The sequence below is a fragment of the Elgaria multicarinata genome, chromosome 4 (assembly GCF_023053635.1).
Source record: "Elgaria multicarinata webbii isolate HBS135686 ecotype San Diego chromosome 4, rElgMul1.1.pri, whole genome shotgun sequence".
Lineage (NCBI taxonomy): Eukaryota > Metazoa > Chordata > Lepidosauria > Squamata > Anguidae > Elgaria > Elgaria multicarinata.
The window spans coordinates 127,998,030-128,057,913 of NC_086174.1; the positions used below are offsets into that span (position 1 = coordinate 127,998,030).

Here is a 59,884-nt window from a genome sequence, read left to right on the forward strand (position 1 = left end):
CTCAGTGCAAGGATCTTTCTCTGACAGATGGACATCTAGCCTCTCTTTAAATACCTTCAGTGAAGAACGCACCACCTCCAGAGATAGTTTCTTTCATTGTCCAACAGCACTTACCATTATGAAGTTTCTCCAAACGTTTAGCCAGAACCTGCTTCCTTACAATTTCCCATTATTAGCTCTAGTCCTGCCCTCTAGAGCAACTGGAAATGGGTGTACTCCACTTTCTACATGGCAGCCTGTCAGGTGTTTAAATTCTGCCAGTTGAAAAACCACAGCCACGACAAAGCACGCCCCCCACTCAGTTCATCCTTAGCAGCAGAATTTGAGTGAAATGGTTACGACTGAAGTCATGAATTCCTAATCCCACATCTCAGTGACACAGCAGACATACTATTCAAGAAGTTGACAGCCACTGAAAAAAGTTGAACCTAGTGCCCCACTTTTCAGAAATAGTTTGAAAATTGTAAGTTTTAAAGCCCCTTTTTCTAGCAGCTCTGCTACATGCTTCAGACATGGACTGAAAAGCACTGAAATCTCAAAAAAATTATGTACAGAGAAGGGCGGAGGTAATTTCAAAAAAGGTAGAACAGGACTCCAACTCCTAGCATCCCCCATGTTGGGGAAGGCTGCTATAGACAATGATTGGTGGCTATGCAAAGACCTTTAATTCCAGGAAGTCCCAGGGGGAGAGAAGAAGCCACTTTCTTTTTCAAAGGAAAGGAACAGCCTTAAAGTTAATTGGTTTTTACTTCCTTAAAATGGCCGCTAATTATTTTTTTAACTGAAACCATACATGTTAGGGGGATCATGTGTTTCATATGGGTCTTCTTTTGTAGTGAAATCAAAATACATTTTTTCTTATAGTAGTTTGGAATAATTCCCTTTCTGGAAAGGACCTCATATGATTTCCCTTAACTTTTCCACAATAGTTGTTTATGTAGCGCACATTTACTCGCTTACCACAGAAAATGATGGAAGGTGTGGCCATTTTGACATTTAAACAGATGTCCCTTTCTTCTGTGGGAGCAATACCTGTATTTCTGTAACACTAAGTACTACATGAGGGGTAAGAAACCTCTTTGAACTGTGGTCACATCAAGCAACTTGAAAACCTGTCTTGGGAACACAACGGACAAATAACCTGCCCAAAAGACTCTGTAAGACAGAAGTGGGGGTTGAGCCCCAACACAGTCAATGATTCTCTTGAATCTACAGTTTTCAACGCCAAGAGAAACATGACAAGAAAGGTGTCCGGGAGCAAATTAGTGCCTGTGGGCACCATGTCGCTGACCCCTGTACTACACTTTATCGACATCTATTATTATTATTATTATTATTTATTTATATAGCACCATCGATGTACATGGTGCTGTACAGATAACACAGTAAATAGCAAGACCCTGCCGCATAGGCTTACAATCTAATAAAGTTGTAGTAAACAATAAGGAGGGAAAGAGAATGCAAACAGGCGCAGGGAAGTGTAAACAGGCACCGGGAAGGGTGAAGCTAACAGTATAGAGTCAGAACAAACTCAAAGTTTAAAAGCTATAGGGAAAAGAAAAGTTTTTAGCTGTGTTTTAAAAGCTGTGATTGAGTTGGTAGTTCTCAGGTGTTCTGGAAGAGCATTCCAGGCATGAGGGGCAGCAGAGGAAAATGGGCGAAGCCGAGCAAGGGAAGTAGAGACCCTTGGGCAGGCAAGAAGCATGGCATCAGAGGAGCGAAGAGCACGAGCGGGGCAATAGTGTGAGATGAGAGAGGAGAGATAGGCAGGAGCTAGACCGTGAAAAGCTTTGAAGGTCAACAGGAGAAGTTTATATTGGATTCTGGAATGAATTGGGAGCCAATGAAGAGATTTCAGAAGCGGAGTGACATGGTCAGAGCGGCGGGCCAGGAAGATGATCTTAGCGGCAGAGTGGTGGACAGAGACCAGCGGACTGATGTGAGATGAGGGGAGGCCAGAGAGGAGGAGGTTGCAGTAGTCCAACCGAGAGATAACCAGTGCGTGAACGAGAGTCTTGGCAGAAGAGACAGACAAAAATGGTCGAATCCTGGCAATATTATACAGGAAGAAACGACAAGATTTAGCTACTGCCTCGATATGAGGAATAAAGGAGAGCGAGGAATCAAATATAAAGCCAAGGCTACGAGTTTCCTTGACCGGAGTAAGCGTGACATCGTTGACAGTAAGAGAGAATGAGAGATGAGGAGAAGGTTTAGGAGGAAAAACAAGCAGTTCAGTTTTTGCCATATTGATCTACTGGTAAGAGACAAGGATTACATTACCAAAGAGACACAATCAGCAGAGACTTACACTGTCCCATCTATAAAGGAAGTGGGTTTAACTCTACAATCGCCTATTCCCAAACTCAGGTAGCCAATCACAGAAATGTTTACTCACCCTTAGCTAGTTAAAGATTATGCTGGAAAAGTCACATTAAAGATATGGCTAATGCTTGGATAAGGGAATATAAGACTTGTCTAAGTGTCTAATATCTGTTAATCATGGAAATAAAGTGGAGCAGTTACATTAGGTGAAATGTCACGAAATCAGAGCCAGCATTAGCATAATGCTGAAAACTATTAGTACTGACTCACTTGTTTAGATCTTTATATAGTAATAATGTCACACACAAATACATTTTATTTATTTATTTATTAAATTTATATACCTCCCCATAGCTGAAGCTCTCTGGGCAGTTTACATCACTTACATTTGTTTGTTCATATCCTTCCAGGTTTAAGGATACAAACAAACTTATTAACTGTAGTGGAAGATGAGAGTTTGAATTAATAGGATCACTTAGATGTCAGTTCTGGCTCTACGTGATATTCTTCAGGCAAGTGTTTGTTGGCAATACTCAAATCATTTGGTTCCCTAACGCTACATGCCCATGACTATATTGCAGGACAAAACTGTTTTAATAGTTTTATTTTGGGATGTGGCAGATCAAAGTGTTCCAGTACTTGATAACTGGTGTCTTTTGAAACAGTGCATCATTGTAAAAACTTAATTTAAAAAGCTAGCATCCATTTCTCGTAGCAAGGTTCGATTATAACGTACACAAGGTTACACAATAACCAGCCACCTCTCCTTTAGAAACATAAATATCTCTGGTTCAAACATGAGATTTTCCATGGGTATTTTTCCACAACACAATTATGCTATGGACAGTTCTGCTCTGTCAAACAGGACTTGAAGAGCTCTTGACCTGTGTCCATGATTTATACAAAGGAGAGTACATCTCAAAGTCCCCCAAGTAAAAAATTGTTCAATCAATGGTAGGGTCGTCCTCTTCCCCTTTTACTTCTGAGATGGCCAGCGGAACGCCTGAGTTTTTTCCTCTCTTGATGATGCTGTTTTTCTGCTTCCTGCTGTTTTTTCTGTTGCTGTGACTGTAAAAATAGAAGAAAATGAGAAATCTAAATCAATCTAAACATCTAAACCAATGCTTATATAAGCAGAGGATAACACGAAATATTACTTTATTATACCCAAATTAAAACAAAAAGAAAGAAGCAATCTACTAAGCAGATGCAAATCAGCACATAATAGGGTTTTCCCCTAAAATCTGGAGCACCTAATGTAAGAGTTGTCTTCAGCATATAAATATGCTGGTAATTGTGCTTCTGTCCAAAACGCTATTTCTAGAATATAAAAGTAAGCCTGCAACCCTATATCTGCTTAACTGAAATAAGCCCCACGGCACACAATGGGGCCTACTTGAGCAGACATGTATAGGACTTAGGGATGGGAGAACAAGCAATATTCAAGCTTGCGAAGATCTACTCGCTGCTCGTCTCTCCTCAATTTGTGCTCATGTGTTTGTGCTCTTTTTGCCCAAGCAGGAAAATCACACAAAACAAACATGTATCGAATGCAAAAGATGCGCAAACTATTCTAACATTTGCACAAATTCCCAAAGTTGCGCAATTTTTCCACCTGGACTGAAGCAGGGGAGATGTATGATGTGCGCACTTTAAGAAAGCTGCGCATTTTTTAAGTACACATTTTGCAACTCTGAAGGCAGATTTAGGAATCTGCAAACATTTTAGGAGAAAATGCATTCCTTTTCAGGATCACAAACAGGATGTTTTCGAGAGATTCGCGAACTGAACTGAAATTCTCATATATTGCAAATAGGATTGCGCTATAAGGCACACACTGTTTAAATATTTCTCCACATTTCCACTCCCTCCCGATTTCCTTCTCATAGCCAGGGTGCAGTTGTCAACAGTAGTCCAGAGAAAGGACTTGGAGAGGTTCCCTTTCATCTCAACCAGACAATGTAAACATTAAGGATACTTATATCTGATTGTGTGCCTTACTGATATCACTAGTACTCTAGTGAGAATACATTTCATCACTTTCGTTGCACATTATCTTGGCAATTGATGATAGGATAAGGGTACATGCCCACGTGGATACACCAAATATTGTAAGTTTTTGTGGATTGTAAATAATATTATTCTTCCTCCTCAACTGTTTCTGACTCTAAAACAGCCCCAAATGCAAGGGCACACACTGTAAAATTCAGCCCAGCAAAAACCATAACAAAGCAGCAAGGTGGATGCTTTTGAAGTACAAGATGGGAGAAGGAATCTTATTCATGGGGTGTGTATGGGTGTCTTTGTGTGGAATATGTATTGTATGAATATATTAAATCAACTTAGTTTTTCAGTTATAAAGGAAGATGGCTCTTCTCTCCCCAACACCCACAACTACGTTTATTTACAATGAAAATCCTAAAGGATCTTGCAATCCTAATTCATGTTATGCAAAAAAAAAGCTAGCCACCAAAATCCTTCATACGATGTAGCTAGAGCATTAGTTCATTACTATAATACATTATTTTGTCAAAGGTAAAATGTTGTATTGGGTCTAGAATTCAGCTTCTGGGGAATATTAAACCTTTTATTTATTTATTTGAAATGGCAACTGTTTGGGGTGTGAAGTTGGGCTGTAAAGATTTTGTTAAATCCATTCCATCTGTATTTCACAGATTGTCAGGTGTCTTTCATCATCTGCTCATTGGTGGAATCAACTTTTTTTTTTTTTACCAGAATTTCATTCTACTTGTGCTAATTTGCATTAACACATTGGTGCAAGTAAACATTAATGCTAATGTTTATTTGCGCTAATGTGATTTACTACAAACCCTCCCCAAAGTGAAAAACTGGTCCGCACATCCACAGAATCTACATGAGCCGGAAAAACCAATACGCTGCAGAATCCACAGGTCAGGTTTATAGAAATCTGAACTCATTTGAAATTCTTGTGGATTTCTCCCATTAGTGTGAAGTCATGCCTGAAAGGTAGACTATGGTTTGAAGTATAAGGACTGTGAGTTGAGTTCACTTGAAAAAAGTCCGCCATCTCTTCCTTTCTCCTGTAGCCCTCTGTGTGATGCCCAAAAGCGACTCCTTGTGGGTTGGGGGCATGCCAGAGCAATGTTTGATGCAGCCTGGGGTAGGGGGCTGCAGGAAGGGGGGAGAACTGGCAGAAACAAGAGATGCCCCCTCCCCAACCTCTCTATGCAGAACAGCCTTGCTGGATCTAAGGTAATATGCAGTGTAAACACCCCACCCACCCCAAGATAGATGGCTGAATAGCATTCCTAGCTATCTAGACAGAGATTCAGCACCTGGCATACCTTGTTGCCCCTTCCTCATGGTTCAAAGCAGACAAATAGATTACGTAAAACAATATGCAAATTGTGAAATTTGCCCAACACATAGAAACAATCAAATGTAGTATGCTGGAGGGCTGGGGTGGGGGGAGGAATAGGCCACCAGGAGGCTCATTTAATCCATGTTAATGCTATAATATTAACTTATCTAAGGTTTAAACGTACCTTTTTCAATTTAAAGCTAACTTGTTTACTTCCTACAGTGGTATCATTTACACTGAGTGCACCAACTCTCTCTTCAAGCTGCAAGCGATCTCCAAGTGTTTTCCTGCAGATGTCAGGAGAAGGAAAAATCAGCTTCTTATAGTTTGCTGGTCAGCATTTCATCGGCACACACACGAAACCCCCAATAAACCACTTGTGAGTGAGCAAAGACAAGCCAATCTACTGATCTGACAAATACAATTATTAGAAACCTTTAATGAAAGTTTCAATTTAAATGTTATTACACTGATGCACACCAATAGAAGTTCTCTCTCTCTCTCTCTCTCTCTCTCTCTCTCACACACACACACACACACACACACACACACACCACTTAGGCTCAAGATCTATTTCCACAGAATGCATGTAAAAAAAAAATCCCACACACTTAAAAGAAAAAAAGGCTTGTATTTCTAATCTCTTATGAGTAGGTAACACAACCCCCTGCATTGAGCAGGGGGTTGGACTCGATGGCCTTGTAGGCCCCTTCCAACTCTGCTATTCTATGATTCTATGAAAATGGGTATCTTTTACTAAAGTAACTTTCCTATGGACAAAATGGAAAACAAATTTTTGGTGAGAAAAAACCAAAAACAGTAAAGTGAATCAGCTTCAAGCCTAGCTTATACCTCAATATTTGCAACAATTCTAATATTTACAACTTAGAAAGAGGATGTCTTGTCACCAAGCAGCTTTTACATCAATGTCTTAACAGAGAATCTCATATACAAACTATATGAGTAAAGAAGCCTGAATTCAGTGTGCAATCCTGCATTTCCAAATCCAGGACATTGAGTATTTCTTCCTGGACACATTATCTTTTAGGACAAGGAGCTAAGATTTGAATGAGTAAATTTCTATCGATGGATAAATGGCTGCTCCTTAAGTCAGGGGTAGGCCACTTTCTTGGGTCGTGGGCTCATTTGGCAATTTGACAAACTCTCCTGGGCACTCTCACCAAATAGCTCTCATGGGAGGCATGACAAAAGACAAGTAACCTGCCCCAAAGATTGAGTACAAGGCAAACGTAAGCCCCAACACATCAAACAACTCCTTCGAATCCACAAACAGACACCTATTTCACAGCAGTCCCAGCTTCTGACAAGAAAATGCATTAATAATAATAAAAAAAGTGGGATATGGTAATGGTACCTTGGTGGACACCAAGAATGGTGCCTCAGGGCACCATGTTGCCTACCCCTGACTGAAGGTTATTTTTACCTATTTGGGGGGGGGGGGACACGTTACCAGACATGCATAATTGCTAATATAATAGAAACTTTAGCAATCTCTTCCTCTTCACACCTCCGCTAACAAAGCTTTATGAGAGGCATTAGGATGGGTTGGGGGGGGGGGGGGAACTGCACAAAACTACCAAACAATCAGTGATAAGGAGAAAGGGCGTGTGGCCTTCTGGGGAACCCTGGAGAGCCAGACTGGGATTCCAGGAAAGCCAGAGTTGGCCCACGGGCCTGAGGTTCTGCACCATACAATTCCTTCAATCGCAGCCATCACCTCTGTGCGAGTTAAGCATGTGGGATGAGCGAAAACACTCCCCCCTTCCCCCTCACCACGTCTGGCTGTAAAAACAAACTGCTTCCAGAAGAAATCAATGGAAACAACCAACACATCAATCACGCTTGTGGGGTGGGGGGAGGGGAGGAATTAACTACAAGCCTAGCGAATGAAATAAGAGGTGTTAGTCTTACTTCATTAACTTTTGCCTTTTGGCGGTGTCCTTGAAGCTTCTAAATTCTTCCCCGGCTTTAATCTCAAAAAACTTCGGTTCCAGGACTGTTTGCTGATCCTCCTTGAACCTTTCCTGCCGTTTTACTTTTTCCTCTTGGCGAAGAAGTCTGCGCTGTTTCCTGACCTCTTCAACCCAGCCTTTTTCATCATCTGAAGTCTCAGAACTTTCAGCATCACTTGGTTTTCCTTCTGGTTCTTCCTCCTCTTCCTGTAGGCAAAAATAGTTAACCTTTTTTAAAACAACAACAACAACACCAAAAACCCACACACCTCTTAATGTGCCTCAGAAGAACCATTTACCCAATTAGGAGTACGTGACAATCGACAGATGCACTATTTTGGAGAGGGCTATGATTTTAACAGACGTTCAACCTGGGATGGAGGAGTGGGGAAGGATACACGGGCACAGAATATATTTCCAAAAATATCATCATCATCATCGCTACTACATCTACAGTTCTAAATGGGGTAAATTAAAACAAAACTCTCATAAAGGCAAGAAACAAAATCTATTCAGTCAGTTAGATTTAACCTTTATGCAGTAGATAAGGAGGGTAAAAACAACCCCAAATAACATAGAAACAAAACCCCCTTGTGTCAATTGTCACTGCATTCCCAACACCCTTGACTTAGTTTGGCCTTATTCAAATACCTTGCACTACTGAAGCACTTTAAACACTGCCACAGTGTGAACACTTAAGATGACACTTACACTGATCTGCTTGTCTGCTCATAAGAAGCTGCCTTGTACCAGGTCAGATGACCGGCCCGTTGAGCCCTGCACTGTTGAACTCTGACTGGCAGCAGCTCTTTGCAGGCCTTCAGTGGGTGTCTTCCCCAGCCCTGTTACCTGCTAGTGATGCTTGGGAATAAGCTTATGCAAAGAAAGCTGATCTTTTTACTACTAGGCTGTGGACACGCTTTGAAAGGCGTCACATCGTTCTTGTGGCTTTTTCTCCCTACACACTATCCTGGCCATTCTTCTTGAATTTAGAAGTCATGGAATTGAGGGTCCACCTGTCCATCCCAATACCAATTCTAAAGCCCAGGCCACCACAGCCAATTACACATCTTTTCCTTTCTTTTTTCTTCAAGAGTGCACATCTATGATTTTTCAGATTTTCAATATGGCGACAAGGGGACCATAAATGGTGTAACTACCTGAAGTGTTCATTATTACAAAGTACTTCAGTCATCAAATTTAGCTTGATAGCAAGCTAAATGTAGCTCTTTTAGCACTATTGAGCTGCTGACTTTTGGTGGTAAACTGGCAATTTTTTAAAAAATTACACCCCCACCCCCCGCAACTCTCTCTGTGGCACGTGAGAGGGTTGTATTCGGGGGACAAAAATGCCCCTCAGACTTCCCACAGGTGTCCATACTGGCTTATGGGAGGCACACAGAGACTCTACTTCCCCAATGCATAGTTGTGTGCGTAAGTACAGGCAAGAGGTCTGTGTGTGTGTAGAATGAGGAAACGGGGGCTCTACTATGTCTACTGAATCCTCGGCCCATGATGCAAGTGGATCATCATCATGTTCTTGTAAAGAGGTATTAGAGAATAAAAGACAATCTCACAAATTTACCTCTCCCAGTGTTTCTTGAAGCTCTAACATCTTTAATTTCTTCTTTCTTTTCTCACTTATCTTAGAGACGAGTGGATTAAGCAGCCTGAACTCTTCACTCTTCTCATCCACCTGGAAATCTGGGTTCTCAAACATGACTTTGAAGCGATCATCGCTAAGAATGCTCGGCATTTTCTGGGGGGTGGGGGGAGAAACACAGAAACCAAGTTGAAAGCAGGATGCAAAGTTTAAAACATTTTAAATAAACGTGTCTCCAGAGATTTTGTGAAGAAAGAGGGCATTTCATGAAATAAAGAAATTTTCTTCACCAAAACATCATCTGTTCTTCATGTATTTAGTATGTTTCATAAACATCAAATATTTGTCTTATTCAGAGATAAATGTTCAAATGTAAATGCCCACAGGGAGAGCTTGCACATTGTGCTAAGCCATTGTTTTGTGTGACCAGAACGAGCTGCAGTGACACTCAGGCCTGCCATCCCCCCTCTTCCTTCAGCATTGTGGAAGAGTTCGGAAGCTTATCCATCCATTTTAGATCAATCGCAGCTGGCCGTTGGCTTGTTTCAACCCAGCAAACTGCAATTAATCCTAAACCATAGTTTGAAACAAGCCAATTTCAAACCATCAGTTATGAAACTGGCTTATGACAAACCATAGTTAATTTTAAAACCACAATTTAGGCTTGGGCACAATGTTAAATTGGGATTAATGGAAAACAGAAGCAAATATTGAATATTCTTGCAGCTGTACTGGAAGAGAGGGCCTGATGCTTGCTGTAGCTTGTTCTCATCATAATGAACTATGGCTTATGGTTTAGTGTGACACCAGAACACAACCGTAAACTATTGTACCAGAGCAGAAGAAGGTCAGTGTTACTTGCAGATTATATATAGCATACAGTTCAAGGCAAACTGCACACACACACCCGCCTGCCCTGAAATAATAGTGGATGGACACAAATTGAGACCCAGTATGACTCACCAACAGCATTAACCTAAATACTTTTCAGCTACCAGAGAGCCAAACTCTGGGAAGGGCTGGAAATATTCTGGCTGTCTAATTTGGAGCTTGTGACTAGGAATGTGAAATCTTTTTTTCCCCAGACTTGTCTACGATTTGACTATTATTAAAATGGAATGGCAACTTGACACATGGTATGGAAAATAGATCTAGCCCACTGTAACTATTCACCTTGCTTTATCTGATAATTTTTTAAATTCAAAACAGGTAACACAAAACATGAACATGCAGTAATACTGCAAAACGAAGTATGGTTACACAGCAGTACAAACTAACTCTACCAACTGAACATGATCCAGAGGGGAACCACAGGTATTAGAGTGCTTTCCCTAACAGCAAGAACTTCCCAGCACCAACCCAGCAGTAAAATGTAGTGCTGCTTTTTAAATTGCTGAGCCATTTGGCAAGAGACTACCTCCAATGCATCAATGATGTTTTAAAATGTTAATCAACGCCTCTCACGCTCTTGAGCAATAAGCAGCTTTTCAAAAGCAGTCTGCAGGTTTCCAGTGGGAGCAGAAGCAGCCAATGCTTTAGATCCATTTCAAAATAAAACAGCGTGCAGTATCCAACACTGCTGCTGAGCTCCTGCTGTTTCTGTTGAGCCGGTGAGACCCACCGTTAGTGCAACAGGAAGATAATGCTTCCTGAAGCAACCATGGAAATGCTTCTTTCTGAGATAGGACAGAGTTCCCTTCTGCAAGCTCCGCCGACCTGCCCACCTCCAGAAACAAGAGTTTCCACTTGATTCTGTTTGCTTCAGGATCCGCTAGCTTCCCGTTGTGCTACTGGTGGATCCCAGGCAGCGTTGGATACTGTCCAAACTGTTAAAATGTGTAGCTGGAAAATGACTAGCTTTGTAGGGTTCACAGACTTAGTTCTGGCAGCCTTTACAGGCCTTTTCTACACCTCCCGGCCTTCTGGGAGGGAGCGGGGAGGATCTCAGGATTTCCTGGTTCCGAGATCCTCCCCCTGGATCCACACACCCGCACCACATACAGGGATGGTGTGGGTGCCATTTTGGGGGGAGGGGAGCACTGGGTCGGTCAGGCAAAAGCAAAGCAAAAAAAAATGTGAGTAGTTTTTTTAAAACAACAACAACACCCGAAACCGCCCCCAAACCCCCTCCCTGCCATCCCAGGGGTGGTGAAATTGCTGTGCGGGCACAGAGCAGCTCCATGCCCATTTCTCGCGAGTAAGCATGGCACAAGGTGGGATGGGCTCCCACGCCTCCCGCGGTCTCAGGACAGTCCCGAGGCTGCAGGAAGAATGGTTTTCCCCAGGGTTTCTTTATCCCTGGGAAAACCCGTCCCTGTCCCTCCCCCTTCCTGAACCTGGGAGCCACTGTGCATCATATGGATGCATAGCAACTTGGCTGTGACCAGCCCGGACTATAGGGCTGGTGTAGGCACAGCCATAGATTCCTTTGAGATGTGATTAAAGTCACTTTTCTGTAGCGGCCCTATCCTTGTGGAATTCCATCCCTAGGGATGTTAGGTACACCCCCAACACTACTGACGTCGAAGGTATATGTGCTCTGTATTGGTTTAGCCGCTGCTGTTTTAAGGTCAGTAATGTTGTATTTTAATATTGTGGTTTTACTGATAGCATGATTCTAATATAAGTTGCCCTGGGAGGGTTTGCCCTGAAAGGCAGCGTACAAATATTGGAAATAAACAAACAAACTGGGGGTAAATGCCCACTTGGTGCCTGGTAATGCGCACATGTGAACCATTATACAGACATTGCTAGAAAGTTTGGAGCGGTGTGTATTAGTCACAGCCACCATTAAATTAAGCCGGGCTAGCATGGGAACTTTGGAAGGGTGTGGGCAAATCAGGCTCAGCTCACTTACAAACTGCAACATTACAAACGGCAACAAACGAGGCAGCTTCACCTTTATAAAGTAAGTTACAAGTTTAATTAAGATTAGGATACTTTTAATGAGCTGTGGAGTAAACGTTCACTTTTTAGCAGTGAGAAGAATGCCATTAGACTGCTGCCGCTGGAAAAGTACTAACACCTGGGAATCGATCTGGTTCAACAACTTGTTTGTACAGCTGCCCAGAAAGGAAAATTCTTTTGAGCAGTAATGGTAGGTCTAAAAATATGCAGAAAAAATAACGAACAAGAATATTACCAACGCCAGCTGCTTTATGGCCCATGAGGGAAACAGTCAGAAGTTGCTGCCATAATGTCATTTACAGTAAAACTGAGATAAATTTAAGGTCAAGTTCAAAATGCATCATCCCCTGCATATTGCAGTTAAATTGTCCAAACTTTTAGTAGAAGTCACATCTGACAGTTTGAGTCAGTCCTGATCACTATTAATTCTAACGTAACTTCTCTATAGAAGTATGCTGCCCTGAGATCTTAATGATATAGGGCGGGATACAAATGTTTTAAATAAATAAATAAAGTGGGATGTGCTCTCGCTCGCTCTGTCTCTTGTTCCTTTCCCCAACTACACAAAATCAAGTGATCCTTCAACACATTTAGAAACACACAAAGGCTGTGATCAGAAATATAGTACACACACAGGCTTACATGAAGTATTATATGAAAACAGTGCTATCCAAGTGCTAATGGATTTTTAAAAAGGTAAACAGAAGTCAGGTGAGCAAATGAATCTCCTTTATACCAGGTCAAACTATTTGCCTATCTGTCACAGTATTGTCTACACTGGCTGGCTCTGCAAGGCCTGGGGCGGGTGGCTTTTCTAGCCTTGCTGGCAGAGGTCCTGCAACTGGAGATGACAGAGGTTGAACTGGAGACCTTCTGTAAGGCACGTGCTCTGCACACACACATCCCGAAACACACTCATCCTCAAAACTCCAGCATGGATTCACTGTGAGGATCTAATACCTGATGCCACTCCCAGTTTTAGTACTGTACAAAATTAATAGCAGAAACAGGGAAAAACGTCCTACCTTTTGTTTCTTTTTCCTTGCATTTAGTGGTTCTTCTTCTCCTTCTTCAATCAACTTCAGTGCAAGCTCTTTATTAACCTTGGGAAGTTTCTAGTGAATGAAAAGAAGCATGGACCTCTTTTATCTTGTATTTTCTGCATAGAACCTTGCATGCTCAAGCACATCTTCTAATGAAGCGGACAGGACATAGTGCAAACCGTGGGTTGATCCAAGATCTGCCTTCCATAGATGGAAGGGCTACACTCATAGAAGTGCCTCAACCCGATTTTCAGGGACCCCCCTCTTGTACCACAGCTCAATCCATTCAGCAAGGGCTCCCCACCTTCTGTGTAGCCTTTTCAGGGGACTGGAGGAGCTTACGGTGGAAAGATGGGGCAGGGGAATTTGTTTCTCCCAGCCTAGTTCTGGATCCAACCCAACAACTGTGCTGACACATATTTTTTAAAAACCTTTCAGCTAGTTAAAATCCAGATTTCCCAGATGCCTTTCCTGCATTGCCCTGATATCTTAAGAAGCCCCAAGCCAAAGGGGAAGAAAAAACCCACAGCAAGGTTGTCGTGTTTCTCAGGAAACTTCTGCTTTCAATGGGAGACAAATGACGAGGCCTGCTAAGTAATCCATAAAGTTTTTATTAAGCAATAAACATCTCTTCCCATCTGAAGAGAGTCTAATCTCTCGGAAACTTCCCCCTAGGCAAAACTATGCAAGGCAATTGTCCTATCAAGGGAGAACAGAAAGCCTTTTCCCAAAGCCCGTTACTTCAGAGAGGCTGGTTCGGAGGTAGTTTCTGGTGCAATGCAAGCTGGGCCGGCTTTCTCACACCTTCCTTTTGCTCTGTGTGTTTTAGCCTGCGGTGCACCCTAGCATCAGCCAGCCTGTCGGGGTGCTCTTCTCTGGAAGAAAGATCACTTCCCACTGAGTGTGTAGGATTTGTCCTTGAGGAGATAAGCTCTGGAGAGGGTTCACTCCCACCTGGTGAAGAGCCTGTGAGAGCTTTCTCCCCCACTGGTACAGGCTGGTCTGTGTCTGGCGCTGACTCCTCTACGTCAAAGTCTGATTCTGATTGATTACCTAAAACATCTTCTCCTAAAGCAGGGGGAGCAGGGCTAGACATGACAAAAGTTTTCTGTGGAAAGGAGCTGCAGCTTGGGTTCTTCTCACGTGGCTTAGATCTTGTCATGCTATGCTAGTAGCCTGGGAAAGGGACTGCATAGCAGTGGTACCCACACTGCCAGCAAAACATGAGGTCTAAGCTTCAGGGTGGTCACATTGCATAGGAGAATGTTTCAAGTCCTTATTAAGGTGTTTTTCTTAACTGCTTTGTAACCTAGTTACATATGCTCCGCCTACATGAGATAAAGTAAGATTCAGGCTGCTGACTGTGGCTGCGTTCAGACAACACGACAGTCAATGGTGGGGTAATAATCAACTCAACAGTTGTTTATCTAGTGGCTACTCCCCAGACAACATCATAATAATCAATCGTGGTGTGGATTAGGATCCACACTAAGTGGACTGTTAGTCCACACTAAGTTGACTTACTCACCGCCCCGCTCTCTCTCCCCCCCTCAGTCCTCCCGCTAGTATCCCATCACCCATTGCTTCTGAAAATGTATCCTGCCAGTTGGACTAGAGTGGCAACCACTGCTTTGACTGTTCTTCCTTTGCAACTCTGCAGCTGATGAAATAACCAACAGTGCCCTCCACGCAACATGATAACCAATGGTGGTTCATACAGCCAACTCTGCACAGCGTTGGTTATTTGCATTGGTTATTTCGAACAAATAACCAACCGTTGGTTAAAAAATTCCTTCCATGCAACGCGATAACCCATGGTGGGTTAAATAACCAACCGTTGATTATTTAAACCAACATGGGTTATCGTGTTGTCTGAACCCAATTTGTATGTCCTAATCACAAAGCCTTACAGCTTCAAAGCACACAATTGAACAGCTTTGGTAGAGTAAGTTCTAGCAGGTTTTTTTTTAATGAATCTGTCATGACCTAATGGAGCCTTCATGGACACTTTCCTGAAAAGCTTAACCTTTACCTTTAGTTGCACTCTTTGTGCACGTGTTTCTTCTATCTTCTGCCTAATTTTCTCTCTTCGGTATTCCTCATAGGCAAAAGGATTCACCATCATTTTAACCTGTAAATACAAAACATATGCAATCAATAAGGAAGAACTCACAAGTTACCATACATCTCACCAATCCCATTTACCCCACTTTACCTTGTGATACAGTCGTATGTCCATGAAAAAGCCATGCATATATGCTCGTAGAAGTCGTGATCCAATAAGATGAGCAATCCCTGGTGAGGGGAAGAAGAGAAACACACACAGGCCAGCATATTAATAAAACTGGACATAGTTTCATAAAGTACAGGAAATAAATGTAAGGCTTCTTCGGAGAAGACAATTTTTCTACACTGATATGCATGCGTATGTGGAGGGAGGACTGGTATACTTTGTACATACTCTATCATGTGCAAATGTTGTGCAAGTGTCTATTTTGCATGCTTTACACATGTTCAGAAACTGGTGTGCAGGACAGACACTTTGTAATTTATTTACACTTTATGGCATGTACAGCACACCCATTTCCCCTCTGCTCAGGCTGGGAAAGTCTCCTACAGCCAGCCTAGGCCCCTCCGCACTGAGCACTTTTCCAACAGGAGTGTAGAGAAAATACATAAACTTGTTACATGTCCCTGTGTGTGAACAATTAACAAGGGTCACATAAAATTCCTTGTTAGCTTAACACAGCTTTGTAAACAGAAGAAAGATATGAGGAATCCTGTGTGCTTTGCCCCCACTCCACTGTCCTGTCCAGGAAGTGGGCAAAGGCAGAAAGTTCTCCATAGGCCTACTGCTGCCAGCCTCCCTCTTTCAGTGGGAGGCAGCTGTGTAAACGGCTCGCCTGTTATTATGCCTAAAAGGAGGGAAGCAAGGAGAGGTTCCTCTACAGCAGATAAGGAAGTGAGGAACAGCTGGAGGGAAGCAAAGGAGGAAGGTAAGGCCTGTCTCCTTCTCAGTGGGGGCAAAAGGAAAAGCCAAGCCATGAGATGAGGCCTCCTCACCAGTGTAGCCTGCAACTTTCTGCTGTACAAGTTAACGGAGCTAATTCCCTATTACAGCGGAAAGTAAGCCAGAGAGTTTGGGGACAAAACCCTGTCCAAACCTAGAATTACAATTGCCCCCACCATCACTGCTTTTAGAAAGGTGTGAAGAGGCATCTTTTAAATTTAGCCTTTTAAGACATGTAATGTTCACGTTTTTTGTTTACTGGTTTAACGTTCTTGCTTTATCGTGTTAAGGTTTTGTTTTTTTGAAATGGTTAAACACCACTTTGATGGCTTTTTAGTAGATAAGGCGGAGTGTAAAGGTCAATAATAAAAAATAGACAAAAATGGTGTCTTGTGTGCGCGTGTACGCGTCTACCCGGGCATTGGGGGGAGGTTAAAAGCTCTGCCGGGGGACATCACTTCGGTGGGGACAGCAAAGCCACCATTGCCTACCAGCTGTGCAGTCTGCTCTTAGTTGACAGAGCCCACAAGAGAGGATATGGCATCAGTGGAGGCTGTGAATCAGCTCTGGGTTTCAGTCAGAACCAAGCAGAAGTATGAAGGAGCTATCCAAAGTGCTGAACCCAAGCCCCCAAATAGGTCCGGTACCATGGATAGCTCCTTTCGAATTCTCACAGAAGCTCAAAGCAGATTCACAGCCTCACTGACATTGGAACCACCAGCCTCCACTGGGTGGGATGATACATCTTTTTTTTAAAAAAAAAATATTTATTGAATTTTCATATAAACTATAAAATACATAACTTACAAATTATATAACTAACACTAAGTGATCACGCAATCATATCCAACAAATAATACTCACAAGTGTACACCCCGCCCCACAGGGACCAACTAAACTGCCTAATTATACATCCTTCCAGAATTGTAGTGACTCTTTTGAAGGTGTACATCCTTCTCTCTTCGATAAAACAAAATTGACATCTTTAAATGAAATGCACACACAGTAATGCTGCGCTCTTCCAGTGGATCTTTCAATACAGAGGGGCTTTCTTCATAGGTCCCTGCCCCCCTCATATCAGTATATAATGAATGATATGAGGAATAAAATGAATGGGACTGTCTGAAGAAATAACTTCCCAGCCACAGAAAAATAGTCAGGCGATGCTGTATCACTATAAACTTGGGTTTTGAATCTAGGATCTATTCTGGGTCCCATTACAGACTTCCTGTCAAGACGGAAGGAAATGGTTTACGCCTCAGTTGCCCATCTATGAGGTAAGTAAGAATGCTATTCTATCTTCAGAACAGTATCATGACATTTTTTTTCACTTTTGTGAAGTATGGGTAAGATTTAAAATCCAAGAAACAAACGGACTATGAAGAACTAGATTTCTCACAAGTATGAAACTGCTTCAGTTCGGTATGCCAAAGCATGATACCTTCACATGCTTATCTGGTCTCCTTTTGCCACATTATACTAGTATGTATTTATGGTCTTTCTGAGTATTCACCCGTAAGGCAGTGGAGTTTTTATATTCCCAAATTGCTGACAGAGGACAAAGGCTCATATTGCCAAAGAAACAAGCAACTCTGACACTAAGCATGGGCCTCTCCCTTCAGCAGATAGAACAGCTCCTGCAAAAATGCCAAAGGAAATCTCTAACTATGTACATTGATAAAGATTCTTTGAATTGTAGCCATTAAGTGGGGTGAACCAACGTATATAAAACTTCCTTGAAAATGGATCAAGACAGGAAGGTGAGGTTCCTTATAATGACTGGAAAAATGGCAATGTCAGAACTGGAAGTTTATACAATGACCTGGTTCACACAACACAGCAAACCACAGTGGGGCATCCCTCTTGTTTGCTTCAGGGTGGCACGCAGTTTCCTCAGCATGGTTTGTTAACCATGCACAAGCCACTCTGAGAACTCATGGCATGTTGTTGGCTTGTTCTCAGGGTGTCAGGATGTGCGAATCCAGCAGCGTAGCTTGTCAGTAGCTTCTTGGCATTCTTGGTGCTTCAGAAGTACACAGATGTGTTCGCAATTTTTAAATTATTTCCCCCCATCTTTTGAAAGTGCGTGGATTTGCCTGTCACTATGTGCAGCCTGCAGTAGTACATTCACCTTGTCAATTTTCTTGGAAATTACCAATGCCACTTCTGCGTTTCTCTTGACAACATTCTTTCTTTATTTGTACATATTTAACGCTATTATTATTACTATTATTTTACCTTTGGGGAGATTTGTGCATGGTTAGAGGGGGGTTGTTGTTTTGCTTTCAGGGAAATCTATGCAAATTTACAGCAACTAATTTACTTCAGCAAATTTGTACAAACCTCCCCAGAGGTGCCAAAAGTAATTTTAAATATGCGCAAATCTTCCCAAAGGTGAAAATAAAATAGTGGAGTAGGCTGCTGAGGCTATGCTGGGAGCAAGTGCAAAGGCTAAGGGGGGAACAAGCCATGGCAAGCCACAGAGAGCCTGATTGTCTTTGGGGAGTAATGTGGGTTACCGAGTGAACAACCTACCCACCATGGCTTATTTGCAGGGTGGCTTATCGTGAACCAGCTGAATGAGTTGGGACAGACTTTGAGCAACTACATTGCATTGCTCCTTTGTAAAGTGCACCGAAGCAGTAAATAAACAAAGTGAATCGCTGAGAAAGGAACCAAAGGAAATAAATAAATAAATCTCTTACATTAGTCAAAGTAATCACAATTTACCTAAGTTTTCAAGGTCTTTTCTTGTTACGAACTTATAGTCATCATACACAGTTGTCTCTGGGTTCTCCTCCAGCTCTTCCGTCAAATTATCAAGAAATGAGCACCATTTTGGAGCAGGGCCTAAAACCTGTCAATGTATTAAAGTTAGACATAACAGATCACTATTTCTGTGAAAGTCCAGCAGCTGTTGTCATAGTAACTTATTATTACTTTGATCAGAACATTTCACTTGTAACTTGGCAGACCAAAAGAGAGCTAGATGATTAAGCCAAATGTCTGCCTGGTACAAGTCCTGTTAAGATGGAGCGTGTAAGTTTGAACAGTACAGATATAGTACAGATAAACTGCTAAATGAGTATTATTTGGGGAACTGCAACTTAAATGCAAATAATATGGGTAGGTATTCAGTTACAACAAAGGCCTGGTTCACATGTAATGACAGCCTAGAGAAATGTTAAAACTATAAAGAAATGATATCTTGAGTCTGTAATGACCCAAATGTTATAAATATGAGGATTCACTTATAAGGATTCACCTCATGCATTTTTTTTTTGTTCCTCTCAATATTTTTCTGAAAGTACGAATAAACAAATAAAATACTAAGCAGCGTATGCCTCCTCAACTGCTATATCAACATACTGTGGTGTTAAATGTACATTTTCACTATGCTGGGGTTAGAATCGATCCTCAATGCCTTGGAAATGCAATGTTTTATTTTGACCCATTCACTTTAATTGGGATGTGCCCTTGTATCAGGGGTAGGGAACCTCAGCCCTGCAGGCCAAATCTGGTCCTTCTGCGATTCCCCAGGTGGCTTTGCCCCCTGCTTCTAACTGCCCACTGGTCGGTAGTTTCCTGGCTTTTACCCATCCGCATCACCTCATTCTAAAACTCCGAAATGCCTCACCCAAGGCTTAGTTACTGGTAGTAAGAGCTTTAAACTAAAATACTGGCATTTTGGGCCCCACCCTCTGAAAAGCTATCAGAAGCCTCATTCCAGTGTGCCCCACCCACACTGGAATGAGGCCTCTGACAGCTTTCCCAAAACTGAATTTGTCCCTCAGGTTGGAAAAGATTCCCCATCCCTGCCTTCTATAGCATGACATACCATCAAATTAAAACATGCAAATACTGGGAAGGGGGCAGAGTGGAACACCAGGATCAACCTTTTTATTACACAAGAATTCATGGGAATATGAAATGGCACATGCTAAGTGGAAAATGTTTTATAGATTTATACCTCCCTTTGGGTGCCAGTTATGACCCCAGATATGACGTTACGGATGGACCTCAAAATGCAGGTTTCCATTTCCTGCAAAGTTTAGACCTGCTAAGCTCTTTTCCACTGATGTTATCGATCTCTCTCCCACTATCATGAGCACCGTCACACCCAATGAGCCTAGATTAATTGAATAATTGTACTGTAGATGGTGAATCAAGGTGAACATCAAAAGCCCTCTCCTGGGGGGGGGGGTAGGAAACAGGAAATAATGGCAAGTATTCCAACCCAAAGCACCTACAAAATGGAACTTTAGATGGCCTGCTTCCTTTTTGATTATAGCAGTGATTATAATTTTGATGGAAACAAACAAGAAATTTCAAAAGACAGTGGCTGCTATCCAAATACTTATGTTGATTGATTAAAAGAGAGAGAGAGGGAGAGGGAGAGGGAGAGAGAGAGAAATGTATTTGAGCTATGCTGTATATATATGCTCTTAATATAATGACTAAGACTATGGCAACCTTCTTCATTGTTTGAAGAAGCCCTTCATGTCATATCTAAAATATCCTAGGGAAAGAACAACATTTGTAAAATCAACAAAATGCAGGTAAGGACAGTGTCAGGTGAGCATAACCCTCCGCTAGGCCATGCTATCCATTTCAATATGGGGTTGGGGGGATGGAAGCATCCCCCCAACCCCATATCCAAATGGATAGAGAGGGGGGGACGCTTGCCTGACACTGTCCTTGACAACATCAGGCGAGCGTCTCCTTCTGCCATGCCATCCATTTGTGGATATCGGCATGGCGCGGTCACCCTGCCGATACCAAAAGCCAGAAATGGATCTCTCCTGCAGCGGGGACACGACGTGCACATGGCACCCTACCCAGGGATGGGACATGCATGTCCCAGAGAACATGGGAGCACCACAATCATCCCATGTGGCACTGGTTCCCATAAGAATCTCCCTTCGTGCCGGGTCACCCCACCATCGGAACAGGAGGAGAGCGTGTTGCCAGGTACTGACAGGGGGGGTACGACTCAGAACAAAGGGGGATTCTCATTGCAACCAGTGCCGCTATTTAGTGGGGAAGACAGGTTGGGCAATAGTTAACCCTGTGCTAATAGTCAACTCCACAGATGACTATTTAGGAGGGTACCCAAGAACACGTGATAATAGTCATCCGTGGAGTTGACTATTAGCACAGGGTTGACTATTGTGTCGTCTGAACGCGCCCCCAATCTCTTTACTTCCTATTCCCAAGCTGCCGTGCCATACAACTGAGAGAAAAGGAAGACCGCGAGAATTTTATTGAAACTCAATGCTTCCCCCAAATCAGTGCGATTGGAGCCCCTTGTAAAACATGCCTTAGGATTAGAAGGTGGATCTGTCAGTCACTCAACTGCACTCCCTCCCCCATCAATATTTTAAAGAAATAAAATTTTAAAATGCTATTTACGTAATACATAAAGTCTTCGCATCTCCCGCATCTCTGAAACATGAGTCAGTGACAACGTTTTGTCTGGCTTCACCTTTGTTTCTAGTACAGAGGGATGCCCTCTTCACCTCAAGAAGCACATGAACCAAAGCGGTGGCCCAATTCTGCTTGGGCTTCGTGTGACTCCAATGCACATCCCTAGTGGATACGGGATGTTAACATGCACATCATACACAAAAAGCAGGTAGGTTTGCCCAATGGCCTTTAAAATCCTAGCATAGACCTGTGCAATGTCTGACACACGAAATCAGCAATGCCTACCAGCCACTCATCACAACGTGCCACGTGGTGGACAACCCTGGTCTCTGCTGTACTGGTTAGCCAGCACAACCAGGAGGTTTGTCAAGCCAGTCCGCGGTACATGGCTGGGTTAATAATAAGGTACTCTAACATGCTTCATACAACTACAGCCCAGCTTGCATTGGGCTGCAAGTCCGCTAGGCAGTAAAGAAGGATTCCTATCTGGCTCTTTCCTACTCAGTGCCCTTGCTACTCAAGAACCTTATGAACCCTTCTTCCCCCAGAACCACATAGAAGGAAGGCTAAAGGTGGCTTTACATTCCTAACCACTCAAATGAGCTGTCCTTTAGAGCAGAGTGGGCAACCTGTGGCCCTCCAGAGACGGTTTGGCCTACAATTCCCATCAGCCCCAGCCAGCATATCAAATGGTATAAAGCAAAACATCTTGAGGGCCACAAGTTGCCCACCCCTGCTTTAGAGACAGCCTCTTAAGTGGGCTTTTGTTTTTTTCTGCAATTCATAGTAAAACGGGAAAAATACACTTACTTGTGTACTGCTCAAAGCACCTGCTAAAACCGCCTAAGGGTAGCCATTCTGCATTCTTTAGTTGCTGTGCGAGGTGTTCGTAAAATGAAACACCGGAGATTTCTCCGGTCCCTTTCCCACAAGAGTGGAAGAGCCCTTTCTTAATTTCTTAATTATTATTTTCTTCATCAATTAGGAAACCCTCTGACTGCAGCTCAATTTAGAGTTATCCTTCAAACGTCTGCATCTCAGAGGATGAGAAGCACTCAGATGCAGATGATCTGTTTTCGCTGGTTCTCCAGAACAGTATGTTCTGTCCTCAACGTAGATTGGACAGTTAGTATTAGCTTTGTCAACAAGAGAGCTCAGCTTTAGCTTTTCAACAGCGATTCTTAGGATGCACAGCCTACTTTTCTCTTCTAACTATAGTCCACAGAGGTGCGTTGAATTTACAAAGCAAGACTGCAGTTTCAGAATCGTTAAAAATAAGGTGCAAGAGCAGGCAAGTCCATCAGCACTACAGAAAACTCCCACCATGGATAAATACATATTAGGGATGTGCTCCGCTCCGATTAGAAGCGGAGAATCAGAAGCGAATTGGCCTGCTCCGCCTTGCCCAGAGGCGGAGTAGAAGCGGACCGGGGACCCATAGAAGCACGGCGAAGAGAAGCGCCCAAACGCAGAGCGCTTCTCTTTTCGCGGACCGATCCGATCGCCATTTCGAAAAATTTCGCCCATAGGTTTGCATTGCGGAAAAGAATAGGGGATAACGGTGTTGTTTTTTAAGCTATCTTTCTGAAACTTCTTGTGCTTAGAGAGTCGTGGCTGGGGGTCATTTTGAGCCTACTCTCAGCTCTCTGCGTGGTGCGGTTCGCTTGCTAGAATTTTTGGAAAAATCGGGTAAAACAGCGGGAAAATGTACCTTTTTTGAAGGGCTGAGGGGCAGAGTCAACTCCCGGTCATGATCACATGATCCCAAAGTTGGAGGAGGGGATAGGCAAAACAGGTAACTTGGGATTCTGGGAACTTCTCTTTCTTAGTCTGAACGGACTTTTCCCAGTGTTTTTTAAAACAGCAGCCCCACCAAATGCACAAACACAACCTGTGAAATCATATACTAAGCCAATAATAAGAGATAGAAAAAACACAGCACTGCTACCCACCCTAACTTTGGGGAACAACTGAATAGATGTGGTGCAAGGGGATGAGCTCCCCTAGGGCATGGACGTGCCCTGTGCACTCTCCTGTCCTTGGAGGGCCATCAGAGCCCTCCAAAGGTAAATCAGAGAATGCCTATCATGAGTTGAAGTGATCGTTTGCTTCTTAAAGACTTGTACCTAGACAGGACCAGTCAAATTGGCAGATGATTCCCCCTCCTCTTGGGCACGTCCACTCCCCTCTTACTGGTAAAAGACAGATATAGCCTTTTAAAAAAAATTCTTCTTGTTGTTTATTCAGCAACACTGCTGCTTTTAATTCCACCCCTCCTTTGTTTATTTATTTATTAATTTATTTATTCCATTTTATATGCATTACTGGCTTTGAAACTATCCTTGGCTCACTTCCTTGTGCCTCCAGAAATGTCTGCTGCCTGCCTGCCTTCCCTCCCTCCTCCCCTGCCCACCTCGCAGGGATGGTTTTTGTGTGTCTTGCTTTGACTCAGGGGAGAAGTCCTTCCTGTGCTCAAGTTCCAAATCAATTTTTCAAGTGTGGAAGAAGATTCATATTTAGGTTTATCTCTACTCCCCAATTCATGGCATGCTGACATTTCCTTTGAAATGGGCCCATTGAGCTGTCTGCAGATACTGGGGTGTCCGACTTTCATAAATTCCCCAAAAATCCGGGGATGATGGGATTGGCTTGAAACTTGGCATCCATGTGGACACATGGATTAGCTGTCATGGTACCGAAGGTGAGGTTTCTGACGTGCAAATTGACGTAGTTGTAAAATGGGACTTGATTTGGGGTGAGTTAAAAGGTTTAAGCCCCGCCAAAAATCAGGGGATGATGGGATTGCCTTGAGTCTTGGCGTGCATGTGTATCCCTGGATAAGCTATCATGGTACCGAAGGTGAGGTTTCTGATGTGCAAATTGACGTAGTTGTAAAATGGGACTTGATTTGGGGTGAGTTAAAAGGTTTAAGCCCCGCCAAAAATCAGGGGATGATGGGATTGCCTTGAGTCTTGGCGTGCATGTGTATCCCTGGATAAGCTATCATGGTGCCGAGTTTGAGGTTTCTAACGTGCAAATTGACGGAGCTATCGAAAGGGGTGTGAATGGGGTGCCCGATTTTCAAAAATTCCCCAAAAATCCGGGGATGATGGGATTGGCTTGAAACTTGGCGTCCATGTGGACACATGGATAAGCTGTCATGGTACCGAAGGTGAGGTTTCTGATGTGCAAATTGACGTAGTTGTAAAATGGGACTTGATTTGGGGTGAGTTAAAAGGTTTAAGCCCCGCCAAAAATCAGGGGATGATGGGATTGCCTTGAGTCTTGGCGTGCATGTGTATCCCTGGATAAGCTATCATGGTGCCGAGTTTGAGGTTTCTAACGTGCAAATTGACGGAGCTATCGAAAGGGGTGTGAATGGGGTGCCCGATTTTCAAAAATTCCCCAAAAATCCGGGGATGATGGGATTGGCTTGAAACTTGGCATCCATGTGGACACATGGATAAGCTGTCATGGTACCGAAGGTGAGGTTTCTGATGTGCAAATTGACGTAGTTGTAAAATGGGACTTGATTTGGGGTGAGTTAAAAGGTTTAAGCCCCGCCAAAAATCAGGGGATTATGGGATTGCCTTGAGTCTTGGCGTGCATGTGTATCCCTGGATAAGCTATCATGGTGCCAAGTTTGGGGTTTCTAACGTGCAAATTGACGGAGCTATCGAAAGGGGTGTGAATGGGGTGCCCGATTTTCAAAAATTCCCCAAAAATCAGGGGATGATGGGATTGGCTTGAAACTTGGCGTGCGTGTGTATACGTCCATGAGGTGTCATGGTGTCAAGCTTGAGGTTTCTAACTTTAACAGAAAAAAGTTGTATACTTTTTTAGCTTTCAATGCAAGCCTATGGGGGGGGGAAACGGAGCTCCGATCCGGATCTCCGCAGCGGAGCAGAGCGGACATAGGCGGAGTGGGGGCAGAGCGGCCCGATCCGCAAATCGCGGATCTGGAAGAGAAGTGGAGCGGGGGGTGCGTGCACACTCCTAATACGTATATATGGAAACTGGGGACCTCATGTCAAGTTTTGCCCTGTGGTGGCGTTTCGTTTCTAATATTCTTAATTGAATGCATATCACACCCGTAGTCTTTTAACGATAACATCTTTAACATTAAACATAGACAAAAACATTCTGCTGTGAATGAGTGCCTAAAATAAGCATAGCGTGTACTCTTACATTTCTGTTCTAGTATTATCTGATAATCAACCCAGTTCTTTTTTTAAACAAATAATCCAGGCAAATTTGGCTTTATACTTTCTGTGTCATCCTTAGATCTGCCAGAGTTTTGTTTAGTCTTAATTACTAAGAGGTTGAACGCCCAGATAGGAGGGTGCCTCGTGGCTTTTTGATGAGGATTATGGATGTTTTCATCATCAGCTGAGTAAGCTGCCCCAAGGAAGAGGATGCATTAACAATTTGTCGGAGCTTACAGGATAAGTTGCTCCTTAGAATTCAAAAGAACTCAGAAAGCTCTGCTACTGACAACTTCCACGCCTTTCCTTCTTATTCTCCAGCTCTACAGTTGGCCTAATTAACATCTTTGGAGGCCACTGAGATCCCTGTTACTTCCCACCCCCCACCCCCTCATGTCCAAACTTGCTTTTTCCTAGGATAAGATACTTCATAGACTATGAATCACATAGGCTGCAAGAGCAAAGACATGATGCACAGTCAGCCTGCCAAAGCCTTTCAAACATACCCCTCTCCACAAAACCTCTTCCCTCAGCCTGCAAGTCAGCCACTACAGAACAGTATCACAGGGCAGTGAAGGCTGGTAATGGTGGTTGTTTAGAAAAAGCAGGAATTTTGGTAGGCCAGAAATAGGCCATATATTGCCTCAACTCATACACATTCATGACAAACTCTTCTACAAAGTTGTCTCCAATTTGACAGGCATCGTAGACTGCATATTTGGGTTTAAGTAATTAACTGACCCGGTTCACATTTAACACTAACTCATGGTTTATTTAACACATGGTTTGTTGCCCTACCCAGAGTTTGTCTGGCAGATGATCAAACAAACTATAGTTTGCTTTCTCAATCTTTGGGTTATTTCCCATACACATTCGTGACAAAGTCTTCTACAACGTCCTCTCCAATTTGACAGGCGTCCTAGACTGCATATTTGGGTTTAAGTAATTAACTGACCTGGTTCACATTTAACACTAACTCATGGTTTATTTAACACATGGTTTGTAGCCCTACCCAGAGTTTGTCTGGCAGATGATCAAACAAACTGTGGTTTGCTTTCTCAATCTCTGGGTTATTTCCCTCCTCCATTACCCGCTCCTTCTCTGTCTTCCAAATGCTTTTGCAGCATTTTAGTACTGGCATATAGATGAACTGTAGGTTTTTTTTTAAGCACTCTTGCCCACAACCCATGAACACAAGCTGAATATGAGCCAACAGTGTAATGTGGCTGAAAAGAAAGCAAATGCTATTTGGTTTGCATTAATAGAAATATAGCTTCCGAATCTCGCGAGGTACTGGCTCCCTTCTATTCAGCACTGGTTAGGCCTCATCTTGAGTACGGCACTCCTTGGAAATACAGTAACATCGACTCTTTGCACCTCTCTGTAGGTGCCTCTCCTCCAGTTCTCAATCTCTAGAGCTCCTAAGGTGTCCCTATAAAAGTGATTCCACAGGGTAAGATACTCGAACCCCACCTGTTGAAACCCCCCCACCTGTTGATCACTGATGTGCTGTTTACCAGGCACACATAGGCTTCCCAACAGGACATCCAAATGTGTTAAAAGATCATACAGGATGGTCACAAAATTACTTCCCGAGTGTCACACATTGGATGGTTTCCGCACCTATGCCCACACACGCGCATTTCCTTTGAGGCAACATGTTATGATGGGAAGTAGAGGATTTCCTTTGTTGTGAATAAGCCCAACATGCTACTATTTAGATTGAAAGTACTTATCTGAAAACAGATAGGAAACCCACATTTCCTGTTTTCTGAAGAAACAACAACCGTTCAGTAGGTTATACTTAAAAATACCAGTGGACGAACCATGGCTTTTCACCTGAAATCCATCCTACTGTAGACGGACCCAGAAGAGTGACACTAAAATTCTATGAAAATAACAGATGAAATGTTGTTATATAAATGCTGTTTTATCTCACATGTCTCTCCATTCTAATAGTTTTATGGAGGCATTCATCTCACTTGTGGGTGGAAAGACTGAGTTGTTTTTGCAGGGAGCTGGGAGAAGGAAGCAAGATGTGTTGTTACGTGGTAATTTGCACTTCACCATAACAGCAAAAGTTATACTGAACAACCAAAGTCCCCATTACCAAGCTTTGCCCACAATGTTCTATAATCAGTGGAAAGTGAGGGAGCAACTTTTGCAAATAAATTCTATTACAACTGAGCATAGTCTTACTGAGCTTATATAAATTTAAAGGCACAAAATAAAAGGGGTACAATGGGAAGCCAAAAGAAAGGTACAACATCACTCCCTTCCATAGCCCCATCACTGCCTTTTTCCATCCTTCATATAAATCCCAGATCTAATATTTATGCACATTTTGATGAACTTCATTTAAATCAGAAAACTCATCTCTCTCTCTCTCTCTCTCTCTCTCTCTCTCTCCCCACTGACTCTTAGTGAATTTCCAAGTGCTGCTAACCCAAAAATGAACTGCAAAGAGTCAAGGAAAAGCTTCAGGATTGGTTCCAGGCAATAATACAGATAAGTCTTATTAATATTCCATATAATTCTACTCCATTAAAATCAATGAATTTGCATTATTTCAATGGAGTGGGACTGAAACGAATCCATGATGTATCATGTTCATCGCATTGCCTGCTTATCAGTTGATGTATTTCTGTTGTATACTTTTCATTAGCAAATTTAAGCCATGGAATGAAACATGCCTATAATAACCAGAACTCTATGCCAACTTCAAATACAAAGAGCACAGGACGGTTACTTAATGCCCAGAGACTAGCCTAGAATGGAGGCCAGTAAAGAATTTTGCTTTACCTACCGGAATATAGTAGATGTTCATTTTGGGGGCTTCATTGGCTGTGAACACCATTCCTAGAGATGACAAAATTGAGAAGAAAAAAAAAGGTTTTCCTCCTCCTTTTTAACTTCCAAGAGTTTGAACTGAACAAGGTTCTTAGTGAGAAAAAAACCAATGTTTCATGTATTCCAAAGCCATTACAAAACAAAAATTGAGGAACTCAATTGATATAGTAACTCTGACTCAGTTATATAAACAACAATACACCTGCTATTCTGAAATGCCCAGGTTATTCCTTTCTCTCTTGTGTCTCCCCACCACACACCATATATACCTTCCCCCAACCAAATGTGCAGTTTAAGCCAGACAGCAATCTTTTCAGACTCATCTTCAATGCAATCCAAATAACTGAGATGAGGAATTATTTATCTTCCCTTAAAAAAGTGAATGCCTTCCTTCTCCCAGTAAATTCAATAGCAAACTTGCCATTGATTTTAATGAAGCAGGTATCAAAATACTTAAAATTTCTGTTGTGGTCTTAATTATTAGTAAACCCAGTCATTTTACCTTCAAAAGTATGCTAAGAGCCAAACCTTAACAGGAAACGTTGGCCAAATTTTGACTACTCAGTTCTGCATTTTCACATGTCAGTGACTTCCAACATTAATAATGAGAAGAAGCTTAAAGTGGAAAAACAATCAGCCTAAAACTAACAGATACCACCTAATGTAATCCATGAATAATGTGGGGATACTCATCTAATAGCTAGAGGGAGTCAATGTAACCTTTACAGCTAGATGCGCACAATTAATGCAGGTGAGGCACAATCTTCTGCCTATTTTCCTATTTTTAAAAAATTAATGGGTACATAAGAAAGACGTTTTCCAATCTTAAAGAGATAGTCATCTGTAGCAGAACCGGACAGCTGCAAACTCCTTCACAAACTAAGTAAAGGTAAAAGAAGTTTCTGTAAAACGTAACACTTATCATGATGATGATAATGATGATTTACTACATTTATATACTGCCCCATAGCCGAAGGTCTCTGAGCGATTTACAAAGATTAAAAAGATTAGAGTAAAAAGACTGAACATTAAAAATCAATATAAAAAATTTAAAAACAAAAACGTAACAACAGCTAATATTTTTAACAACTTTTAAATACTCAGCCAGGCTTATTTTGGAGTCAGTTAAAACTCAATATATGGTGTTAATTGCCTGGGAGAAAAGGGAAATCTTAACCTGGCGCCAAAAAGATAACAGTATTGGCGCCAAGCGGACCTCATTAGGGAGATCGTTCCATAACTGGGGGGCCACCACAGAAAAGGACTTAAACCAAAGAATGCAGGAAACAATGACCTGGTTCACATGATGCAAGAACCCAGAACATTTTAAAATAATCTGATCAGTAGGAACGGCCAGCTAAAACAAAGCATGAACTTCCATCCATGGTTTGGTTAGTGTTATGTGCAACTGGTACAAAAATGGTACAAAAAGAGGGGGAAAAGAGCACCTCTGAACAAAGTGGGGGAAACAGAGCCAAGCTCTGGTGCTATACAATGATCTTTTTCTTTAATCTTTAATGAACTCATTAAAGATTAAAGAAAAAATATTGTTTTATAGCACCAGAGGTTGGCTCTCCTCCCCACCCCCACCCTAGTATTACATGCGAACCAGAAACTCTGACTTGTCTCTCCCCTAGCAAGCCTGAAAAATAACACATGAACAAGCCATGGGTTATTTCTCTCGCTTGATGGGGGAGAGACAAAACAAAATACTTGCTACATACATAACACTACCCAAAGCACAGCCGGAAGATCGGTACTTTGTTTAGTTGCTCCTGCCACAAGCCAGCATCCACATAAAAACAAAATTCTGGGTTATCGTGACATGTGAACTGGGCCAACTGCAGACTAATATTGGCTTGGATCCATGAGTGGGAGAAGAAAGCGTAGTTAGTGCTATTCTGTGAACACTTATGCAAGCTAGCAGAAATCTTCTGCCAGTGCATTACAGTATGAAAAGCATGGTGAATAAGATAAGTGCAGGCTATGGTAGCATATGAACTCTTGCAGCTATAAAAAGATCTTCTATGACAACTTGCCCAAATGAAAAGTGCTGGTAGATTTGAGACTACTTTTTTTCACTCATGGTGGTCCAGCATGTCACAAACAGCACTTCTATGAGTACAAGAAGCTTCTATTACTGTAAGGGCACATCTGAATCCAAACCATTTCCCCCTTTCTGACTGCAAGGAACAAAACTAATTTTGTTCAGCAAGGAGAAAAGGATGTAATTAAGTTTCGACTAGTGCAGTATAGAAGAGGAAAAAGCTTCCTCCTAGAAATGTGATTGCCTCTGAATGAGGACAATGGCTAGATACATCTTATGGAGGAAATCTGAAAAAAATTAAGAGATTCTTAGACATCTCTCTACTGTTCAAACATGTTAATCCTGGTCACTTTTTTTTTTTACTGGAAGAGAGACACACCTATTAGACCACAGAGCAGACTAATCCGATTATATATATAAAAAAATCCAGACTACTTTGGATAATCTCCCCATTAATAAAACAGAATGTAAAGTGACAATATTAAGAAATCAGACATTACAGGTGATTCATATGGAACTTGGGGATGGATGATTAAAACATCCAGTTCTGACATGACAACATTTTTATGGGAAAGGGAGAGACTTGGAATTTAGGAATGAAATGACATACTAACAAACTCTACTCATATTAAAACTTCGATACATGACAGATTGTATGCTGCTTCTTAAATGTGGCAACTTTCTTCTGAACAGAACAATACTTTTTTGGAAGCAAAACAAGTTCTCTTCCTAAAGTATTCCGCAAACTGGCCTGGGGATGTTGTAAAATTCCTATTTTGGTTAAAACAGCTAGGAATTTTGAAGTGGTCAACAGATGCATCAACCTTTAAACACCATCACCGGTGTCATTTCCTTCAAAACTCTCAAGAAGCCATTATGATCCAATAATTGACCATAGTCATCTACCACTAGGCAGGAACGTTGAGTCCAGTTTAGACTAGCATGGTTCTGATTTAGTGAAGTATTTTCTACATACCTGAATTCGGATATAGGCAAACGTCATTAATATCGTGTTCAGGCTCCATGGAAGTAAATATTTTCCCCTGAAATAGAAGGATATGCAATAGCAAGGATTGAACAAATCTCTTTTAAGAAAAACCACACATAAAGCAAGTATAATCAGAAAAACCAGCAACATAGTTAGCTTATATACTCTATCCATAGCAGAAGGCAATGCAAAGAGTTCTATCCTGTAGACCAGGATTCTCCAAATGGTGCTTTGATATGGCTCTTCCCCATCCCCTTGCTGGTATTTTAATTCCATGATGGAGGGGATGAAGAGGCAGTGTGGTGTAGTGGCTAAAGTGTTGGACTGGGAGTCGGGAGATGCCTGGTTCCAGTCCCCACTAGGCCATGGAAACCCACTGGGTGACTTTGGGCCAGTCACAGACTCCCAGCCCAACCTACCTCACAAGGTTGTTTTTGTGAGGATAAAAATGAAGAGGAGGAGGATTATGTACGCCACCTTGGATTCCTTGGAGGAAAAAAGGCAGGATATAAATGCAATAATAAAATAAATAAAGATCCATGCAATTAAAACAACAACCATAACTAGCACTCTGGCCACAACATAGCCCCTTCCTAAAGTAAACTCATTTTTGCCCAAGTAAACTCATGCTTACCACTGGTTTAGCTAGCAGCCTCTCCCAACTGAGGGACCCCATGTGTTGTTGGACTGCAATTCCCACCATCCTCAGACTGTATGGCCAATGTTCAGGGATTAAAAGAGTTGCAGTCCAACATCATCTGGGACTTATGGCTGGGAAAAGCTGAGCTAGAGGAACATGCTCTCTGTTGACATCCCAAATGTTAGTGCTATCACCCCATTAGAGAAATCAATTTTTCACAAATTTCCATATGAGAAAAAACCAACAGTTCTCGAATAAAAAAAGCACCTTTCTTTTGCTTTTAGTTGATTCAGACATGTTACTGGAGGCACCTCCCCTTCTGTCACACAAAAGGCAATGCTTTTGCGTCATGCTACTTGCAGTTTTTCTATGTACTTGTATTATTATTAATAATATAAATTATTATTATTATTATTATTATTATTATTATCTGTTGATTGATTAATCAGGAATCTTATTAGTTGGGCAAAACTTTTTTTCATCAATTAAATAATTCAACCAAAAGTTGTAGGCTTAATCCATTTCATAGCCTGTCTTTTGACCTGTAAAACAGATTCTGAAGGTGACCTATATCAAATTAAAAATGCACACAAAACTTTTTTTATGGCAGCATTCAAGAAATTATCTATACAGCACCGGTGAAGCAATCATAAGTAGCCCAAGTCTGTCTCATTTTCACCTGGTTTTAGCAAACCAATTTTTGCTTAAAGCTTATAATTTCCACCTACTAAAACCTGATGCATGTAACAGAATGCAGAACAGAAACTTCCCCACCCAGTCTGAACTTTTGGAAATAAAGTGTAAAAAAGAAGTGGAACAGGAAGGAACTTAGGGGGCAGAAGGGGCAGGAGGAGGAGGAGAAGGGTGTCTACATACGAGTGAATAAATGGTGGTGAGGAGACCGGGGGGGGGGGGGGGGGGAGGAAGAACGGCAGCAGAAGAGAAGAACAGAACCAGTGAGCCCTTCCTGCATTTCACAAAAACTGAATTAGAGGCAGTTACCAGCCTACTGAATAACTTAATTATTTATTTCTGTAGCTGGAAATTAAGGGCATTTTTTTTTTAAAAAAGGGCAAAAATATGATATTGCTCAACTTGTATGTTCACAATGTTCTCAACCCTGTCTGAACTTAGATGATTGCAAAAATATTCAGGAGCAAAGCTCCATGACCAAGACTCCATATTGTTGTAAACCAAAATGTGTATTATGGTCAGAAGCACAAAACCAAAGAGGCACTTCTGCTTCATCATAAGGCACGATCCAGCCCAAGTTGAAGAGTTTGAGGTCCTACTGATTTCAGTGCGAGAGTCAAACATAAGTATCAAACTCCTTCCACTCAAAGCAGAAAGCTTGAACTGTTAAGTTTTAGCTGGGTCATACCCTTCCTTATTGGCTGTCTAGCTAGCACTTCCCAAAAATACTCCATAAAGTGGCCCTTTCCTTCCAAGAACTGGCCTATAGTCTTTCCAATTCAGAAGGTAAACACTGCATGTAGGGATGTGCCTTCCTCTAGCTTTGCACTCCACATTTATTAGGCAGATGCCTGCAGCAGGCTCAATTTTTTATCCATTTTCTATAAGTCAGGTAAGGCCACTCAAATTGCCTCTGGCAATTTGTCACAGTAGCCAGTTAGGCTGAAGATGTGAGTTCTATATAGCATTGTGTCATCATATAAAAGAGCACACAGATAGGCTGAGCTAGAAGTTGGTTCCATCAAATGCGTCTCTTAGACGTAAAATGAGACATTATATACTTTTTATGACCTGTAATATACTGGACTTTAAGAGGTCCTATAAAAAAGTTCCAGCTGCAAGTAATTCAAAATGGAGAAATAGATTTCACAAGGATGCTTTTAGACACACACGAAGGCAGAAAAGGCTGGCTCAGAGGTCCTTCAAAACAGAGATTCCCTTTCCTCTCCCTCCCTGTCTCCTTCATGTAGCTTTGCCTGCACTTCCTTGTTTAGCACTAGCTATAGTTTGCTATGACATCCCAGTCAGCAAATCATGGTTAGTACTTGTTCTCCAAACCAGAAACCTGGTGGTGATGGTGGTGGGTTTTTCCGCATATTATACGGTAGAATCAGATAAATTGCTTATCAAATCAGAGCTTTGACTTTATATTCTTTACAACCATCCTAAGGAAACTAAACATTGCTTTAGCTTACTTAGCAATGACTGAGACAGATATTGAGTTGCCTAACTAATAAATGACACAGATATGACAAAGTGAAACAGGCTGTGATTTAGGCTGCAATCCTATACTCAAGAGTAAGCTCCACTGAGGAGCTTGCTCTTGGGGATTAGACTCTTTAAGGCATCAACATTTCTGAAAAGCTGGGTCTGGAACAAATCCTGAAGCATCAAGACAGACAAATTACACAAAGAGAGAGAGAGAGAGAGAAGGGAGAATCATCTAATTAACCTACACAAATAACAACTGTGGTGAAATGGGACCCGATGGCCGCATTCATACACCACTTTAAGCCATGGTGGCCTAATAAACTACTCACAGTTGCTTATTTTGTAAATAACCCACGATCCCCTGCCACACGAGCAGGGTAATAAGCTACTGTGGGTAGCTTATTAAGCCACTGTACATCGCCTGAGTCATCCCTTGGCCCTCTGCCCTTCTGCAGTCCTCTCACCCAAGTAGTGGCACTAGTTCACCTATTGACAGAACCCTGTGTGCTAACTGTGAAAGGAGTGAAAATCCCAGGTGCACCCAAAAGGGGGTGATACCTATAATACCATGGGGGATTTTAAGGATCGGGACCAAACCTCATTCTATGTTTCCTCTAGTAAGGAGGCACCTGATGCATCATCAAAACCCTTTGACATTGCTGGCTTTCCCCCCATAGACCCTACGGGTTTGATGCAAATGCAAAAATGTGTATTTCCCCAATTGACCCTGCTGGCTAATTGCTTTTTCCTTGTTTCCAGTGCCAGTATAATGCTTTAGGGCTTTAATGCAAATACAAAAGTGTGCATTTACCCCACTGACATTGCTAGCTTACTTACTTTAACTTGGTTCCCAATGGGCAAATTGCTCATTTTCCCCAATTGACACTGCTGGCTTGGTACCTTTAAGGTGTTCCTAAGCGCTAAAGCCAGGGAAGACCAGAGTGGCAGGTGGTTTTGACTGCTCTTGCTGCATGACTCCATAGGCAACCAAAATAACCCACGGTGACTACCAGACAATATGATAATAACCCACGAAGTTTGAAATAAACCTTACAGCAGACCATGGGTTATCTGTGTGGGTTATTTTGGCCAAATAAGCCATCGTGGGTTAAAAAATTCCCGACAGGTGACATGATAACCCACCATAGGTTAAATAAGCCATCGTGGCTCATTTAACCCATTATGGGTTATTGTGACATCTAAACCCAGTCAATGTGACCCATTTCACTGCTGTAGTAATTTGAAAACAAACAAATTTAAACAAACAAAAAGTCCTTGTTTGGCTCATTTAGTCATATTAAACTTGAGATAGCATCCCCATCTGCCTAAATTCTCATTACAGTTTTTTCAATGCCTCTCTGAACTGCTGTGTTGCTTCAGAATCATTTTCCCGTCTCAGTCTTATGTAAACAAATGTAGCCCTTGCTATGCTGGATCAGACCCAGAACGATTTTGTCCAGCATCTTCTGTCTCCAACACTGGCCTGCCAGATGCCTCTGGAAATTTGCTAACAAGAAGTGGAAGTTACTCAGAGGTACACTTCCTAAAACATGCTTGGGCTCATCAGGTTGAAGCATACTGTCATGGCTAACCCTACTGCCCCTGTTCTGGGAGAAAATGTTTCAGGTAATCAATCAGACTCAGATTCGGAACTAGAGGAGGCGGCGCCAGACACTAGCCAGTCTGTACCAGTGGGGGAGAAAGCTCTCATGGGCGATTCCCCAGCTGGGAGTCAGCCCTCTTCAGAGCTTATCTCCTCAAGGCCAAATCCTACACACACAGTGGGAAGTGAGCTTTCTTCTGGAGGAGAGCGCCCGACAAGCTAGCTGATTCTAGGGTCTGCCAGAAGCTAAAATGCACGGAGCAAAAGGAAAGCGTGAGAAGGTCGGTCCAGCTAGAATTGCGCCAGAACCTGCCTCCGCACCAGCCTCTCTGAAGTTATGGGTGTTTGGGGTAAGGCTTCCTGTTCTCCTTAGTTGGACAATTGTCTTGCTTAGTTTGCATAGTTTTGCCTAGGGGGAAGTTTCCAAAAGATGAGACTCTCTTCAAGTGGAAGAGATGTTTGTTGCTTAATAAAAGCTTTGTGGATTACGTAGCAGGCCTCGTCATTTGCCACCCATCGAAAGCGAGAGTTTTCGGAGAAACACGACACATACCCATAACAGAGCCATAACACAATGCCCACATGGTATCCCGGTGTAGCGCAAAGTGCCTGCAGTCTTCCCTCCGCCCTTCCAACTTGCACATATCAAAATATGCCCCTCGGGCAATCCCATCTACTTCTGAACAGGTCTGTCCTGCTTTAAGAAGAAATGGAACCTCACTGCACTTCTGCCGATTCCAGCTAAACATGGTACAGATATCTCCAGGATAATCCCCATTACAGGGCAAATCCAGCCAGCAAGAGTGGAGACTTATGACTAGGGATGTGCTCCGCTTCTAATCGGACCGGAGAAGCAGTAGCGGAGCGGGGGGCTTCGCCTGCCCTTAAGGCGGAGGCGAAGAGGATTGGGGAGCCGGCGGAGCATGGCAAAGAGGATCGAGGTGAAGGCGGATCCTTCGCCTTGATCCGGAGCTCCGCCGGAAAGGTAAGTGGGGTTTACCGGGCCCTGCCGCTGTCGCTGTCGCCCATGCGGCGACAGCAGCAGAGCCTGGTAACGCCCCCCGCTCTCCTCTCCCTTACCTGCCTCCGTCTGCGGTCCGTCAGCGTCTCCAATTGAGCCCGTGGTTCCAGCAGGAAGTCTGGGCCGCACTTGCGGCCCAGACTTCCTGGTGGAACCACGGGCTCAATTGAAGACGGTGACGGACCGCAGACGGAGGCAGGTAAGGCCCCCCTCCCCCTTGGTCCCTTACCAGGCTCTGCCGCCGTCGCCGCATGGGCGGCGATGGCGGCAGGGCCCGGTAACCCCCCCCGCCCTCCTCTCCCTTACCTGCCTCCGTCCGCGGTCCGTCAGCGTCTCCAATTGAGCCCGTGGTTCCAGCAGGAAGTCTGGGCCGCATGGCCCAGACTTCCTGGTGGAACCACGGGCTCAATTGAAGACGGCGACGGACCACGGACGGAGGCAGGTAAGGCCCCATTCCTCCTTACCGGGCTCTGCTGCCATCGCCGCATGGGCGGTGATGGCGGCAGGGCCCGGTAACCCCCCCTATGGGGGGGGGACCAGAGCTCCGATCCAGATCCGGAGCTCCGAGCGGAGCGGAGTGGGCACAGGCGGAGTGGGGGCGGGGCAGAGCGGGCCGATCCAAAAATGGCGGATCTTAAAGTGAAGCGGAGTGGGGGGTCCGTGCACACCCCTACTTATGACACAGTGGAATCCAGGTCATATATTAGAGCAGGAGCGTTGAAACTCCGGCCCGTGGGCCAAATCCTACTGGCTTCGGGTTTCCCAGATGGCCTCCCATCCATCCTTTCCCCCTGATCGATTGTTATTTTCCCAGGTTTTGTGCAGCTTTTTCCAGTTCTAAAAGGTCCCCACTAAGGTCTACTTACTGGCAGTAAAAGGCTTAAAGCTAAAATATGCTAGTGCTTTGGCAGGACCCTTTGCCTTTGGCGCCACCCCGTTTTGTTTTTGGCCCTGCCCACCACTCGAATGCAAAGCCCCCCACCCCCCAACAAGAGCTTCTCCAATATTTGGCCCTCGGGCTGAAAGAGGCTCAACGACCCCCTGCACTAGGACAATGGTTCAAGCAGCCACCTCTGTGTTTCTATTCCAGTCCTATGAAGCAACTGGCTTCAGGGGATACCAAGGTTGGGGGAGAGAGGTGACGGCAGAACTGGCTTCTGAAAAGAACAGGGAGACTTTTTAAAGTGTTGGCCCTGGAAAAAGCGGAGGACACTGTTTGGGATCTGCTTCAGGCAGCAAAATTCTCTCACCGTGCTTAAAGGTGAGGGAAACACCGCAAGGCCCACACACTGACAGCACCTCCTCTCTTTCAACAGCTGCTGAATGGACCCACACGGCAATATTTTGCCAAACCGGGACGACTTCCTGCTGGCTAGCAGAGGCATTGCTCTCCATGCTTTTCATGCAGTGGGTAGACATGGCCTTGCTGGACCTTTCCATGGGAAGTGTGTGGATTTTCCATTCCACTGTAACAATTTCCACATCTCTCTCTCTCTCTCTAAATCACTCCAAAGGATTCACGTAGAGGAAAAAGCTGTTTGGTCGGAACCAGCCCTAATTTGTGGGGTGGCGATGGGGAGATGGAAGAAGAGCTGCTGCTTTGGAAGAAGCAACGTGCTGCATATCCCAATCACTGGCTGCTGCATATAATTTCCCCCACCCCCTTCTCGCTTTCTGCTTTCCTGTCCTCCATCACGGCAAGAACTCCTTCCTGCATGCAAGCAAAATGCTAAATCCTAGCTGTGGCACATCTGCTACAAGTGGCCCAGAGGTGTTTGGCCTGCCTGGAGAGGAGCGAGAGGACCGTATGCCTGGCTCTAGCACAGTAATAAGTTTATGCTCTGCCTTGCTAGAGCAGAGGGAAAGCCACATCAAGGCCTGAGGAAGGGAAGGCAGCCAGCCAGCATTCCCACCGAGTGGCTATTGCTTCAAAAAGAGAAGAAATCTAGGCTAAGCCAGTTTCACAGCGAATCCAGAATGAACCAGCTAATGAAGTAGATAAAAGGGCGTGAGCAGATGAATACTGTGACCACAAGCCTGACTCGCAAAGCGTAAAATGGGGCGATGTGTTTCCCTTGGGCTCCTCCCTTCTTTGTTTACTTTTCCGACAGCTTCAGCCTCACTCCTGGCTACTTCCTCCTATTCCTCCCTGTTTAATTTTGCCACCCCACCTGCCTCTGCGGCCTCCCTCAGATAATTAACAGGAGGAAGGGTTTCCCCCCCCCCCCCCCGCCTCCGCACTTTGAAAACTAAGAATTGGATGCTCCTTAGCCTGCAGGCAAAATCTGGAATGTTAATGCTGTTCTTTACCTCAATGCCTGCCTCCTTTTTCCATTGATTCCCAGCCAGGGATAGTTGGGAACCATCATCACAGAAGGAGAGGCCAGTAAGAACCAAAAACTTTCAAAGAGGAGGAAGAAACTGGATCTGCCTCGCAGCAAGAAATCTCCCCATTTGTCACTCCACAAACCGCTTTGAACTTTTGCTGCAGGTGCAATTTACAAACCTCCTGGAAAACCACCACTCTGTCATTGCCTCTAGGACTGCGCAACGACCAGAATCCAGGCCACGGATTCAGTGGCAAAACACATGCAGAAGGGCCCAGCCTCAATCCCTGGCATCTCCAAGTAGGGCTGGGGAAGAATCCTGCCTGAAACCCAGGAGAGCTGCTCCAGTCAATGTAAACCATGCTGTCAGGATGCCCCAAACAAAGACTCAGTCTTCTGGTCAATAGGGTTCAGTTGTTCAGCAGTTCAGCTCCTTGTTCTTGACTAAGTTGCCCAGACCATGGTTAGCTTACTTGAAGATCTCTTTGAGAGAGGCGCTACAATAGGATAGAAAATTGCTGCCAATCTAACCTTACACCATCAGCACAAACCTGAAAGGCTTTCTAAGTCCCGCCCTCAGGGAGGCTCTTCCCCTGAAGACCTCCGGTGATAGGCCAGCCTCACAGACCTCCACCCCCTTAGATCGGCATCCGGCCTGTGCATTTGCCAAGCTCTCCCCCTTCCCTTCTGCAAGTTGCTGAGTTCCCACAGCAGGAGAAGTGGTGTCTATGCCTTGAGAAGATTCTTCTCTGTCTCCTGGAGCCCTTTGAGGAATTTCCTCCCCACCCCCCACCCCCGGCCCATCCCATCGGGGAGTCTGGGCCCAATCCTGACAAATACTGGGCTAAATGGACCAAACGCCGGACTTGGTATAAGACAATTTCCTATATTTATTTATTTATTTCATTTATATACCACCCTTTTTCCTCCAAGGAACCCAAGGTGGCGTACATAATCCTCCTCCTCTCCATTTTATCCTCACATCAACCCTGTGAGGTAGGCTGGGCTGAGAGCCTGTGACTGGCCCAAAGTCACCCAGTGGGTTTCCATGGCCGAGTGTTGACTAGAACCAGGTCTCCCAACTCCCAGTCCAACACCTTGGCCCCTACACCACACTGGCTCTCTATATTCCCAACTATGGGCATAAGTACATCCAACTATCTGCTAGATTGTGTGGACTTTGTGTTTAACTGTGCTTTGGAGAACATGCAAAGTTGAGGAAACTAGATAAAAGGGGAACTAGTGTCAAAAGCAGTGGTCAATAACCATCAATAAATCAGGACAAAGATAGCTATTCCAGAAAGGGTTTGTGAAGATCATTTTCTTAAATATATAGCAGAGAGAAACTGTGGTCCTTGCTGACAGCAAGTTTCCACTGCGAACATATGCAAGTGACCTTAATAACAAAATACATGGATTCTGGAAAGCTAGATTGTGCGGGAACCCAGCCACTTGAGAACTACGAGGAATTCCACCAGCCTAAACATCTAGGAAAGAACCAGTATCAAACAGTGCTATTATGATTGTGTCAGTAACCACACAATTAGAGAACCTTGAGGTTAAGCCAACCAAAATTACCGCTTTTCACACATAAGAGCCAGGTATGTGAAAGGCTTCACTTTTGCCTTTGTATTTTAGCAGCATTGTGTCCATGGTACTTTACAAACTAACTTAAGGAAAAGAAACATGTCCTTGCCCCGCAAAAGCTTACAATCAAGATGCCAACAGTTGAAAGGGGACATCCAAGTGAGAGAATGGAAGAAATTAAGGAGGACAGGGAAGCAAAGGGTGAATGAAGGCAAATGTTTGCTTCAGTTGGAGATGGAAGCAGAAGAGGTATGGTCCTGAGTATTTATGGTACCCCATAAATCTGTGGCTCGTTTCTGAATCTCCCTGGCAGAATGGTGGTGAGAAGCCACGCAACCTGATTATTTGCAGGGAGCAAGAGGAGAGAGAAAAAGAGGAGAGTGCACAAGATCATAGAGTTGTGACTTTGAGTCGCTGCCTTCACCAGACTGGATGGATGACATGAAAAGTGACTTGGCCCCAAAAGTGACCATGTTAGGATTGGATTGAAATTGTATCAGACCGTGACTTTCTACCTTCAGTTCTTACAGGATTACATACATTCTAATCCCTCAAATGAAAGTCTTGAAGAGGTTCTTCTTAACATTATATTTCAAAAAAAGCATCTACGCAGGTTCACTCATGATTTACTAAAGGATAAAAATAGTTTGACACAGAAAACACTAATAATAATTACACAAATTCTCCTTAGCTGGAGTGTAATGTTCAGAGCAAAACATAGGCCAGGTTCGCATGCATATAATGATAACCCAGAGTAAGGACGAAGTATGGGTTGTTGTTAGATGTGAATCATGCACTAATGTTTAACTACGGGTTGTTAACCATGAACAGCCCAGGAAGAGAACCCATGGTTTGTTTTTGGACTGTGAACCCCGGGTGGTTTGTGGTTAACAACCCATAGTTAAACCATAGTGCAGGGTTTACATATAACGCCAACCCAGAATTCAACAACAGCCCTCAATTGACAACCCATACTCTGGACTGTCGTTATGTATAAACCAGAAGATTCAGGTAAAGTAGAAGTAACGTAACTAGAAGTTGCTCAACAGAAAGACAAAAGCTATGGCAGACTTACCGTGTCCTTATTCCACAGTTTTATGATTCGTGAATCAGCAGAAATAATTAAATCTAACGAATTGTGGAACTGGATTGTTTTAATAGGGAGGCCATATTGGTGATCCTTAACTAATAATGGGTTACTTGATCGGAGATCATACAACAAGACCTGGTAACAAGAAAAATTAACTAAATTTTGTGTTCAACATTCACTCAGATTTAATATACTTGCAGAGCTAAAATATCATTTAAGATTCTCAGTAGACTGAAAATGAATAACTAAATACATTTTAAATTTGCTCTTGCTGAAGGGTTGTGCATGAGAGAGGGATATAATTGTTTTTTAAGCATTTAAATGAACTTTTAAGCAACATGATCAATAAAAGAACTAAGATCTATTGGCAAGCAGACTAGATAAGCAATGACTTAACCTTCATTTGGACATTTTCTTTTAACACGAGCGAGCACAAGAGCTGTTGCATTTCATGTATTTTATTTGTTTATTTAAAATCATTTTTAGGTCACCTTTAAGCCCTTTCAAGGCAGCAAACAAGATAAAAACAGTGGCCCAGAACTTATGGAAAGGCCAACAAAAAGAGGTGGCACTTCAGGGCTCCTGAAGTCCTGCAAAGAAGAGACCTGACAAAACCCTGAGCTTTCTCCTTCGTACTCATATGCTTGATAACCCTGCGCCCACCCCCAGTTCAGGTGTCCAGTTGTTGCAGGAACAAGGCTTCGTTTTCGTCAGGTTATAATCTGCTATATTGGATAATTTGGCCAGGAGTCTAGAAAACCAACCTTGTACTAATGTACTATCACGATATTCAATCATCGCCTTTTATTCACCGTTAAAAAAATATCTGAGGAAATAAAACAATAATTTTCTGCATGCCTAATATGCTTCAAGATCATGTTACAATCAGTCCTCTTTATGGGGAACTATTGCAACAAAAGGGCACAAGAAGCAATAACCACCAACTAAACTGGATATGCAACAAATCAACTACTCACAGGAAGAGCAACAGATCACGAAAGAAGGAACAGTGATGTCTTTGAAAACTGGAGACAAATTACAACTGCGAAGCTTCAGCATCACCCTCACCAGATGGTGGAGCTGTTCACAGACAACGACAATCCCGTCAGTTCAACAACCCGTGGATTGTCATGCATGAGCAGGAGCTTTTACTGCACAACCTATGACCAACTCCTTCATAGGCTGTGGAGTGCGATGTCAGAACCAGGACCTGTGGATTGTTTAGAGGCTAACCATGACTAGTTGTTGGGTTAAATGCTTGATTATTAAGCCCCTAAATAGCCCAGCACTCTGGGTTCAGATGTCATGTTCCACACTCCACAAAGGAACTGATTGTGGGTTGTGCAGTAAGGCAGAAGGTGTGCTGCCTCTCTTGCACGACAATCCAATGGGTTGAACCAATGGGTTGTTGTTACATGCAAACCAGATCAGTGTCAGCTAACTTGGTAACATGCACACTTGGTTCAAAATCAATTCACACTCCATAGAATTCATGGTCCACACAGTTTGGCTCACTCCATATTTAACAGCAAAATAGTTTACATAATGCAACCCTTGCCGCTACTCAGGGCAGATATTTTACACAAAGTAGACAGCAAATAAGTTGACAGCACAGTTACCTGCCCTGTGGATGTTCCAACAGCCACATGCAAAGTTCCATCAAACTTCAGGGCTGAAACAGATGGCAGCCCATCTATCCTGAAAGAATTTAAATGCATTTTGCTCTAGTTAGATGTCACTGCACTTGATTTTAAAGCTTATAATCATCAGCTACAATCTGCAATTGAATGGTGGCAATTTAAAGCAATCTGTTAAAAACACTGCACTGATAAAAGTTTTTAAAAAGTAAAGTAAAGATACAAGTAAACAGATCTCCTACGTACTCCTTATCAGCCGTCACACTGCTTAGAGCACAGTCCAACACCCCAACTCGATTTCTTGTTCTAGGGTCCCAGCATTCCACTTTCCCCTGAGGAAAACAAAGAAAATATCGCTGAGTACTCTCAAATCATTCAGCACGTTTGATCTACTTACTGATACGCTTTCCCCTTTTCATCTGCTTTATCTAGCTTTCAACAGGATGTCCCGAATCATGCCAGATCTATTCCGATGCTATCAATTTTCTGCTGAATTTAAAAGAGATTTGATCTGGATACTTGGACTGAGCAATTCCTAATAATAACCAGGAGGAATTCAACAAGTGTGGCTACAAACAGAGCCCTGCTCACTGCAGCATGCGGAACAACTAAATTACACACTGAAGTCAACAGGGCTTGCTGCCAAGTTCTATTTCAATCAGGGGTGTCAAACCTCTTGCAACTCAATTACATTTCAGAGATGGTCTTAGGGGTCTCATTCCAGTGGGGGGGGTGGAGTTGAAGGCAAAAGGGGCGGGGCCAAAAATACCACCATGTTTTTAGCTTGGAGTTCTTACTGCCAGTAAGGCTTGAGGTTCAACAGCCCTAATCTAAACCGACAATAGGAAACTGGCAGCAAGGGACAAAAACATGGCCCCCAGCATAGCCATTATTTATTTATTTATTTATTTAGCACCAACAATGTACTTGGTGCTGTACAAAATATACAAATAAAACAGTGATACCCTGCCTAGAGGCTTACAATCTAAAATCACATTAAAACATATGAAGGGGGTGAAAGGGTTCACAAAACAGAAATAAGAGAATAATCATAGCAATAAGAACAGTAAATCAAGCCACCAATCCTTTCTGAATCTTTGTCACTTTCCTCCGCAGAAGCAAAGTGATGGAGAAACGGTTCTTTCATACCCTCTTCTGCAGTGTTAATAAGTATATGAAGATGGATACACTGACCCTAGGAAGGACTGCATTAAAGGAACCTTACCTGGAACGAATCAGTGGACAGAGTCATTGGCCAGTATCCAACACTGCTGCTCTGCTTACATCACTGATGTAGTGCTAAGTAGAAGCGACCACTAGTGCAACGTCAATAGTGTATGCACTGGCACTGCACTACAGATTGCTTACACTAATGCTAGATCAATGCTGGCCCTGCAACTATTTCTCAATTTAAAAGATCATAGAATAGTAGAGTTGGAAGGGGCCTATAAGGCCATCGAGTCCAACCCCTTGCTAAATGCAGGAATCCACCTTAAAGCATCCCTTGAGACGTTTTTGGGGGTCTTGACCTTAGTCTTTTTTACCTAAAGATTTTCGGTACTTCTGTAAACCTTGGACATATGATTTTATTCTAGTAATGTATAGCTCCATTTGAATTTTGAACACTTTTTTAAGGAGAAAACAGTCAGGGCCGTGTTTCTAGGAAGGTGAAAGATTTACCTCAACTGTCCCAGCAGCAAATAAGCCATGTGCAGAGTTTATGTCACATACATGATTCTCCCTAGAAAAGAAAAATAAACTTAATGACTGACAAGGGAATAAAATGTTAAAATAAGCCAGCTTGTGAAACTGACAAAAAGCATTAAAAGAAACCCAGTCTTATATTGACAGAAAGAGTTAATGCAATTTGATATCTAAAGCTTCTTAGTTATTTTTGTATTTGGTCACTATATTTTGGTTTTGAAGTAACTTATGCAGCAAAACTAAGCAAATATTTACCAAATTCTTTATCACTGAAGAGATAACTGGCCTCCTGGTTTACTAGTTACACCTCTTACAAACTGCATGCTCATTTCCTTCTAAGACACCTCAAATATCAATATGGTCTTTTCCTGACAGAGCAACAATGGCCTGGTCTGCACATTATGCTAAGCCAACAAAAATCTCTGGCTCAATAAACCAGGATGAACATGAGCGCTGCGCACCCATCTTTGCTTCTCCCTTCACATAACAAGTCTGGAATCAGCACTTCACTATAGCTCCAAATTCAGATGAAATGGGAAGCTATGTTTAAGGGCCAAATCCTGGCTTGCTTTGCCACTCACACTCACATATCCTGGTTTACTAATTCAGGATTTTTGGCTTAGCATGAAATGCAAATGCTGCTAACAAGCAAACACGTTAGAATTTTTGTTGGATTATATTTTAATATATAAACTAGATCAACCACCCCCCATTTGTAAGTGCAGATTGATTTCAATGCATTTGTTTAGCTCATAATCTGGATCTTACACAAAGAATAAGAATAAGAATAAGAATAAGAACCCAGTCACTTGGCTCCACCTGCTGGAAGAAGGAGATGTATGTAATCAACTGCAGATACTTACGAAGCATCTGTCTGTAGGGAATTCAGAAACCTTCCTTGCTCCAAATTGAGCCTGTATATTTCAGAGCTACAACAAGAGCAACGACAATAAAATCAATACTTGCTAATTCCCCTTTCAATCACTGAGCCATTCAAGCCAGTACAAAAACCATATAACATCTGTATGAAGAATTGTGCATTGTTCCCCCCACAATCAGGAAAATGTTGGATGTGTTTCCTAGAACCTGCCCTCCATTCACATAAGATCAGGCTGCGTTCGGACAACACAACTGTCAATGGTGGGTTAACAGTCAACTCCACGGTTGATTATCAAAGGGGTACTCCCCACACAACATGATTATGTGGTTTAAGGCCAGTGTCGAGTTGACTATTAGTCAATCAGTGTTTGACTGATACATTCCCTGCCTTCTCTCCCCCATCAGTCCTCCTGTTGTTATCCCATCAGCCATTGCAAATTCTGCTGGATGAGCTAGAGCGGCAGCCATCACTTTAGTCCCTCTTGCCAGGGGACTCTGTAGTCGCCAAAAATAACCAAACTGTGTGTGTGATGAAATAGTCAACAGGGCCCGACACATGACATGATAACCAACGGTTGTTCAAATAATCAACTCTGCAGTGTTGGTTATTTGCATTGGTTATTTTGGCCGAATAACCAACCGTTGTGTGAAAAAGTCCTGACAGATGACACAATAACCAACTGTTGACTATTTAACTCCCCACTGACTATTTAACCCACCACTGATAATGGGGTCGTCCAAACCCAGCCGGTGAGGTCCCAAATAAAATGATTGTGTGCTCTAAAACAAGGGTGGGCAGATTTGAAGCTTGGAGGATCTACTTTGGATTGTTTTTAACTAGGATCCAGAAGTCCACCAACTGGAGCTTGGTGCAAAACAGTTACTCAAACAGATGGTTCCTTAATTTCTAGTATATGTCCATGTGTCTCTGTGCACATGCTCTGCCCAGGAATTTGTGATTTGTACCAGGCCCAAACTCAAAAGTCCTTTCAAACACAAATCCCGACTTTCCTCCAAGCATGCTTTTTCAGCTTGCGTGGATGGGAGGGGGAACCTTTTAGCTGTTGCTATTGCCAGACACTTGGGAGCCTTGCATTCTGTCTGTCCCTGCTCTAAACACTCCCCAGGATCCTTTGCAAAGTGGAAAGGGTTACTTGAAAGTGTAAGGCAGGCTTCCCCAGCATGGTGCCCTCCAGGTGTTTGAGACTACAACTCCTATAATCCCTGATCATTTGTCATGCTGGTTGGGGCAGCTGGGTTTTGTTGTCCAAAATAACTGGAGGGCAATATATTGTGGAAGGCTACCACATGCATGAAAACCGCTCAACTAGAGAAAGTTCATTTTCTGTATCCAACAAGTCAACAAAAATTCTTACTCCACTGTTAAGACTATACAAAAATGGTTGCTGAGTTTACAATGAATTTGATCTTCTTTTCCCAGTAATTCCACAGTTGAGGTTTTATTTGCTTTAAAATTGTTTTTGTTACTGAAATCAACTGAAATCCTCAATAAATCACAATAAAATTGAAATGCCCCACATCTATTTCAGAAACCACACTGACCTTTTCAAAAAAACATCCCAATAATCCTGCTTAAACTATTTAGATTTTCCTACAACATATTTTACAATTAAATAACCGCAGGGGGAGCTTCGGCTATTGGGCAGTATAAAAATGCAATAAATAATAATAATAATAATAATAATAATAATAATAATAATAATAATAATAACAACAACAACAACAACGACTCAGTGCCCCAAATACCTTGCTCCTACAAAGTACAGTTCACATGATGGATAATGGTACGAGAAATCTCTACCAAACTTTGGTATCCTTGTCCTGTAGTAACGGCCATGTTGTGAATGAAATTCAACATATCTATCACACTGCAAGAAAACTATCTGAAAAATAAAAGGCACAGAATTGAGAGAGTGAAGGCAATAGTTCTACCCTTTGCTTAGAAGTGCTATTTTTAGAGGCACAATAAAACTTTCTTTAAATCAAAGTAATGGTAGATTTATCACCCAGGAAAAATGATTTAAAGTGCAATCCTATGCAGGTTTAAACAGAAAAAGGTCCTACAACTCCTAGCATGCCCCAGCCAGCATGAAACAGACTTCACATAGTTAATAAATCATATTTCCTGGATGATCAATCTATCATTACTTTCATTTAAACAGTCACCTGACGCCACCCATCCACCCACCCCAAATTGGCTCTGCTTGCCTGGTCTAGAGAAAACTGAACACAGCTTTTAAATGGGAGGAAAGCAACATGGAACATATAACTTTGATAAAGCTTTAATATATGAGGTTAAAAATTTGTCCAAAATTGATCCAGGACAGCTTTCTCCAGCCTGGTTCCCTCCAGACAAGTTAGATGACAATTCCCAACACCCCTGTCAGCATGGATGGGAGTCCAATACATCTGGAGAGCACCAGGTTGAAAATGGCGCATCTAGCAGTTGATACAAGCAATATAATATTTGCTTCCACAAAGGCTACCCTAGCCTGCAAGCTACACTGATCCTTGCATACTGCTGTTATTTACTTATTATCTATTATTAATACTTATGTACTGCTTAATATAATAAAATTCCTAAGCAGCTGATATGTCGGTGTCATGTTTTTAATTGATTTGTGGTTTTGCTATATTTTAATTAAGATTTTGTTTTTAATCTGGATTTTATTGCTAGCTGCCTCCCTGCCAAGTCTTTGGCAGAAAGGCAGGATTGAAATAAAACATATGCATGATAATTAATACAGTGGTTAATGGCATGAACTATGAAAGGTTCAAATCCCAGCTCACAATGAACTCATTGAGCAGCCTCAGGCAAATGATCCTCTCTCAACTTCAGCTCCCCACCTGTGCTACATAGGTAACAGTTTGTTTAATAAGCCATACATGCAATAGAATACAGACAGAGGAGTAAATATTAATTTTCTTTCCAGTTGGTTACCAAAAAGGGGGAAGAGGGCAGCTACACAATAAAGCAATGAGATTCTTTTAACAATGTGATATTTGCTACTATTTCAATATGTAATTTAAAAATTAAAAGTAGACATACCTTCGAGTAATCATCCGATAAAATATCAAATGAAACCACTGAGGAGACGAAAAGGAACACATGTCACTAAAACAGTCACTTTTGCTAATGGTATTGCCATTAGCACTTCTCTACGTTTGCTCTGTTACGACAGCAGCCAACTTAGTGTTGGGTTTCGATCCCTGCTACTGCCACATCTGGATCTGAGTGCCCACTCAAGAGGTCAGGGGTCAATCCTTGAGAAGGCAACAGAAGGTTTCCCACCACCACTCCCTTTGGGCTTAGCTTGCCCATCGATTTCTGCATTGAGCAGGGGGTAGGACTCATCAGCCTTATAGGCCTCTTCCAACTCTACTATTCTACGATTCTAAGTGCTACTTGTCCCAGGTGAGCAACAAATTACACACCTATAGACTAATACCACATCCTGCCAAAGACTGATCTCCATCAAGGTTTTACAAGATGCTCTGAAATATATGCCTTTTGTCAGTGCAAACACACTATTATATGAGGTTTTAAAATCCATGTGTACACTATCCTCTTGCATGCATAATGCTTTATGTGTGTATGTTCTGTGTTTTAGAATTTTAAATTTTGTATACTCATTTTTATCTTAATTTTAGAATTTCTGTAAACCGCCCAGAGAGCCCTGGCTATGGGAGCGGTATATAAGTGCAATAAATAAATATATAAATAAATAAATAATGGTCATGATCCAAAGAACTCCACTGGAAGATAAATGCATAAGGGGGTTGAATATCAAAGCCCTTCCTCCTCTCATCATAAACTGTTTTTTTTTAAAAATCAAGAATGTTTCAAAAGCAGCACAGAATGTTAGGCATGTGTTTTGAAATCCTCCTTTTCAAAGAAGGGAAAACAGCCTAACAGAAAAACTGATCAACGTAGGAATCACAACAGTGTCACAGAGAGCAACGCAGGCTCAGGCACTTAGGCTGCAATCCTATACACACTTACCTGGGAGTAAACCCAATGGAACAAAATAGTTCTTATTTCTGAGTAAAAATGCATAGCACTGCATTGTTAAGATTTTTTTCCTTCTGCTTCACTACTATGTAGTTCATATCGGCTGCGCTCGGACAACATGACAGTTGGTGGGGTAATAATCAATTCGACAGTTGCTTTTCTAGGGGGCACTCCCCACATGACATGATAAGAATTAATAATGGTGTGGATTAGGATCAGCATTGAGTTGACTCACTCATCACCTGCCCCCTCTCCCTACCTTAGTTTTCCCACTAGTATCCCATCAGCTGTGGTTGCCAAAAAGGCAACCAGAAAGGCAGCCACTGCTTTGACCATTCTTGCCTTGCAACTCTGTGGCTGACAAAATAACCAATGGTACTTTCCACCCAACATGATCACCAACAGTGGTTAAAATAGCCAACTCTGCACAGAGTTGGTTATTTGTGTTAATTATTTTGGCCAAATAACCAACCGTTGGTTAAAAAACTCCCGCCACACAACCCGATAACCCACGTTGGTTTAAGTAACCAACCATAGACTATTTAAACCACCATTGCTAGTCAATAGTTTTCATCATAATTACTTTCACTAACCTTCAGCGTCTAAGCATCTTTCAAATTTCATGGATAACTGATAGGTATCAAAACATCGGATCCTTGGTTTATATGTCCCTGTTTAAAAAAAAAAAGTAAATTTGCTTTAATACTCTTCAATTCATTTAGTCTATGCATCATCCATTTTAAAAGCATAGTTTATATATAAATAAAAAACATTTTAGCTATGTCACTGAAGTTGCATTATTTCCACCTAACTTGAATTATTTCCACCTAAGACTCATATAAATGGACAAAACAGCACATTAACAGCAATCAAATACTATCCCCTGCCAAATTCTACCCAGTTCTAATTCCTTGCTTTATTTGAATTTAGTGCAATGAACGGTTAAAAAGCTCATTTTGAAAACAATGGGATTCAAGTATAGTTAATTGTAAATTGGATAAAAACAAAATGAGGACAAGTTTCAAATACAACTAACCAACTAAGTGCAAAATTGAACAAAACTACTATAACAAAAGCACTGAACTCTAACGTGCATACAAAAATAGTCTTATGTCCATTTTATTACGTAATGTATAGATATGTATTGTACATAGAATAAAGTTCAACTATACAAAGCCTGAAGACTAATGAACAATAAACCCTATCAATAAAATCAACAACTGGAATGTGATATTGGAACGAAAGGCACTAAGTTCTAATTTCTGAAAAGGTATATTTTTTTTAAAAAAAAACATATTGACATTGTATCTCAAACAACATTTTATCCCAAATAATCAAGTCAAGAAATGAACACTTCAATCCAACCCTCCACATGTATATCCTTAGCTGGATGGAAAACTGCATATGCAAATGGATGCTGCACTGATGACTCCTTAGCCCGGGCTTTCCCAACCTTGTGCCTTCCAGATGCTTTAAGGGGAGTTGGATTTAGTGCCTCTCATTCCTACTTCCACCCAAACAGTTGATCAGTGTGACTGCAGTCTAGCACAGTGGTCCCCAACCTTTTTAGCACCAGGGACCGGTTTCGTGGAAGACCATTTTTCCACGGACTGGGGTGGGGGAGTGGGGTTAAGGGGTTAGGGAGTTGCCAAGGGGATGGGCCACCCCTTTCCTTGCCAGCCGCAGCCACCCTTCCTCCCTCCTCCTCCCACAAAGCATCAGCCCAAGCTGCAACCTGCTCCGCGTTCGGAGTGCCGACAGCACCGTGTGCCTCCAGCCCATCCATGTACAAGGACCGCTCCTGTCTGCAAGCGGCGACCAGGGTCACGCCCGCCTGGTCCCTGAGAGGGTTGAGCGGAGCTGCGGCAGCTGCCACTGCACCTGGAAGCCGCTCTCCCACAGCGGCTCTGAGAGATGCTGAAGTTGGGGGGCGGGGCAAGTGGGCGGGGCTTTGCTTCAGCTGGGTGGGTGCCCAGCTGAAGCGAAGCCAGGATGCGGCAGGTGGCTTTGAAACGGCACACCCAGAAGTCGCTCTCCCAAAGCGGCTTCCATCCAGGCGTGCCGTTCCGAAGCCGCCCACCCCAGCGTCCTAGCTTCGCTTTGGCTGGGCAGGTGAGATGGTGCCCCGTGCCCAGGTATGCTGGGGTGGGGTGGGGTGGGTGAAAGCAGCTCACCTGCGCAGCCTGGTTACTAACAGGCCGCATACCGGGGGTTGAGAACCCCTGGTCTAGCAAATTAGTGAGCATGTTTAAACTGTGGTTATATAGCCACCATGGTTAGGAATGGTTCACACGAGACGCTAAGTCATGGTTCATGCGAGACACTAAGCCTTAATGTTTAGCTAAAAATGCTTAACCACCATAGCTTAACTGTCATCTGAACAGGGTCTATATTTACGCTCCCAAAACAAGGCTTCAAAATTTTGCTTCAATGCCATATAAGCAAACTGAAAGACGCACAACTATAGAATGATAGACTAAGCAAAGCTTGTAGTTGCAGCATCCTTGAATAAAAATACACTTTCTGCCAACCTATCCTTTGCCAACTTATTAGTGTTTACTGTCCAGTACAAGTTGCACACATCTGATGCAATCTTCAGAGCCCAGTCTTCCTCAACCATAATATCTCTAGTACAAGAGTTACTAGCATTTTACAATTCAGAGCAGATACCTTTACAAGGCAATAATTAAAGCAGGCAGAAGGCTGAAAGGGATCTGGCCGTTGGCATACTCACCGGCTGCCATCACATACTGCCCGTCTCGTGACACCTTGATCTTGGTGCTAACAGCAGGCATGTCAAAATCTTGGATAAGTTCAATTCTCCTATGAATACCTTTAAAAAAAATAAGGACAATTGTACGAAAGATTGCCTAGCCAACACATCACAATAAGAGCTTTAAATGGCAAAAGTACTGAGAAAGAGCAACCTTTCCAATCTTAGCGTGCGATTCACTCCCTCACCCACAAACAGTGCATGTGGAAAGTGCTTCCGCTTGCACATGAGGGTAGGGGAGAGCAAAATTTCCTTTGATGACAGCCCTGCTTGCCTTACAGGCTTTCTCTCAGGAGGATTTTGCATCCTTCGAAAAGGATTTCTCAGGGGTAGCTATTTAAAGGTGGGAGCTTCAAAGGCCCTAAACAAAAGCAGAGCAGCTGCTTACGGAAATGTGGATCCTGGCCTTAGGGATGGCTGGGCCAAAACTGATGCAGCAAAATTGACCAAATTACCATTTAGCAGCAACTGCAATAGTAACATAAACCAAATCATGCAGAACACTGTATTTTTGTCCCATTTGTAATGTTCCTTTTGAATAATGTTTTTATGTTACTAACTTAATAATGAAGGGCACAGCCCAAAGTTTAAGCCCTTTTAAAGTGCTATTGATTTCAAGGAGACAGGGATGAAGGCAGTTGTTTATACTACCATAGAAACCAGTGGGACTTCAGCCATACTGCACACAAAGCGCCCCTCAAAAATCCAGCAGAAAAACTATTTTCAAAATTGCATTATTCTGCACATCAACAGCTAAGCTTCACTAAGAGCACCTTACATTGGTTACGTTATAAGGAAAAAGAATGAACATACTAATTTTAGCACATCCAAAGAGCTGTGCATTTGATGTAGAAACATTTCCTAAGTATAGAGTCAAATACAACTTTAAAACTGTCCACTGAATTCCTCTTTTGTGTCCCCACTTTTAACTTTTCTCTCAGGTCTCTGTCTTGTCTGATCATTAGCTGGCAAGAGCTGGCTATTTTGTGTACTATATTGTGTTTGGTGTTGTTCCCCATCTCGATCCAGAGAGAGGGGCGGGTATTATTATTATTATTATTATTATTATTATTGACAGGGTGTGTCACCACCCTCTATTGATACAGTAAAAGAGCATCCTGGCCTTCTTTGTCTTGGGCTAAGAACCTCCTGGACATGCAAAAATCCCAGCCTCCTATATCCTAATGGAATCAAAACAACACTGTACCATTTATTAATTGGCTATTGAGAGAGACCTGAGTACTTGTGTGACCTTCACCTGGCACAGAACCTCACCAATCAAGAGCCCTCCCCTTTTGTTCACCTGGAAATCCCTCTTTCGGACAGTATCCTTGCCCCACATCACAAGCTGTGATTTACAGGAAATAGTCAACAGAACCACAGCTTTCATGCCTTCAACTCAACAGAGCCAGACCACGTTTTGAGAACAGAAATGAGACTCATGCTGATGTTGCTGTGCTCTTTCCACTGTACAATGAGGGAAACTCACCAACATCTTTCTTTTGTAGTGCTCTCTTTTTTCTATCAGAAAGCCACTGTTAAGAAAACAAAACAAAAAAATTAATTGGGGGCTAGTGCTTGGTGGGAAAATACAGGGATGGTGCTATATAAACAACAAAATAAGACTGATAAACTCATATAAGACCAATCCATTTATTTAGGAAACGTTAGTCAAAGAGCTCTCTGTGTTATTCATATAGGGCTAAATACAATAAAGTCAAACAGCAAGAAACCAATGGTTCACTAGGCAGATAAAAGTTCTAACTAATAACTCCAGATCATGGAAAGTTCACTCCTGGAAGATCTCTGGACTGTAGTGCATTCCAAAATAGATTTTTTTTAAAATTCTGGGCATCCAATCCTGTAACTGAGCATTCAGATGTAGTGAACAGACATTTATCGAGGCAGCCAAGCACACATTCAGTTTTTCAACTAATAGATTGCTAAAAGCCAAACAAATATGCAAATAACTGACTATAAAAGCTAATCTCTGCTGAAGAAGAGACAGTGACAGAACTCCCCACCAGCACTGTGTGCGCTGAAAGCAGGCTGGGCAGCTCACACATTCAAAATCTTGCAATCAAGATCCAGCAATCCGGATAGCCAAGACAGAAAAGAGAATGACCAGGTTTGCAAGATAGTGACCAGGTTCACAAAATCAGAGCGGGAAAATAAACCCCGGTGGCTTATTTCCTTCCCTGTGTGTACCACCTAATATCCATAACTACCATCCTCTGGTGTGGGTTGTCGTGATATCTGAACCCAGTGAGGATGGGTGATTGGAGTGATTTACAAAACCCATGATTTGTTCTAGGCCATTCTCACCAGGTTCAGATATCATGACAACCCGTGCCCAGCAAGCATAATTATGAATATTAGGCAGCGAAAATAAGCCACCATGCCTTATTTTCCCTGCTCAATCATGCAAAACCAACCAAAGTATTATCCTATCTTTCATGCAAAGGGAGGATGGTAAAGAAATAGTTGTTAAGCAAAGCAGGTATACTAGAATAAGGATGTGATTCATTTATAACTGTACGTGTGCCTCCTCCATCCCTTTCCACCAACAGTGATGCTGCTTTTCACCAACAGTGTGCACCAGGTTACAGTGCCTAACTTGTGGATCAGCGGCTGCAATTTTATGGATACTTACTTGGGAGTAAATCGTATCAAACCCAGTGAGAGTTACTTCTCTTTAAACATGTATAGCAACCTTCCTTAGCCTGTTGTCCTCCAGATGTTTTGAACTACAACTTCCATCAGTCCCAGCCAGCATGCCCAATGGTCAAGGGTGATGGGAGTTGTAGTTGAAACCCATCTGGAGGGCACCAGGGGGAAATTATGGCTGTGATTCTGAGTCAAAGTTGTATTAATAATAAACAAAGTTTATTTTACAGGTGATAGTAATTGTGATAGTAATCACAATTTTTGTGAACCGCCCAGAGAGCTTCGGCTATTGGGCGGTATAAATAAATAAATAAAATAAATTTTGCATATCAGGCTAAACAATGTCAAATGTTCAGAGATAGGAGGCAGAGAAAGAAATATTCCCATGCTATACTTTCCCCATATTATACTACAATCCTATTCCTTGTTATTTCTGAGTAGACATGTAGAGGACTGCACTGTGAGTGTCAATATGTGTGTATCTTTTTACTGACTACATCTCGTTGAACAGGAACAAGCACTATCCTCTAAGTCTGTTATTATCAAACTGTAAAAATTCCATGAATGAGCCAGGGTTAAGGTATGATCAAAGCCTTGCCTAGAAGAACCTTAAGAGACCTTAGTTCACACAATTACATTTCCAATATGCCATCCACTTTGCGGGTCCTGAGGGAATTCTAGGGGGGCAGTCATCCACAGCATTGCAGTTATTACTGCTCTTTTTATCAGTTCTGTGACCATTCACTACCTTTCTTAAACAGGATCCATTCAGGTCTATGAGGATTCCATCTGGACTCTTACAGCCCAAGCCTAGGCATGTTCACTCAGAAGTAAGCACCAACAAGTACACAGAAGAGTACTCCTAAGTGAACACATGTCCCCTTCAAGAGGCAGGGGTAATACTAGAACGTGGGGTCAAATAAAAGGAAGTACTTCTTCTCACAGCGCATAGGCAAACAATGGAATTCACAAGATGTAGGTATGGTCATCAATTTGGATGGCTTGAAAAAGGAGGTTGGATAAATTCCTGGAGAAGGTTATCAATGGCTACTAGTCCTGATGATGATGATGATGATAATAATATTTCTTACCCGCCTCTCCATTCTGATTGAGGCAGGGAACAACAATAAACGATAAAATACATAATACTCAATTAAAACATGATGGCTATATGTGACCCCCAGTAACAGAGGCAGTAAGCCGCCTATATACATCAGTTGCTGGGGAACATGGGCGGGTGGGTGCTGTTGCACTTGCGTCCTGCTTGTGGGTGCCTGGTTGACAACTGGCCACTGTGTGAACAGTGTGCTGGGCTAGATGGATCCAGTATATGGCTCTTCATATGTTCTCGGGGGTGGGCAACTTGTGGCCTCCCAGATATTTTGACCTACAACTCCCATCAGGCCTAATTTCGGCATAACCAATGATGAAGGATGATGAGAGTTGTAGGCCAAAACATCTGGAGGGCCACAAAACGCCCACCTCTGTAATAGAGGCTCATGGGTGTGATGATTATTCCACGGTGGCTGTTTTTTCGTATTTATCGACACGGAATGCAAAAGCGCGTGGTCCCGCTTTCGGCCGGCACAGAGCAGAATCCACGGCTTCCGCCAGGCCTGAAAGGGGCGACGGGGAAAGACCGCCGGGAGCTGGACCGACACGGCCGCTGGGGAAGGAGGGCTCGCGCGTTCTCACCTCAGGCAGGCTCCGGCCGGCGCTGAGACTGTAGATCTTCACCTCGTTGAGGCTGGAGACCTGCATGGTTTTCGTTCTTTCTCCCCCATAAACGGACTTCTTTCACTTCCGGGTTCAACTGGGAAACATTTCCGGCCATAGAGTTGAGAAAAATTCTGGAGAGAGACGGTAATTCAGCATGGGCAACCCCAACCATAGATCTAAACGTTTAATCGGCGTGTTTGCCGAAAGTCTCATTTCTATCTCTAGGAGTATGGAAGGGTTTTCACCATCGAGGTGTCAACGGATAGAGCGGCGTGGATCTGCGTCCAGAGAAACCATAGAAATAAGAAACGTTGAAGTAACATCCCCCACCTTTTTGTCCTTTCATCTTTTTTTTGTAGTGCCTCTTTTTAAAGAGATAGTCATGAAACAATATGATATAGCAAAAGCACTTCTGAGCATATAACGAATGCTTTTTTCTGTCCAGTAAACCGGATTGCCATGTCTTGAAAAATCATCATCATCATCATCATCATCTGGCACTTGTTACCTAGGAGCAGATACCCAAACAGATGCAGTGATGGAATCAGGGGACACAGCCCAGCTATTTTTGACAGGTTGTGGTGGCTTTAAGACTTACACTGCAATCCTATAAATGTCTATTTTGAAGTAAGCCCCATTGAGTTCAATTGGTTTTACTTCAGGGTAAGTGGGTATAAGATTGCAACCTAATAGTGAAGTCCAGTGCTGTCACTTAAGGCAGTGGTAGGCAACAGGGGCCGATCTACACCAAGCAGGATATAATACTTAAAAAACGGTCTGAAAACGGTATTTGTAATGTGTCCTGGGCCTGAACAATTGTCCTAACCTTTATGAGGCCACCAGAGAGGGAGGAAGCAGCAGCCGGGCACCTCTCCACCGTGCCTGGGTCCAGCTCCAGCTGAGAGCCCCCTCCCTCCTGCTACCAACTGTCTCTGCAGAGGCCACCAGTGAGGAAGGAAGCAGCCGGGCACCTCTCCACCGTGCCTGGGTCCAGCTCCAGCTGAGAGCCCCCTCCCTCCTGCTGTCAACTGTAACTGCTGAACTTTCCAACTAAGATTGTAGTGCCTGAGTTTGCTTTCCTTTCCCCCCTCCTCCTCCTCCTCCCTCCCAATCCCCATTCCTTTTGTGTCATGTCTTTTAGATTGTAAGCCGCCATGAGAGCCATGGCAGGGACTGTCAAGAAATACTTTTGTAAGCCGCCATGAGAGCCTTTTTTGGCTGAATGGCGGCATAAAAATGCTTAAATAAATAAATAAAAATAACCATTATAAACCATTATAAGCAGTAGTGTAGATCCTGCCCTGGTATCCTCCAGATCTGTTGGACTACAACTCCCATCAGCCCCAGTCAACATGGAAAATGGTCAGGGTTATGGAAGTTGTAGTCTAAAGCATCTGGAGGGCACAGCGTTGCTTGCCTGACTTGAAGGGTACAGCTTAAAACAACCAGACAACTGTCTTGCTCCCTTCTTTCTGGAAACTGGGCCCAAATCAAACAAACTAGCCACTGAACAATTACAACCTCTCCCCACACAAGGCAGATGGTAGATTTCCCACTTAGGCCCAACCCTGCACTTCGTTCTTTATTAAGCCCTGTCATACCATTTCACTTGGCAATGTTCCAAAGATACTTCCCCTCCCAAATTAGGAAACCCATTAAAGCTTCTACCTTATTGATTGCTGTACATCACACCACCAATACTAAAACTAAAAGATCTACTCTGTAGGGCCAGGCCCACTCACTTTCCACGTTGTACAGAATCCTCTGCAATATACAGGACATTCCCAGCAGTCAAATCGATGTGGAAAGGATCCCCTGGTGGTAGGAAGTTTGAAATCCAATGCCATTAAACATATCACTGTGCCTCTTTTGTATCTGTTATTCTACGCTAAAACCACAAATATAATCTATTATTGCTGCTATTTATATTGCATCAAGGAAGGTGCTGCCAGCCATGTAGAGATTTGAGTCATCCAGTATAAAGGTGCTATTTCAACCTTTGTTCAATACCATATACGTAAGAACATCTTCTTAGGGTGCAGTCCTATGCATATTTAGCCAAAAATAAATGGCTGGGTGCAGGATGCTGGGAGTTGTAGGACTTATTTCTGTTTACACATGAATAGGATTGTGCCCTTTAACCATTTTAATAACTCCAGAATAACTACCAGTCCCTGGTTTACAAGTATAGCTTGGGATTCCCTCTTAATCCATAAATGTGTGTCAAAGGATCAGGAGAAAATTTACCTTTCAGCAACCAAGAACAAATAACTCAGGCTACAATTCTTTACCCACTTAC

At 42.8% G+C, this 59,884-nt stretch overlaps 1 protein-coding gene across 1 annotated transcript; it reads right to left on the reverse strand.

The window, feature by feature from the left end:
- Positions 1-2,636: 2,636 nt before the first annotated feature.
- Positions 2,637-57,642, reverse strand: NOL10 (nucleolar protein 10). The gene is made up of 21 exons (XM_063125161.1): positions 57,562-57,642; positions 54,689-54,734; positions 53,161-53,259; positions 51,020-51,097; positions 49,464-49,501; positions 48,161-48,297; positions 46,378-46,443; positions 45,491-45,551; positions 44,057-44,142; positions 43,793-43,871; positions 42,159-42,308; positions 31,710-31,776; positions 28,643-28,695; positions 18,935-19,061; positions 15,410-15,489; positions 15,227-15,325; positions 13,177-13,266; positions 9,227-9,400; positions 7,601-7,848; positions 5,853-5,955; positions 2,637-3,393 (listed from the first exon to the last, which is right to left on the reverse strand). Exons 1-21 carry the CDS (start codon positions 57,625-57,627, stop codon positions 3,274-3,276), a joined length of 2,067 nt encoding a protein of 688 aa, XP_062981231.1. The 5' UTR covers positions 57,628-57,642; the 3' UTR covers positions 2,637-3,273.
- Positions 57,643-59,884: the final 2,242 nt, after the last annotated feature.

Excerpts from the sequence above, each read along its gene's own strand:
- NOL10 (XM_063125161.1), bottom strand. The coding sequence starts at position 57,627 with ATGCAGGTCTCCAGCCTCAACGAGGTGAAGATCTACAGTCTCAGCGCC. Across the intron at positions 15,490-18,934 it reads AAAAGACCTTGAAAACTTAG|GGATTGCTCATCTTATTGGA; the intron begins GTAAATTGTGAT and ends TCCCCTCACCAG. Across the intron at positions 15,326-15,409 it reads ACATACGACTGTATCACAAG|GTTAAAATGATGGTGAATCC; the intron begins GTAAAGTGGGGT and ends TTGTATTTACAG.